General features: G+C 41.9%; 3 protein-coding genes across 3 annotated transcripts in view; 2 read left to right on the plus strand and 1 right to left on the minus strand.

The window, feature by feature from the left end:
• Nucleotides 1-2,899, minus strand: part of LOC137075879 (pregnancy-specific glycoprotein 22-like) — a 7,148-nt gene extending 4,249 nt beyond the window's left edge. The window contains exon 1 of the mRNA XM_067444830.1: nucleotides 2,830-2,899. Within this exon, the coding sequence (XP_067300931.1) occupies nucleotides 2,830-2,899 (70 nt within the window). The remainder of the gene's footprint in view (nucleotides 1-2,829) is intronic.
• Nucleotides 2,900-4,070: 1,171 nt separating this feature from the next.
• LOC137075880 (uncharacterized) lies at nucleotides 4,071-58,908 on the plus strand. Its single transcript, XM_067444832.1, has 9 exons — nucleotides 4,071-4,162; nucleotides 4,747-5,126; nucleotides 11,942-12,352; nucleotides 13,161-13,475; nucleotides 54,132-54,431; nucleotides 54,623-54,952; nucleotides 56,414-56,713; nucleotides 56,939-57,229; nucleotides 58,772-58,908. Exons 1-9 carry the CDS (start codon nucleotides 4,071-4,073, stop codon nucleotides 58,906-58,908), a joined length of 2,556 nt encoding a protein of 851 aa, XP_067300933.1.
• Nucleotides 36,588-39,285, plus strand: LOC137076202 (uncharacterized). The gene is made up of 3 exons (XM_067445138.1): nucleotides 36,588-37,834; nucleotides 37,982-38,198; nucleotides 38,367-39,285. Exon 1 carries the CDS (start codon nucleotides 36,627-36,629, stop codon nucleotides 37,803-37,805), a length of 1,179 nt encoding a protein of 392 aa, XP_067301239.1. The 5' UTR covers nucleotides 36,588-36,626; the 3' UTR covers nucleotides 37,806-37,834; nucleotides 37,982-38,198; nucleotides 38,367-39,285.
• Nucleotides 58,909-72,089: the final 13,181 nt, after the last annotated feature.

The following is a 72,089-nucleotide window of genomic DNA, read 5'->3' on the forward strand; positions in this document are numbered from 1 at the left end:
AGGGGTAATATGAGCCGTAAATCTCACGCTGGCATGGTGCACGCTTTATTTAACATCACAACTGACGTCACATTTGAAAAACTTAGAGTCAGATACGGACATTATTATTTTTGATGGCACTACAAGGAAATAACCCGGTTTATAAATAGTCATGTAAACGCAGTTTACTTGCGTTGTCCGTTTACTGGTTTGCATGTAAACGGTGGAAAACTGGTTATTTCAATAAGCTGATTTTTTTAGAGTTATCGGCTTACTGTTGTGCATGTAAACGCACCCATTGACATTCTGAAACTCAGTTGTACTAATAAACATATTAGGGATATTATAACAGGTAAAACAGATACTCATAAAAGTTTATTGTGGAACCGTGTATTTAGGAATATAAACTGGAATAAAGCTTGGTGTATTTGTGAAGCATACTTCTTAAATAATACAGTAAAAGAAGTTACATTTAACATTTTACATGGTATATATCCAGTTAAAAACTACTAGAGAGGTTTAATTTAGATATTGATTATTCATGTGAGTTTTGTTCAATTGAAAAATAATCTATTATTCATCTCTTTTGTGATTGTATACACAAAGATTTTTTGGGTGGACATTGAAAATTTCATTAGAAGGAAAACAAATGTTATATTTAAATTAAATAATTTTGATATTTGTATATATTATTCCAATGAACATGATAATAATAATAATTTCACCTTTATTGTGCAACTTTTTTATAATTTTTGGAAAATTTCATATACACAAGAAGAAATGGTCAGGCCACATCCAAGCCACATTTTAATCATTTTCTTCAGGAGACTAAGGACTATTGCACCAGTTTAAAGAATATTATGAATTAAACAGCAAGAAAGACTTGTAATATTCTTAAAGAATATAATTTTTTTTTGATTAATTTATCAAGGTTTGTATACTAGCATTTTTTTGCTTCATTGTTCTTTTTTATTTAATTTTTGTTGTTTATGTGTATTAATATATTTTCTTTGCTGTATTTTACGTTTTTTTCTGGCAATAAAACAAACAAACAAAGATTAACTGCACAATGTGTGTAAACCTCCAATACATCTATAAAGTAATTATTCCATCACAATTCACAAATTAATCTCTCATTCAAGTGACTGTGACAGTATTATACACAAATTTTACACAACCTTAAAATATTATTTTCAAATAAACTTTTATATTTATTATTATTTTAAATTATTATTGCCCCTGGTTCAGTAATGAACTCTGGTGATAAAGTAGTGGCTGGGACAGATTTTAACATCACCTCAAGATGCGATCTGATCGTGTTTACATGAAATAAGCTCCCGAGCAGGTTTAAGCTAACGGACCTGTTGCTTTGACAGCAAGTCCAGGATGAGTTTCAAAGAACCAAACGGTCCGAGATCAAGCCAAATCGTCAACAATCAAATCCAGCGAACTGAGTTAGGCACCTAGTCTGAATTTTTGTTTGTAAACTTTCTTTTGAGAAAGAACTGCAGAAGTTGGATTCATGCCGACACCTCTGAATCTGCTGACTAAAAGTTTAAATGTTGTTTTATTATCTATGGATAAACTGCTGTGGTTAATTTCTGTGTCTGTAGTGGATTTCACACTGTATAGCAATTGTTTCCAGGATTAAGTGTTGTGATTTTCTCGTATAAACATTCTATATAAATGCGTTTGTCACCTGAGTTTGTATTTTTCTGTGGGTTTGCGTTAGAATTTGAATGCCCCCTATCAGTGCTGTCCTGACAGTGAATGTTAATCCTCTCTGACTAATTTAACCAGTCATTTATTACATGGGACCAGAACAGAAGCAGCTGAAGCCATAAAAACACATTTAAAACTCACCATCCAGACGCCAGAAACACAAACAGAACAAAACAGTCCAAAACATCTTCAGCGGTTTCAGTCCACAAATATGAGAAGACAAACTCTTCAAAACTGCTTCAGTAATAAAATGACAGACGTGCTGATGTGAAGCTGCTCTGTGGTAAAATGATGTGAAACCACCAACATCTAAAATAACTGCACATCTTTAGGTGTTAATGCATGTGACTGTCTAGCTCTTAAATTCACGCTTTGAACCTTGTCACTCTCAGCTCCAGTAGGCCTCAACTTCCTCTAGATCAGAGGTCTTCAACTGAAATAGCTTGGGGTCCAGAAAAAACCTTCCTCACCGGCCGAGGTCCGGACAATTATATACCTAAAAACATGAATTGATGACTTTTTGCCAGACTAAAGAAATTAGTGTAGATTAAAATGTCTTTATTAAACAAAATATAATATGTTCTCATATAGATAAACATTTATTTTCATATTGTTAAAGCAAACATAAGTAATCCTTCACAAAATCTATCTCATTTTTGCCACCAGGTTGTTCTGTTCAAGTTGTGTTGGTACAAAATATCTAATTCAACCAGTAGCCATGTCTGACAAAAAATATGATGAATGAAAAAATGCCTTCATCTCTAAATCTGCACTGAAAATACATTAATTACAACATTACTAGCAACTAAACTGCTTTTTCTGCTGAACTGAGATAAACAGTAACAATCAATGAACACAAACCCTCCTGGTTAAAAAACAAAACAGAAAACGTCTCGGTTACGTATGTAACCCTCGTTCCCTGAAGGAGGGAACGGAGACGTACGTCAGAACTGAACCGACGAATGGGATCTTACTAGGGATGCACCGATACCGATACCGGTATCTGGTATCGGCCTCGATACCACATTTTCGAAAGTACTCGTACTCGTTAAAAGTCCCCCGATACCGGGGACGATACCACGGTCTGAGAAATGCCTATCTTTGAGCAGCGTGTAAGGGGTTAATCACAGGCGCCGAGTGCCCGCCCCCAGCTCAGAGCGGGGAAAAGGCGAGAGTCGAGACGAGACATGTCAGCCATGTGGAACTATTTCTAAGTGAATGAAGACGACAAAACAAAAGGCGGACTGCAAATTGTGCTCAGCGAAATTGTCCAGAGGAGGCTCAAAAGGTAGCGCATTTAACACAAGTAATTTAATCAAGCACCTAAAATCCCAATGAGTACAAAGAGTTTACCCACGCTTCTAAACCAACACAACCCACACTGCAGCAAACTCTTGCAAGAAGAGAGAAAATGTCCAGAGACAATCCACGTGCTGTGAAAATAACACAGGCAATCATCGAGTACATTGCATTGAGTGACCAGCCATTTTCGGAGGTAGAAAACGTGGGAGTCTCCTCCTTGTTCTGGAGCCCAGATATGATGTCCCAAGCCGCCGCTACATGACTGGCACAGAGCTGCCTAAACTACACGAATCAGTGAAAAAACACATCCACAGCCTACTGCAAGCCTCCTCTTCGTTTAGTTTCACCACGGATATTTGGACAAGCAGTGTTAGCCCGGTGTCGCTAATTAGCTTAACCTCCCAGTGGATAGGCGAGAGTTTTATACCGCAACGAGCCATATTACATGCGAAACAATTCCGCGGCTCGCACACCTGCCAGGCTATAGCGCATGTATTTGAGGAAATGCTCCAGACATGGGGTATACCTAAAACATCTGTACATGTTGTGCTTCGTGACAATGCCAAAAACATGATTAAAGCCATGAATGACGCAGGGCTCCCAAGTCTGCCGTGTGTCGCGCACACGCTCCAACTGGCTGTTCACGAGGGCTTATTAGCACAGAGGAGCATAGCTGATGCTATAGCAGTGGGACGGAAAATTGTTGGGCATTTTAAACATTCCGCCTACTCCCTCCTCGAGGATATTCAGGGACAGCTCAACCAGCCAATAAAGCGACTGCAGCAGGACGTACAGACGCGCTGGAAAGGCACGTACTACATGCTCCAGTCCCTCATTGAGCAAAAGCGAGTGCTGGGGGTGTATGTGTCCGAGCATGAACTCCCTAACTATCTTACCGCTCACCAATGGGCTCTTATGGAGAAGATCGTTGCCATCCTCGCCCCCTTTGAGGAACTTACTAAAAAATGAGCAGCTATGACGCACTAGCCTCTGATGTCATCCCAGCTGTGACCGTGCTAGTGAGACTTCTAAACAGAGAAACAGACGAGGACCAAGGCGTCAAGACAATGAAAGCAACCTTACTGGCAGCTGTCAAGAAGCGCTTCAGTGACGTCGAGACCAACCCCCTGTACTTTATCTCCACCATACTTGACCCAAGGTAAAGTCTGTGTGCTATAGGTATTCAATGATAAACAGTACTAAATTTAAGATTAATTTCCATCTGAAATATTATATTATATTTTTGTAACTAAAATACACAAATACAAATGTATGCAATATATAATATGAAATATATTTCCACTTATTACTACCAGAAAGCCAAATGGCTGGCATTTGTGACAGTGGTGTGGTGGGACAGGCAGCGGGGCGAGGGACCGCAAAAGCGGGCCGGTGATTAATGTTCACGAGTGCCAGCTGCGTGGCACACCGGTCTCGTCTCGCGGCCATGTGACGGGAGCATATAAGGAGGAGCAAGAGCTGCGGAAGACGAGAGAGGACCAGGCCTGGAATTTATGTTTAGTTTTGTTTTACGTGTGTGTGTGTTTGCGGGCAGTCATCCGTGAGGGGCTGCCCGCGGTTTTACTTTCATTTTGTTTATTTATTTTGAATAAATGTTTGTTGAACGTTCGCCGGTTCCCGCCTCCTTTCTTCCCATCTACAAACCGTATTACAAGTGGTTTTGGGGAAACTAAAATCTGTCCTATTTTTCCACATATTAATACATTCATGAATTTTGTTCAGGTATAAAGATCGCTTCTTCTCCAACAACACTGCTCCGGTGGCCAAGCTGCACCCGAAGCAGGAGCTGCCGATGATGTCCAGAGCTGAGGCAGAGGGGAGTCGGGCAGAAGCTGCAGAACCTCCTGCTAAACTGTTCAAGGCCCAGGCCAGCACTAGCAGCAGTCTGGACACTGTATTTGAAGAAATCGCTAAGGAGCAGCCCCAGGCAGCACAGCCGCTGGCAGCAGGTGTTGCCATTGAGCTCGACACATACCTCGCAGAGGCCCCAAGCCCTCGTGAAGACAGTCCTCTGAAGTACTGGGGTGTCAACAAAATCAGGTTCCCCACTTTGGCTAAAATGGCCCATAAATACCTCTCAGCCCCATGTAGCAGTGTGGAAAGTGAAAGGCTTTTTAGCTCAGTGTCGCACATTATAGATAAAAAAAGAAACAGGCTGACTGCTGATAATGCAGAAAAGCTACTTTTCTTAAAAAAAAACCTGCCACTCACTTTTTCTAAATAGGCTCCATTAAGTGAGTCATCTTAGACTTGATGTTAATACCTACCTCAGTTGCACTGACTACCAGAGTTCTATGTTGGTGGATGTTGTTAGTTTATTCAAATATTGTGCACTAAATAGCAAAGATGTTTATTAATACCCTTGTGTTGTCCAAAGCAGCAGAGTTTACAAAAAACTGAAAAAAATACTTGAGTTGCACTGTCACTGTTTAATTTTTTTTTATATATATAATTATTTATTCTGTAATATGTTGCATACAACATGCTTTTCATTTTAAATAAATGTTCTAAATTCCAAGCTAGTCCCTTGTTTTTTTGTTAAATTATATGACTAAAGCTGTTACCTCTAAATTTAAATCATGTTTTTTTTTTTTTTAAGTACTCGGTATCGGCGAGTACTGAAATGCAATTACTCGTACTCGTTTTCCAAAAAAGTGGTATCGGTGCATCCCTAGATCTTACTTAAGAGACCAATCCTACTTCGAGCATCTAACAACGAGCCAATGAAATTTGGCATGCGACCCACGCATTCCACGCTCCGCCCCGCAGCGCGGGTATAAATCAGGAAGTGGAATGGTAGATCAGCGCTTTTCCTGCTGAGGAGCCGAGAGGTGACCGGACTCCCAGCGGAAGCACAACACCTGGCGACAGGATGTACGTCTCCGTTTCCTCCTTCAGGGAACGAGGGTTACATACGTAACCGAGACGTTCCCTTTCAGTCGGTCACGTTCGACGTACGTCAGAACTGAACTGACGAATGGGATCCCTATGGAAAACGCCAGGATGCTGGCCCTTCCAGCTTCCTGCTTGAGCACACTGTACCGTCTAGTATGGTACGGAAATCAGGGCTCCAAGCAGGGAGTACAGTCACTGCTGTTCTGCAAGACCCACTCAGAATGACTATTGGATAACGCTGGGAAAGCGTGCCTACCTCGGAGAGAGGGTACTCTGCGGGGCCACGTCCTTCAGGAAGGAAAGGTGGCAGAATACACATAAGGACTAACCTGGCAGGGTAGTGCAACATATGGCAGTCTCTGGGGTGGTTCCAGCCTGATTGAAGGGGGGAAAGAACACGCCCAGAGACGACAGAGCGGGCTCTGTCGAGGGAAAGACACGGGGCTAGCCCGTAGGGTAGCTGGTACCGTGGAAGAATACACATATGGGGTTGCCGTGAGGGAACCGCTACATATGGAACCCAGCCTACAGCCACGTTTCACAAGCATACGGGTGCAGGCCTGGCGTCAGACGGTCCGCAACGTCTGACACCGGAGGGGTGACGGAGGAGCTGGACAGGGTAAGCCGGTTTCCCGGGGAACACAACTGGAGACAATTGACGCACGTATCCAGCTCAGAGGGCGGGAGTGGCGTTTTGCAAGCCGACACTTAAGAACGGGCACTTAACGCTCCTGGCCACTGGGGGCGAGGATGCGGGAAGATACCGGCTCTACACGTAGGCTATAGAATCTAGCGAACGTGTTAGGTGTCGCCCAGCCCGCAGCTCTACATATGTCTGTCAGCGAGGCGCCTTGAGCCAGCGCCCAGGAAGAAGCAACACTCCTAGTGGAGTGTGCTCTTACACCGAACGGGCAAGGCACATCTTGGGACTGGTAAGCCAAGACTATAGCATCCACTATCCAGTGGGCTAACCTCTGCTTGGAGACAGCCTTTCCCTTCTGCTGGCCTCCGTGACAGACGAAGAGTTGCTCTGAGGTCCGAAGGCTTTGGGTCCGGTCAAAGTAAGTGCGAAGGCAGCGCTTGCAGGTTCACTACCTGATCTCGGAAGGGAGTGGTAGGAACCTTGGGCACATATCCGGGCCGGGGTCTCAGGACAACGTGAGAGTTACCGGGCCCGAACTCTAGGCACGATTCGACGCCAAAGGCTCGAACGGGGGGCTCTGGAGTGCTCTGAGCACTAGAGCCAAGTCCCAAGAGGGTATCGAGGTAGGACGAGGAGGATTTAGTCTCCTCGCACCTCTGAGGAACCTGACAATTAGGTCGTGCTTCCCCACGGACTTACCTTCTACTACATCATGGTACGCTGCTATTGCGGCAGCGTATACCTTGAGGGGGGAGGGAGACAGCCTTCGCTCCAACCCATCTTGCAGGAAGGAAAGCACGACTCTAATCGAACACCTTCGGGGGTCTTCCCGGCGGGAAGCGCACCAATCAACGAACAGGTTCCACTTCAGAGCATAGAGGCGCCTCGTAGAGGGGGCTCTAGCTGAAGCGATGGTATCTACGACAGCTTGTGGTAGTCCATCTAAAACCTCCGCGTCCCGTCCAGGGACCAGACATGAAGATTCCAGAGGTCTGGACGCGGGTGCCAAAGAGTGCCCCGTCCCTGAGAAAGAAGGTCCTTCCTCAGGGGGATCGGCCAAGGAGGGGCTGTGGCGAGGAGTGCAAGTTCTGGGAACCAGGTCCGGTTGGGCCAATACGGCGCAACTAACAAGACCTGCTCCTCGTCCTCCCTGACCTTGCACATAGTCTGTGCAAGAAGGCTCACTGGGGGAAACTCATACTTGCGTAGGTCCCGGGGCCAGCTGTGCGCCAGTGCATCTGTGCCGAGGGTACCCCCGGTCAGGGAATAGTACCACTGGCAATGGGTCGAGTCCGGAGAGGCAAACAGGTCTACCTGTGCGGCTCCGAACTGGTCCCATATCAGCTGGACCGCCTGGGGGTGGAGTCGCCACTCTCCCGGAGGTGTCGGCTGACGAGAGAGCTCATCGGCTGTCTGGTTCAGCGCACCAGGGACATGAATGGCCCGAAGCGACCTCAGCTGCTTCTGACTCCACAGGAGGAGGTGGTGGGCAAGTTGGAGCAGACGACGGGAGCATAGACCACCCTGACGGTTGATGCACGCAACGGCCGTGGTGCTGTCCGTACAAACCAGTACATGCTTGCCACGCAGTGGCCCCTTGAGGCGGCGGAGTGCCAAGTGTACTGCCAGTAACTCGAGGCAATTGATATGCCACTGCAATTGCGGCCCCGTCCACAGACCAGCAACTGCATGCCCATTGTATGTGGCCCCCCAGCCTGTGGCGGAGGCATCCGTGAATAGCACAGCATGCCTGGACACTTGTTCTAGGGGCACCCCGGCCCGGAGAAACGAAGTGTTGGACCACGGGCTGAAGGTTTGGCGGCAGTAAGGAGTCACTGGGACCCGGTACTGACCGCTCTGCCACGCCCACCTCGGGTGAGCCAGCGTTGAAGCGGTCTCATATGAAGCAATCCGAGCGGCGTGACCGCGGGTGCAGATGCCATATGCCCCAGGAGCCTCTGAAAGAATTTCAGTGGGACCGCTGTCCTGCTCTTGAACATATTCAAGCAGTTCAACACCGACTGGACTCGTTCCTCTGTGAGGCGCACAGTCCGGTTGACCGAGTCCAACTCCATGCCGAGATAAGAGATCCTCTGTTTAGGACAGAGTTTGCTCTTCTCCCGGTTGACCCGAAGGCCCAACTGACTGAGGTGACTGAGCACCAGGTCCCTGTGTTCGCACAACTGGTCCTTCGACTGGGCTAGAATCAGCCAATCGTCGAGGTAGTTGAGAATCCGCACGCCGCATTCTCTGAGTGGAACAATGGCTGCCTCCGTGACACTCAGTTTAAGTCAATCTCATGTCAATCTTGAGTACCTATACACAAATCCGGCGAAACACGGAAGTAAAGCATCGCCACCATTACTGCGTGCCTGGCTGCTAAGGACTTACAGCAGTGCGTACACTAAAACACTTCTCAAATGAGGTTAATAGCTTAACAATGACTGATTTTCCCCTCATGTCATGTTATAATAGCCTACTTTTTTTCCCCTTATAAATTATTTTTATTTTTGTTACGAATGCATACTATTATTATTTTTTCCCCTGTTTGTATTAAGGATATTAAGAGCTGCTCCCTCAGGCTATATCTTTTCTGTATCCTATTTCGAATTCGAAGAAGTTGATTTTATGCAGCGATATTTGTTTGTAAATCTTGATACTTTCAATAATAATACAATTAATTAATATATAAATAAATAGCAGCGCGCGGCAGTAAAGACAGAGAATAATTAAAACATACGTGTCCATTACAAAGAGACCTCGTCACAATTAACGTTAGACATATATGAAACGCAGTGGCGCCTCCAGAAATTTTTCATAGGGGTGGCCAGATGGGGCCACTTAAAATCTTGGGGTGGCACACCAAAACTAGAAACCATAATTTCAGAATTGTATTCTACTGGTGTAGTAAACCAGCCTGTAGCACGTCACGACACATGATCCGCATCGTCTTTTACTAAAAAATATTTTCTTCGTCTTCTAACGTTCTAACGTTAACTTCTTTTGAAATTGTTGACTGACGGGCATGCGCTGACCTGTTGCTGTCTGAGTGCGCAAAGTTTATTAATAAGTCTATTCATTTATGAGGCTCTTCAGTTCAAATTATCCAGTGCCAAAATAATAATACTCTTTATTTTCCAAGTTCATAAATGATTTTCAAAACGGATTTGAAAAAAAAAAAAAAACATACACACAAAAAATTACTTATTTTAAATATAAAATATATAAAAGTCTTGGGCATGTCAAAGATTAGTAACAAATTTAGCTTTGATGCATTGTTAGTTTTTATGCAGCATCAGATTTTTTCTCCCTCATTTACTGTTCGTGCCTGTTTTTGCCTCATTGACTTCCATTATAGCCACAAAAAAATTATTGGAAAGCCATGACACCATATAATCATGCTTTTTTGATTGTTGGTGGTTTTCCCAGTTGGGAAGAGGTAAAATGTGTAATTTTTACAGTTGATAACCAGGTGGCACCATTAACCCTTTAGATAGGCCTGTGCTGAAGAAGAAAAAAAAAGAAGCTTAGTTTCTGGCATTTGTATAGAATAACTGCATATAAATGAGGGATTAAAACAATGTAAATCTGATGCTGCACACAAACTAACAATGCATCAAAGCCAGTGTTGTTACTAATCTTTGACATGTCCAAGACTGTGATAAAAGGTCAAAAAATATCCAGTCCACAATCACTTTTTATATTGAAAATAAGTTATTTTGTGTGTATGTTTTTTTTTCCAAATCAGTTTTGAATCCGTTTTTGAAAATAATTTATGAACTTGCCAATTAAAGAGTGATAAGAGTGACAATGAAACAATGACAGCAGCTCAACAATAAACATGGAATCAAGTATGTAAACTTGCAACAGAACACATTTTAAATTATTTTACTTTTGATTATTTTATGTATTTCTAAAGATCTCTTTAGTAGCCTGTATTGGTGTACTTTAAAGGAATAGTTCACCCAAAAATGAAATTTCTGTCATCATTTACTCTCCCTCATGATGTTCCAAACCTGTATGAGTTTCTTCGTTGTGTTAAACATAAAAGAATAGGCTATATTTTGAAGAACGTTTGTAACCAAATGTTTGATTTGGGGGCAACATTGACTTCCATGCTAGGAATGTGTCTTCATATGTATTCTACATAAAGAAATGCATAACGGTTTGGAACAACTTCAGGGTGAGGAAATTATGACAGATTTCTCAAATAATGCCCTATTTAGGGTATTGGGGCGATTTCGGATTCAGCCATACACATTTTAAAGACACCTTATCCTCAGCAGTCTGAGCTAAGGGCGCAGAAAATAAATGAGCCAATTTCTCACATGCACTGAAGTTCAGACAATATAGCTATATTCACTTTTTTATTTTTATTTTTTGGAACCAGGAATTGTTATGCTTCCATTCCAGTTCAACTCAGCTCAGCCTTTTTTTGATGTTACTTGAGGTTATTTACGTTTTTCTGGATTTAAAGGAACAGTTAAAATAAAGAGATAAAATATTTTGTGCACTTTTTCATTTTTCCAACACTGGTGGCACTTTATTTTTGCCTGTTTGTGTTTTTGGATGATATTGCTAATGATTTTTTACCAGTGCAATTTGAAGCACAGAGAGAGCAGTGCTGAAGATATCCTACATTTAGTTAGGTAGAGACTATACATGTGAATGAACATACAATTATGTTATGAGTTCCCTTTCAGTCAGTCACGTTCGACGTACGTCAGAACTGAACCGACGAATGGGATCTTACTTTAGAGACCAATCCTACTTCGAGCATCTAACAACGAGCCAATAAAATTTGGCATGCGATCCACGCATTCCACGCTCCGCCCTGCAGCGCGGGTATAAAACAGGAAGTGGATTGGTAGATCAGTGCTTTCTACTTCGGAGCCGAGCAGTGTTTTTTGCTGTGTCTACGAAGAGCTTCTGACTACGAGTCAATAATCAAGTGTTTGAGAGTCTGCCAGTGCGGGTGATACGGCGCGTCAGTGAGAGACCGTCCCTTCAGTGATTAAAAGAGCTTGTTGGTTCGCTGAGCGTTTCCTTGAGAGTTGGTTCGCTGGGCGTGTACACATACACACACACATAACATCACTGAGAGCTCACACAGGCTTGCAGTTCGAACTGTGTGGAGCCGCGGTCATCTCCCTGAGGGCTTCAGCACACTAAAAGAGCAGTTCCATTCACAAAAGAACAACACGGTTTGACCCTGCGTCTTTTTCAAGATGTCATTCAAGCCGTGTGTTTCTGGGTGCGGTCGATTTCTGTCTCCGCTTGACGGGCACGTTCGTTGTCTCACGTGTCTGGGCGCACAGCACGCTGAGGCAGCGTTCGTAGATGAGGCATGTTCCCATTGCGGGAATATGTCCATCGCAGTGTTGCGGTCCCGTCTCCAGTCCCTCAGAAGAGGTGGAGTGCCATCGTGCATCCCCCGATCTAGCGGTCCTCCAGTTGCAAAGCAGAGGGCTGCTACTTTGGCTGATGACCTTGGTGGGGACCTGAGGGTGACGGTCAGGGCAAACCCGACGGGTCTCACGGCTCCTCTGGCCCCTCCCCCCTCCACTGTGCCGGTGGAGTTTCCGGAAGGGCGCGCTGACCTCCCACGTGGGGTGCCAGTCGTCTCTTTCGGGGCTCCGGCGGAGGACCAGATTTCGGTCGCTGCATCGGGGGATGAGCTAATGGGCTCCGAGGATGAAGATTTCGGCTGCGCTGCCCCCTTCGGGTGTGACAGCGCTGCCCGAGTCCGACCCGGAGCTTACGGCTATGCTTGCCCGGGCCGCCGCAAGTGTCGGGCTTGAGTGGAACCCTCCACCTCGGGACCGGTCGCGCTGGTTCTCAGCGTCCCGCTCCGGTGCCTTTCTTCCCGGAAGTGCATCAGGAGCTCACGAAGTCGTGGGTGGCGCCGTATAGCGCTCGCCTGCGATTGACTGACTCCTCCATCCTCACTACCCTCGATGGTGGTGCGGCTAAGGGCTACGAGGGGATCCCTCCAGTCGAGCGGTCGGTTGCGATGCACCTGTGTCCTAAGACTGCTGCGGACTGGAGGCACGCCCCGCGTCTCCCCCCCCGGGCATGTAAATTCTCATCCGGCTTTCATGTCAAAATCAGGCTCCTAAAAATGTCATGAAAACACGATTCCTGGCTGCATATCATTATACACGGATCACTGAATAAGGATCGTTTGCTCTACTCGTGTTTTCCTCCATTAACTCCAGTCACGCAGCAGCTCTTCTGCCACTCAGCCCCGGCTGAGGGGGCATGTTCCGGCGGGAAAGTGACGTCGATGCATTCCCTCTATAACCTATAATCTATAACCCCGTCCCTTAACTTAACCCCTTATATTGGCGTCCTCACCATCAGACCTGAGCAACCTGTAGAGTTGAGGAGAAGAACTACAGCAACTATTTATTAAACCCTGTTACAACATTGAAGTAAAAGTGTCTTTTATTTAGTTATTGTTCCATATAAAATATTATTTTTCTTTTTATTCATCATCTTTTGTCTTTGTTGCTGCAGAATATTATTAACACCACATTTCAGTGAAGCTTCAAAACAATATTTTAAAGCTTTAATCTGTGAGAAATCTGTTCTTCAGGTGTGTTTAGTGATGAAGAGGAATCTGTGTATGTGATGGTGGACTATTCAGTCGCTCTAGACTCTCATCTCACTGAAATAAAGGATGATGATGAGATTCAGTGGAGGTTTAGAGACACTGTAATAGCTGAAATCAATAAACAGGCCGACAGATTCACTGTATATGATGATGTTCTTGATGGGAGATTCAGAGACAGACTGAAGCTGGACAATCAAACTGGATCTCTGACCATCACAAACATCACAACTGAAGATGCTGGATCTTATGCACTAGAGATTAACTCTATAAGAACTGAGTTCTTTCTCACTGTTGCTGGTGAGATATACATATTTACCATTTTATGTTTTAATCACCAGATACAATTATTATCCAAACACCAATTTGCTTCTTTTCTGGCTGTTTTTGTTTTATGATATTATTTATTTGAAATTTAAATATATAAAATTATTTACTTTTAAAAGCAACCGTAAAGTTATTAAAATCTCTCTCTGCTACATACTCTGATTCTGATTGTTCTCTGTTTGTTGATACAGAAGAAATATCAGTGATGGAGGGAGATTCAGTTGCTGAATGCAAACTCTGGTCTCACTGAAATAATGAAGGGTGACGATTGGATTCGGTGGATGTTTGGAAATGAAAACATTTTAATAGCTGAAATCAATATTGTCCTCAACTACTGTCGTAAGCTCTGTTATCCTACAACAGGGGATGCCATCGCGCGTGCATTTGTTGACATGACAGCCCTGACAGCCCTGATAGCCCTGAACTAGTGATGCGCGGGTCGTCTCATAACCCGCGGACCCCGTGTGTCTATTTAATGGTCGCGGGTGCGGGGCGGGCCAAATAACTTCATAAAAGCGTCCCGCGGGTCGGTGCAGCACTAACAGTTCCCCTGAACACTGCAGGAGGAGTTCACATGCAGGTGTTCTTCTGGCGGCGCGTGTGAAATGTCTTCATCCCAGGTACAGTCAGTGGCATATGTTTCAGCATGTCATATGAATATAATTTCATGGGTTTTATTTTTTTCAAACGCCAAATAATCGCGATGCTCACGTTTACAAGCCAACGCCATTATAGTAATCTATTGGTTAGCGTTTTACAGAATCTATATGATACTTCAGTTCAATGTTTGAGTGGTCGGTAATCACCGTAACAAGCAGGACAGCATCGGTCGGGCACGCCTCCTTCAGCTCACGCCGACGAGCAAACCCTGGTCACATTTTGATCCTCGTCCTGCCTTTAATCCCATAACTTTTTCGTTTCCTCTTATTGCTTTCCTCCAACAAAACCTTTTCTTTCTTATTTGTCTGTGCTGCTTCGGACATGACTATATTATCAGACAAACAAAGTTGGGCTCGCATGTCCGAATTTAAGGAAGTGTGTGTGTTGGTGGAAGTGACGTATATGCCGTAAAGCAGTCGAATTTTGTAGTTCTTTTTGTTCTCGGGTTACTACCCGAAACCCAAAGTTTGATTAAAAACAATACAGACCCCGTCAAGCTATGGCAGACGTGTCATTCAACCTATCGTAAGTAAGGGATAATGTCCACCCAGCCGGTTGTTATCGCAGAATAAACCCCTTCAGAGTGATCGGGACCCCGACGCGAAGCGGAGCGTCACTCTGAAGGGGTTTATTCTGCGATAACAACCGACTGGGTGGACATTATCCCGCTTATTACACGGCTACTAGTCTCGAATAAATTAGACACAAAATATTATCTTGAGATTAAATATTTTATTAGCTCTTACGCAAAGCTTCCGCGAAGAAAAATAGTTCCAACCTGCTTTAAGCCTTTATCTATTGCTGCTAAATGTTGAAAATGAATGCTGAAAGGGTTAACGTTACCCAAAAATAAAACCAATCCTATGATTTACTCACCAACAAGTCATTATAGGTGTTTATGACATTCTTCTGTCAGACAAATACAATCAGAGTTACAGTCTTGTTCAAAATAATAGCAGTACAATGTGACTTACCAGAATAATCAAGGTTTTTAGTATATTTTTTATTGCTACGTGGCAAACAAGTTACCAGTAGGTTCAGTAGATTCTCAGAAAACAAACAAGACCCAGCATTCATGATATGCACGCTCTTAAGGCTGTGCAATTGGGCAATTAGTTGAAAGGGGTGTGTTCAAAAAAATAGCAGTGTCTACCTTTGACTGTACAAACTCAAAACTATTTTGTACAAACATTTTTTTTTCTGGGATTTAGCAATCCTGTGAATCACTAAACTAATATTTAGTTGTATGACTATGACCACAGTTTTTTAAAACTGCTTGACATCTGTGTGGCATGGAGTCAACCAACTTGTGGCACCTCTCAGCTGTTATTCCACTCCATGATTCTTTAACAACATTCCACAATTCATTCACATTTCTTGGTTTTGCTTCAGAAACAGCATTTTTGATATCACCCCACAAGTTCTCAATTGGATTAAGGTCTGGAGATTGGGCTGGCCACTCCATAACATTAATTTTGTTGGTTTGGAACCAAGACTTTGCCCGTTTACTAGTGTGTTTTGGGTCATTGTCTTGTTGAAACAACCATTTCAAGGGCATGTCCTCTTCAGCATAGGGCAACATGACCTCTTCAAGTATTTTAACATATGCAAACTGATCCATGATCCCTGGTATGCGATAAATAGGCCCAACACCATAGTAGGAGAAACATGCCCATATCATGATGCTTGCACCTCCATGCTTCACTGTCTTCACTGTGTACTGTGGCTTGAATTCAGAGTTTGGGGGTCGTCTCACAAACTGCCTGTGGCCCTTGGACCCAAAAAGAACAATTTTACTCTCATCAGTCCACAAAATGTTTCTCCATTTCTCTTTAGGCCAGTTGATGTGTTCTTTGGCAAATTGTAACCTCTTCTGCACATGCCTTTTTTTTAACAGAGGGACTTTGCGGGGGATTCTTGAAAATAGATTAGCTTCACACAGACGTCTTCTAATTGTCACAGTACTTACAGGTAACTCCAGACTGTCTTTGATCATCCTGGAGGTGATCATTGGCTGAGCCTTTGCCATTCTGGTTATTCTTCTATCCATTTTGATGGTTGTCTTCTGTTTTCTTCCACGTCTCTCTGGTTTGCTCTCCATTTTAAGGCATTGGAGATCATTTTAGCTGAACAGCCTATCATTTTTTGCACCTCTTTATAGGTTTTCCCCTCTCTAATCAACTTTTTAATCAAAGTACGCTGTTCTTCTGAACAATGTATTGAACGACCCATTTTCCTCAGCTTTCAAATGCATGTTCAACAAGTGTTGGCTTCATCCTTAAATAGAGGCCACCTGATTCACACCTGTTTCTTCACAAAATTGATGACCTCATTGATTGAATGCCACACTGCTATTTTTTTGAACACACCCCTTTCAACTAATTGCCCAATTGCACAGCCTTAAGAGCGTGCATATCATGAATGCTGGGTCTCATTTGTTTTCTGAGAATCTACTGAACCTACTGGTAACTTGTTTGCCACGTAGCAATAAAAAATATACGAAAAACCTTGATTATTCTGGTTAGTCACATTGTACTGCTATTATTTTGAACAAGACTGTATATTTAAAAAGTCCAGGCTAACGTTAATCCCAGCAGTAGTTGTAGTTGTGTTTGAAGTCCATAAAAAATGCAGCTGTCCGTCAAATAACGTGCTCCACACGGCTCCGATGGGTTAATAGAGCCTTCTGATTCCAATCGATGCGTTTGTGTAAGAAAAATATCCATATTTAAAACGTTATAAAGGAAACCTGCCTTGAAGTCTTCCATTGTAGCCATGGCTGTTTAAGTATTTAACAGCCACAAGATGGCGCCAGCGTTAAGCATAGAAGCAGAGGTGTCAAGTAACGAAGTACAAATACTTCGTTACCTTACTTAAGTAGAAATTTTTGGTATCTATACTTTACTGGAGTAATTATTTTTCTGCCTACTTTTTACTTCTACTCCTTACATTTTCAAGCAATTATCTGTACTTTCTACTCCTTACTTTTTAAAAATAGCCTCATTACTCCTCTTTCATTTCATCTTGTTTTAAAAAAAAAAACTATGCAGATAAATCGCGTCATCCGGGTAGTGTGAATTTGATTGTGGTTGGATGAGAAGTGTAAACATATACCATTCCAACACCCTATTGGTTACATCGCGCCTGCACATGACTCAAAGCACAAATCACACACGGTGTTGCCAGATTGGGCGGGTTCCAGCCCACAAGCATGCACTTTCAGTCAATCAGCGATCAGCAGCAGATGCGCTTATTCATGACAGCCAGGTTTTTAGCGCGATAACTCGTTGTAGATGTATATTCAAGTGATTGCTATGCTAAAGTGTCATACATACAGTATATATATACACAAGCCGTTTCTACAGTAAGGAGTGGTAGAGTGAACCAACTCTCAAACGTGGATTACACCTGTGACTCGACTATAATCATGATCCTGTCCATCATAATACACACTCAGGACATCTGCAACTAGCAACCCCAACAGCTGCTGAAAGAGGTTTGAATCAATGATGAATCAGTTTTGACTGGGATAAGTGCGTGTTCGATGAACTTCACAAGGGTACTGTAGTTTTGTCAGAGCAAAGCTAAACGCATTGTTGTTATTTTTTTGTCGGCGGATTATTGTACAGTATATCAATGAATTACGCATTTTGGCAGTGGTGTGTTTTAATGTGAAATGCCTGTTAATTATGTGCTTTTTCCGATATCTTATATTGGGCACTGTTTGCACTTAAAGTGGCTTCTTCAATAAAATAACATCACATTATTTTGCCAGTTTTGGTGACCTTTGAGCCAGTGGCGCCACCACGGCCACCCCTGGCGAACCCCTGGCCACCCCACTGGCCATGGCGTAGGTTTGGGGGGGACGCTAGGTACTAGTCCAATCAATTTTTAAAATAAGCTAAATGACGCGTCCCGTATCAAACCAATATGGGACGCGATGCACAAGATTGCATTTTAGCGGCGCTTTGCTGCCATAGCAACGGAGTCTCGAGAACATGCGCTGGAAACCTGCGCGGTTTTTAAAAACACGTCGAGCTCGCGTCCACAGTTTGAACGCAAGAGGATTTCCAGATATAGGGCTGAATAGAAACAAAGGTATCAGTGGGTCTGTCCAGTAACTTAAGATGAACCTAAGACAAACTGCACCCTTTGCAGAGAAGCATTTCAGTGTCTCCGACTGTCTTACTTAAAGCATGCGATGACAGACACATCCGTGAACTAAAGGTAGGCTCATTGTTTTTTTAATGGATAATATAATATAATATTCCATACATTATCAGAGCTTGGCAGACTTATTTTTCTAGACATTAGAACGGTTAATTTAATAGATTATAGCCTATTAATGTTATCAATTTATCATTTAGCAGTTTGATATTTAAAAAATATTTAGATTAAAATGAGACAAATAATTACATAATAATATAGTCATAATAGTAAATTAATAAAGAAGATTAAACATTTTTGAATTTCAGATTTGTCAGTAAAGTGGTTACTGGTTCAGAATGACTGCTTAAAGAGACACAAAAAACAAAAAAAGAGACCCGAGCTTCTCTTCCCACAAAAAAATCTGTCATAATTTCCTCACCCTCAAGTTGTTCCAAACCTGTATGCATTTCTTTATGTAGAACACATATGAAGACACATTAGCATGGAAGTCAATGTTGCACCAAAAGCAAACATTTGGTTACAAACGTTCTTCAAAATATATTCTTTTATGTTTAACACAACGAAGAAACTCATACAGGTTTGGAACATCATGAGGGAGAGTAAATGATGACAGAAATTTCATTTTTGGGTGAACTATCCCTTTAAAGTACACCAATACAGGCTACTAAAGAGTTCTTCAGAAATAAATAAAATAATCAAAAGTAAAATACTTTAAAATGTGTTCTGTTGCAAGTTTACATACTTGATTCCATGTTTATTGTTGAGCTGCTGTCATTGTTTCATTGTCACTCTTATCACTCTTTAATTGCCAAGTTCATAAATTATTTTCAAAAACGGATTAAAAAAACTGATTTGGGAAAAAAACATACACACAAAATAACTTATTTTCAATATAAAAAGTGATTGTGGACTGGATATTTTTTGACCTTTTATCACAGTCTTGGAGATTAGTCAAAGATTAGTACCAGCACTGGCTCTGATGCGTTGTTAGTTTGTGTGCAGCGTCAGATTTACATTGTTTTAATCCCTCATTTATATGCAGTTATTATACTCTATACAAATGCCAGAAACTAAGCTTCTTCTTTTTTTCCAGCACAGTCCTATCTAAAGGGTTAATGGTGCCACCTGGTTATCAACTGTAAAAATTACACATTTTACCTCTTCCCAACTGGGAAAACCACCAACAATCAAGAATGCATGATTATATGGTGTCATGGCTTTCCAATCAAAAAATGAGGCTATAATGGAAGTCAATGGGGCAAAAACAGGCACGAACAATAAATGAGAGAGGAAAAATCTGATGCTGCACAAAAACTAATGCATCAAAGCTAAAGTTGTTACTAATCTTTGACATGCCCAAGACTTTTATATATTTTATATTTAAAATAAGTCATTTTGTGTGTATGTTTTTTTTCTTTCCCAAATCCATTTTGAAAATCATTTATGAACTTGGAAAATAAAGAGTATTATTATTTTGGCACTGGATAATTTGAACTGAAGAGCCTCATAAATGAATAGACTTATTAATAAACTTTGCGCACTCAGACAGCAACAGGTCAGCGCATGCCCGTCAGTCAACAATTTCAAAAGAAGTTAACGTTAGAAGACGAAGACTACTGGTAAGTAAATAAGTCAAAAAATATTTTTTAGTAAAAGACGACGCGGAATTATGTGTTGTGACGTGCTACAGGCTGGTTTACTACACCAGTAGAATACAATTCTAAAATTATGGTTTCTAGTTTTGGTGTGCCACCCCAAGATTTTAAGTGGCCCCATCTGGCCACCCCTATGAAAAATTTCTGGAGGCGCCACTGCTTTGAGCCCTGCACAATCCTTCTTATGACACACTCCTGCAGTCATTAAAATAGTTCAGCTTTGTTTGTAATGTCCAATAGTTATATTTCGTTTAGTTTCTTTAATAAAGTTAATTTAGAAAAATGTTTGGATAATTTGTTTGTTTGTTAATTTTTTTTAAAGTGACAACCAAGCAGTCAGCGGCCGACAGTGGGTATGAGGTTAGGGGTGTAAAAAAAGTCAGGGCCCGTAGGGCTCCAAAGCGTCGTCAATCTGGCAACACTGATCACACATGTAGCCTACATTTACATTCCGATAAAGGTTATTCATAACTTATAGGCAACTAGCCATCATATCTTCTGCTTCAGGAAACATGCTCAGCAGTACACATATGTCCATTGTACTAAAATGCATTAATTTTCAATGGGTATATGTGGCTGAAACAGGTAACCAGTGCATCCCAAATTTTCAGCATTAACATTTGAATATAACATTATAGTCATTATGGCCTTTAGAAAAATGTTTTTTGAGGAGGTGGGGTAGTGCACTATAGGCCCCTGTGGTGTGGCCTAAGCTTTTGTCTTTAATGGCATTTTTTTCCTTACATTACTTTTACGTTTATACTTTAAGTAGTTTTGAAAACCAGTACTTTAACACTTTTACTTAAGTAAAAAGCTTGAGTTGATACTTCAAATTCTACAAAAGTATTTTTAAACCCTAGTATCTATACTTCCACTTGAGTAATGAATGCCAGTACTTTTGACACCTCTGCATAGAAGTAGTACCGGTCAAGATACCCCGTAGTACCCGGATGAGCGGTTGTTATCTGGGAATAATATACCGCTGGAATGCGCGATTGACCAATCAGAATCAAGTATTTCACAGAGCTGTGTAATAAGTCGATGTATCATTACAAGAGTCTTGAAAATATATTATGAAAAAAACCGAGCGCCTGGAGGCGTATCGTGTGGGCGGAGCTCAAAGCGGTGACGTCCTCAAGCGTGGAGAAACCCATGGCTATCTCAGCTAATACAGATAATGATCCAGAATCAAATCTGAGGCTGAAATAAATTGAACAGGAGAAACGGCAACATCAGGACGTCCGTCTCTGTGGTATGGACTGTATTTAGGGGCCTTTGTGTGTCTTTACGTGCAGTTTATGAGGACATGATTCGGTTTATGGACTATTGTATGTGACTAAACCTTAGATGTAGCAAGCAAAACGGTTTTGCACGTCAGAGTCAGACTAGTGTTATACAGAACAACAATGGAGTAACCGTTAGCGCATTTGAATGATGAAGCACGCGATCGTGTCGTTTACTGATGTTTACTCACGTGACGATAGCCGACAGCACAGACATCTGAAGCAGTTTTACTCACCGGCTGCTTCCAAAGCAGGACCAAACCTTTATCGCTGGGACCGCTCTGTCAAAAACACACTTCTTTGGTATGATTTGGTGAAGTCCTGTGACAGCAGTGACCGTGGAAATCCACTTTGCGACGCGACTGAAGCGATGCCTTGAAGCTTCCCGTCATTTCTGCGTTCAAATCGGTTCAAATGCAGCGCTGCCTTCCCGGGAATGCTGTTCTGAAGCGTTGAAGTCGCTCAACGTCACCCATAGGAATAAAGTGGAGCGCGGCGCGACAGAAGTGTTCACGGCCGACTGGATCTGCACCTGAGAGAGTGTTTACGGCGTGCATTTCCTCTCTCTCGCTCTAGTCACGCGCGCGCGCACCCTACCGGGAGAAGAGCCCGTACGGCCCATACAAGGACCTTCCGCTCTATTTAACGTCAAGTAGACCCATACTCGAAAAAAACTCGCCGAAACTTGTGAGAAACCGGAAGGAGTATTTTTAACACAGAAATACTCCATCAAACGGCCAACATTAGTTTTTGAAACTTTGTCTATGTTTAGGAGGGGAATCCAAGTCTTTAACAGTGTAAAAAGATCAGTATGCATGAAACAGCATTTCACCGCCCCTTTAATTGATGTTTAATGCTGCTGGGAGGATTCACAGAATTAGATTTTTATTGTTCAGTGTGACGACTGTCTCTGGTTCACATGACAATAAAGTTTGAATATTGAATATGAATAGAGTTTTTAGATTTCCTCTCTGCAGCCCTGAGTCCAGAGCGATGTTCACGGAGAACATCAGACAGCCAGGGGACAGTTGGGGTGGGGCGGGCAGGTCTGGATGAAAGGGGGCAAAAACTGTCTAAGGAGGATGTTAGAGTGGAGCAAAGAGTGTCAGTAGCACTGTTAGTGTCCAGTGCTGAGAACTGAGCAGGTGGAGGGAGTGAAGATGAAACCATAGTGGATAGGCGAGAGGGAGAGCGTAGATTATTCCAAAAACTAATCTGCGTAGGAGTGTGTGTCGTGTCAGGAGTCAGTATGAGGTTAAGAGTGATGAGAAAGTGGTCTGAGGTGTGCAATGGAGTAACTAAACTGTTGTCCTTGGAGCAGTAGTGTGTGTAGGGTGATTGGTTGATTAGATAATTCCATTAATGAGAAATTAAACAGGTGTTCCTTATAGTCTTTAAGGTGAGTGTATATTGTTAACTTTATTCTAAATAAACTACAAAAAATATTTCTTTGTCCTGTTTTGTCCTCATATTCTTTCTTATAGTTTTCTCTCACATACCTGACTCATCATCATTCACATCTCTTATCACATCGCATATAGGCTTGTTAGCTCAAGGTGTCTTACAAAATTTAAATCAACATGTTTTATGTGAATGAGTAGACACAATGATTTTCATACCATCTTGAGGCAAAAATTCTAGGCAAAAGCATCCATTAGTCAAAAGTCTTGTGGAAGCATATCTACTGTGTGTTTTGTGGCCTTATTTCTGTTACTTAACATTTTTATTTTTATTGGAGAGTGGGTAGTGTGGACTGTGGGGAGATTTAATCTTGTTTGTATTTCTGGGCCTGTACATTGGCATAGCCAACTTACATTCGTGGATTGCAAATTTACTTTCCATCGTATTATATTTTTTTATTATTTTTCATTATTTTAACTATTGCTACTGTATATATTTATATTGTTTCACCATTGGGATTTAAAACCACTCTGGACCGTGCATTTTTGTCATCTGTAGTGTATTTTAAGCCTGTCGGCTGGTACATCCTAACAAACACTTTTGCCATTTATATATTTATAAGCAACTGAGAAAATCACAAGTTAGAGGAGATAGCAAAGCCAAACACACACACACACAATCTCATGATAAGATGAAACTGTTGGCTTCAACACATTTTAACATTTATTTCTTAAAAAACAACACCTTTTGACCTGCAGGAAGTTGAGGCCCACAGGAGCTGAAAGTGGCAAAGTTCAGAGCATGAAATAATGAGCTAAAAAGAGCTCCTGGTCACACTTAAAGATGTGCAGTTATTTTAGATGTTGGTGGCTTCACCTCATTTTACCACAGAGCAGCTTCACATCAGCACGTCTGTCATTTTATTACTGAAGCAGTTTTGAAGAGTTTGTCTTCTCATATTTGTGGACTGAAACCGCTGAAGATGTTTTGGACTGTTTTGTTCTGTTTGTGTTTCTGTCGTCTGGATGGTGAGTTTTAAATGTGTTTTTATGGCTTCAGCTACTTCTGTTCTGGTCCCATATAATAATTCATAATTCTGTTCTGGGGCATTCAAATTCTAACGCAAACCTACGGAAAAATACAAACTCAGGAGGTGATAAACGCATTTATATACAATGTTTATGTAACAACATGTAATCCTGAAAACAATTGCTATACAGTAGGTAAACACAGTTTATCAATATTTACTAAACTAATGTAAAGCTTATAGTCAGTAGAGTTGAATACTGTGTTACATTTAAGTTTGTATTATGAGGATGATTTCATGTGTATGAGGGGTACAATGGCCAGGCTCCACAATATATCACAGGTTTGCTTCTCCACCGGAAATGTTTTGATGAATTGAACTTCCTCAGTTCTTTCCACTCATCTGTGCATTTTTTCTCAAAAGTGAGTTTTATCAAGTGGCATTAACAGCGTATTCAACGAGCTCCGTACCTGTCAGGTCCAACAGTGGTTTGGTTTTGTCCAGAAAACACTCATCATCAGAATCAGGGCTGTGAGAGCTTGCATCTACCTCATTATGGAATGTCAAAGCGACCAATATAAAAAATAAATAAATACATAAGTAAATATACAAAGAAGTGTAAAAAAGCAAAAATAAATTAATGTATCAATAGAAAAGCGAAAAAACAAAACAAAAATGAATAATTATTTATACATTTATTTCTATATTTATTTATTTGTTTCCATATATATTTATTTATTCTTTTATTTATTTCTACATTTCTACATTTACATTTATATATATATAGGGTAATGAGGAGGGAGGGGTATACATAGCAAGACATAGCAATCGAGCTCTGAGTAGGCGAGAATGAAGCGTTGAGGCCACAGTGACACCTTGTGGTGTGGCCGAAATGGAAATACAATAAGCAGGGACGTTTCTAAGATTTTCATTTTAGGGGGGCTTAACCCCCAGTGAGAGTTGGCTTATGCGCTATTAACTAGTAGCTTACAAATATTCATACCCATAGGATATTGGCTGTTTATTATTACTTATAAAGCAAATATTAACACCTTATTGCATGGCCATACTGTGCATGCATTAATGTTAGCCGGTAATGTAGGTTTATAATCACAGAGATCCCAGATGTTAGGGTGGTTCGGGGGCATGCTCCCCCGAGAAAATTTTGATTTCTATGATCTACATATGTGCATTTTAAGATGTTCTGAAGGCAAAATAATTAGATAAGAATAGCTTGAAAACCATGTCACTGGGCACTTTCTTATCTCTACATCTCTTTTTCTCTGTTTTTATCTTGCCCTGTCTCTTCTCCTCATAACGCTGAGCTTTGACCGATATTTGTTTTTCCATTTTCGTCAGTGAATAAAGTAAACATATGGTTTACATATTAAAGGGTTACTTCAGCTATTAGCATATGGCTTTGTATCAGTAGAAACCCTGGAGAATATTCAAATTATTGTGCTTTCCCCTCTCATATCTCTCTGAGACGAAAGATTTATGCATTTTATTTCAGGAAAAATTCCTCCTATGATGCAAAATGACGATTTTTGCATCATAGGAGGAATGTTTGCCCAGAGGCTAAAGACTACAGCCAGCAGAGGGAGCCATTTCCGCATGTTTTGAATCCGGCATTGGGGGATGGGAGATTACACTCAGCTTGCAGGGAGAGCTCAGCTTGCAGACAGGATCATTTAAATGGAGCTATGGTGAGCAATGTAAGTGTTTTAACTTCTGAAATTCATTTCTATGAAAGTTAAGCTTGCAAAGGCATGAACTGAAACGCACCAGACTGAACTCGCGTTGTGAATGTATGCCGCGAGTGTAGTCGCGATTACCTCAGCTCTCATCACGAGAGCTCATCAGCTCATTTATCTCACTCCTGCAGTCAGTGCTCAGTGCTGTGATACTCGCGCGGCGACTCACTCATTATATTGAACACACACGTTCAGTTTTTAATTGTAGTGTCTTCTCTAACTCAGTCACAGTAATGAAGTTGTTGGCGTTGGGAATGGCCTCACAGGGCAGTGAAGCATTCTGGGAATTGTAGTCTTTCATCCCCATGGGACAAAAATACATTTTCTGTCTTTTCTCAGTCTAGAAGACACCAAATTCAAAAATAATTTCACATTTCTACTACATTGATGACCCCGTTTAAATACAGATTCATCTTCCCAGCGCTGAAGTACCCCTTTAACATACTGATATTTACTGATACATACTGACACACACACACACACACACACACACACACACACACACACACACACACACACACACACACACACACACCCTGCTTCTGACGTGCGCTCTGCTTGGCGCTGCTGCAGATTGAAGAACACTGTTCTTCTGTGACTGAAGCCCCCCTGTAAAGGGCCTAGCGACGCCCATGACAATAAGTATAGCCTACTGATGTTGATACTGTCTGTGATGAATGACTTGAGTATGTATATGGCCAAAATCTTATATCACAGGTTAAGTCATATCACCCTAACTGTAGCCTACTGTGTTGTAAAATGTCCTGGGCTAACAAACATGAACAGCATTTTCAACAGTTCTGATAACAGGGACTCTGAAATGGAAGTGCTTGATATTTTCTCACGGAAAGGAAGCAGCGCACATATAGGCTACAGTGAAGTCCATGCAAGCATATTGACCAATGCATTTGAAACAAGACCATGTTTTTCTATTAAGCGGTGGTACTCTTTAGCCTACTTCTATAAACTCATGTCCAGGGGTAACCTTATTAAAAGTATGAATGTTTAATCTAAAACTAAAACAAACAGCAGGTGGCAGCAAGTCACTGTTGTAATGAGTGAGTTCAATCCATTCGTTTGATTCTTTAAAATACACAAATCAAAAACGGTTAAGCCGGTTCAGCTGTATATATAATTTTTGTTTTTAGGCTATACAGATTTTTTTTTTTTTTACAATAAATAATTTGATTTGATTTTTGAAGTAGACTTTTAGTGTTGTGGTAAAGAGGCTATGGAGACAAGATGGTAAGCGAGTCAGGTTTATTGAGCAACCAGGTTTATAGGTTTTAGAGTCAGTGAGTAACTTGACAGATGTGCAGGTTTGCCGATGATGATTCTCTAGGATGATACTCTGAATGTACTTGCAGATGGCAGTTGTGAAGCTCAGGCGATTGGCAATGGAGACACGGAACACACACACGCTGGACACAGGAAGATGCTGAAGACTAGGAAGTAGACGCTGGAGATAGACGCTGGTAAGACGCTGGTAAATAACATCAAAGGAGTCCTTGAAATAAGCAGAGGGGTTAGTACGTTTTTACAAACGAGACCGGACAGTGACTGAGTGCGTGTGTGTGTCTTTTGTGCTGCTTGTGATTGGTGTGATGAGGCAGGTGAGAGGCATGAAATTTCAAGCAGGTTAGGATCAAGGATGTCATTTCTTGGTACTTCTGGGCCGTAGCCCTCCCAGTCCACGAGATATTCAATGAGACCACCACGGCCCTGGTAGTCCAAGATCTCCTCATATGTGGTGCCATCCTCCACGATGAGTGGGAGGGGGGGTTGTCCTTGGCCAGGCTCTGTGGAGGGAGAAACAGAGGGATAGTGAGGTTATAACAGTGAAACGTGGAACGCGGGGTGAATCCTAAACTCAGATGGGAGCTGAAGCTGGTAGGTGACCATGTTGATCTGCTTCACGATGTAGTAGGGACTTATGAATCTGGGACTGAGCTTCCAGCATTGCAGACGTAATCTGATGTCCCGCATGGACAGCCAGACCTTCTGTCCTGGCTGGAAGGTGGGGGTGTTGGAACGTCGAAGGTCCTCTGCCATCTTGCGCCTGCGCAGGGCTTGTTGAAGTTGGTGATGTGCCCAGACAAGGAGAACAATGGAGGTTGGTACCCGAGTACGCACTAGAAGGGAGTGAGTACGGTGGTAGCTTGGCAAAGGGAGTTCTGGGGGTACTCGGCCCAACCCAGGAACTGGTTCCAGGAATTCTGGTGGCCGTGGCAGAAGGTATAGAGGAATCTGCTGATCTCCTGGATCTTCCTCTCTGTCTGCCCGTTGGTCTGCGAATGAGAAGAGGCTTACGGTCACACATAGGAGCGACAGGAAGGCCTTCCAGACCCGGAAGATGAACTGTGGCCCTCTGTCCGACACAATATCCTCTGGGATTCCGTAGTATCTCAAAAACACATTAAACATTATTTCAACAGTTTCCATGGCCATAGGCAGGCCCTTCAGGGGAATGAGACGACATTGGAAAACCTATCAACCACAACTAGGATGCATATGTAGCCATCGGACACTGGATTGATCCGTTATAAAATCTACTCCTTGGTGTGGCTATGGCCGATTCAGAATGGGCAGAGGAAGGAGCAGGGAGGTGCCGGGGACTCTTCGAGATGGCACACTCCTGACACCCTCTCATGTACCTTCTGACTTCCGCTGCCATGTTGGGCCACCAGAAGCGATCTTGTAGCAGCGAGAGGGTTTCATTGACCCCTGGGTGACCAGTGCCCAATGAAGTGTGAGCGGAGTGAATCAGTGGGGTGCGCCGTGTCCATGAAATGTATTGTAGGCCTGGTGGGCAACCCGGCGGGGCGTTGGTGGAGGCATTGGAGGAGGGAAGGGTTTCCTCTGATCAGGCGAAGGGACTCATGAATATCTTCTCAGGAAGGATAGGTGGGTGAGTGAACTGGAGATGATACTGTAGTTCTGGATGAATCTTCGATTCAAGTTGGCAAAACCTAGGAATCGCTGGAGTTCTTTGATGGTTGAGGGAGTTGGCCAGGTCTTGATTGCTTCCACCTTCCCCTCGTCCATCTGGATGCCACTGCTGTCGATGATATAACCAAGGAACTGCACTGAGGGCTGGTGGAAGGAACACTTTTCGGCTTTAAGATACAGATGGAACTCCCTCAGTCGTTGCTGGACTTCCGCAACGTGGTGGCGATGGTTGGCCAGGCTCCGGGAGTAAATCAGGATGTACACCAAAACGGACTTGTGGAGGAACTCCTGGAGCACCTCATGGATGAAGTCCTGGAATGAGGATGAGGTTGTATGTGCAGCGGAGGTCCAGCTTGGTGAAAACAGAAGCATCACGGAGATGTTCCAGTGCGGTTGGAACGAGAGGATATCAGAACTTGATGGTGATCTTATTTAATGTCCGGTAATTGATGCAGGGCCGCAAGCCTCCATCCTTCTTGGCCACGAAGAAGAAGCTTGATGCAGCAGGGGACGTGGACGGTGAGATTTAGCCCTGGTCGAGTGTCTCCTGAATGTATTCCTCCATGGCCTTCTCCTCCGGCAGGGAGAAGGGATAGATCTTCCCCTTGGGCACTGGCTCGCCCGGAAGCAGATCAGTGGCACAATCCCATGGCCGATGTGGAGGCAACTTGGAAGCACGTTGAGGGCAGAACACATCACTAAAGGGGGCGTAGCATGATGGAATCTCCACTGACCACTGTTCGATGAGACTCTTAATAGACGTTTCACAGACAGGAATCTTTGGAAGGGACAGGAAGAGCAAAGAAGCAGCCACTTTAGGATCTCAACGGACTTCCAAGAGATGATGGGGTTATGCTACGTGCTTCGCTACTGTTCGGATGCTCTTGCTTACTGCTGCACGCTTTGCTCTATCGCTTCTATATTTTATCTCATAATTTTAACTTCAGCAAATCAACACAGTGCTCAAACAACAAAGCTTGACTTCAATGATAAAACTAGAAACTCTGTTGACTGGATTACTACAAAAAAGTGGAGTATTTCATCCAACCAGCCTCCACACTGTCATCAGCTTACATTCCGAAAGGGAAAACACAGCTGCATAAATTCAAAAGGATAAGAAAATGCCTCTTCTAGCTAAGGAATCTTCTTGCACAAACTGCCACAGACTTTTACAAAGGATTGCAGTTCTTGAAACAAAGTTATTTGCGGAACCAGCAAACCAGACGAATTACACAGCAGGGCTTCATCATGAACGCCCTCTGCACACAGCCGGTGAGTCCCATAAATTTAGTGCTACTAAACAGGTAAAGAAACAAGAAACGTTTCAACACACTGATCGATGGCACAAACAAGGGGCAAGACCCAAATGCACTCGAGACATCAAATTGTCACGAGCTTCATATATTGCTGCAGTAGGATACTCTACCCCAGACACAAGGATTGCAAACAGTAGTTTCCTCCCATCTTCTATACATCACGAAAACAGATTTGAAGTATTAATGAATGTGCGTGAGGAATCCCCAAACGTGATGAATGTGATCGAACACAGATTAAATCAGACCACAGCTAACACTAATGCTAACAGGCGCTCAAGGTCGAGCAGACAGTGGCCATCAGCTCAGAGCACAGACTGTGATGGATTAGAACTGCTCCAAGATTCAGCACCCAAGGATGACTTTCTTGAAAATGGACAGCAAAGCCAGGACAACATATTTCAGTTTCCGATAACACCAGAGCAACAGCCCCTTTCACCAGACATGTCATTCCTCTCTCCAGCATCTGAGCTTCTCAGAGAAAATGGAGGAATTGATTTTTGTTGAAACTAGACTATCCCACTCGATTGCTGCGAGCCCCCAGATATAAACCAAAAAGCGTCGAGCACCACAACCACCAAGGCCTGTGGGCCTAGCTCCCCCTCCTCCTGTGAGATTTCTTTGGTCACAACGCCAGGGCACACACCCTCCTCAATCTGTTGTAGGTGAACCAAAAACAACTGATTCTAGCTCTCAGTGATGTGTTATCGGTCCCCGCTATGATAACAGTAACTTTATCAAATGTTTAGAGAACAAGTGGGAACCCAGTGTGTCTGCCTCTTTATCTATCCCAGTTCTGTTACGGGAAAGAAAGTCCATGATTTCCTCCTTAAACTCAAAAGATAAGAGTGTAATTGATGATATTGCTATTCTAAAAGTCAGGAAAACGATCAAACTAAACATTTCACTATGTAAATGACCTGACCGGATTACTTTTGAGTGTGCGTCCTTAAGTGATGTACACAGCACGCGCCTTCACCACTGAAGAGCACACGTCGCGCTCTTGCACCAAGCATGACAAGACAGGAAATTACATTTTTCTGAGGGATAAACTTTTTATTTCATAAGAAGTTATGAAGATAATGTTGGCATAATGACACTGTCCCTAAGCCTATGTAAGCAAACAATCATTAACTACTTCAACTGCGCCTGACATAAGAATTTATTTTTTTCTGATGATTATTACACTTTACAACAAATGAATAGCTTTTATAAAACCGTAAAGTCCTGGTGGCCGTTGAGAGTTGCTATGGCATCCATAAACACATTCCAGCTGCTGGAGATGACGGCGTTGTAGATAATTGAATATATTTGAATGCATTGCTTGATATTTGAATTCCGTTCAAATTAGGTTTTTTTCAAAAATGACAGCCCTAATGGACCGTAATCATTTTTGTGTGTACCGATTGAAATATTTAGTGGACTGTTTACATGAGACGTTATCTAAACCGATCTGGTGTTTACATGTGATGACTTTCAATCGCAATCATTTTGTCACATAAGCAGTTTGTCTGCCACATCAAAAATGTCAACGCTCTTTTCTCCAGCAGCTATGTGTTAACTGAAGCCATAGCAACTCTTAACGGCCACCGGGACTAATACAGTATTATATTATAAGCTATTTATTTGTTTAAATAATCATCTGAGAAATAAAAAAATCTTCTGTCAGGCGCAGTTAAAGTAAAAACTGCCTGGGGCAATATACGCTGTGTCATTACTCCAACATTATCTTCATAACTTACGAAATAAAAAGTTAACCCCTCAGAAAAATTAACTTTCCTCTCTTGTCAACATGAGCGCGGCGTGTAAGACTGAACGTAGACCGAACCTCGCAAAAGACTTTTAAAAATGCAGAGTTGAAATAAAATGCTGCGTGAGCTCAACCAATCAGCATGTTCAGTGCCCAAGTCCCGCCCTCGAAAGTTCCTAAACTTTGAAAAAGTACTACCTCGCAAGCAGGGCCGTTTGGAGGGGGAAATATTTACCCGGAACTTCATTTAGACCCTGGTTCCTGCGGTCTAAACACACCGAGTACCACCCAAAGTTCCTGGTTCCTGGGTAAAGTTCCTGTGGTGGAAATGGGGCTTATGTCTGATTTCGAGACAATTGATGGTAAAATTTTAGAAGACACAGTACAGCACCTTAAAATATCAACCAACTCTCCAATTCTTTTTTCAAAAGTGTGTTTAACTGTTTAGAAGCAGATCTCCTAGAAGTGGTAAACTCCTCACTTCTCTATGGGACTTTTCCAAATGCACTTAAAACTGAAATAGTTAAGCCTCTTCTGAAAAAGAGAAATCTGGATAACTCCATACTGAGCAACTACAGACCAATCTCAAATCTCCCCTTCAAAGGCAAGATCACTGAAAAAGTTGTTTTCAATCAACTAAACAAATTCTTAAACTCAAACAGATTCTTTGACAATTTTCAATCTGGTTTCCGAACGCATCACAGTACAGAGACAGCGCTCATAAAGATTATAAATGATATTTGCTTAAATAATGATACAGGTAAAACATCAATTCTGGTTCTACTCGACCTCAGTGCTGCATTCAATACTGTTGACCACAACATACTTCTAGACAGGCTGGAAAACTGGGTCGGGCTTTCTGGGATGGTCCTCAAATGGTTCAGGTCATACTTAGAAGGGAGAGGTTATTATGTGAGTATAGGTGACCATAAGTCTGAGTGGACATCCATGACATCCGGAGCCCAACAAGGGTCAATTCTTGCACTCCTGTTTAACCTGTATATGCTGCCACTGAGCCAAATAATGAAAAAGAACAATATTGCTTACCACAGCTATGCTGACGACACCCAGCTCTACTTAGCACTGTCACCTAATGACTACAGCCCCATTAACTCCCTGTGCAAATGCATTGATGAAGTTAACAACTGGATGTGCCAAAACTATCTTCAGTTAAACAAAGACAAAACTGAAATCTCTGCATTTGGAAACAAAGATGAAATTCTCAATGTGAACGCATATCTTGAGGCTAAAGGTCTAATAACAAAAAATCAAGTCAGGAATCTTGGTGTCAGACCTGAGTTTCAGTAGTCATGTCAAAGCAATAACTAAATCAGCATACTATCATCTGAAAAATATTGCAAGGATTAGATGTTTTGTCTCCAGGCAAGCCTTACCCTTACGAAACAAAAATATATTGCAGTATATTGGAAAATATCATGTAGTACATTAGGCAATATATTCACATATATGGGATTTAATATTTATATTCTCCAATATATTGCAGTATATGAAAGTGGCAATCATTTGTATATTTTGCAATATATTACAGGAATATATAATATATTGTATAATACTATCAATATATTATAATATATTTCAAGTAATATATTGGTAAATCTATTTTCCTTTCGTAAGGGTAGAGAAACTCATGCATGCTTTCATCACCAGTAGGGTGGACTATTGTAACGGCCTTCTCACCGGCCTTCCCAAAAAGACCATTAGACAGCTGCAGCTCATACAGAACGCTGCTGCCAGGATTCTGAGCAGAACCAGAAAATATGACCATATCACACCAGTCCTCAGGTCTTTACACTGGCTTCCAGTTACATCTAGGATCGATTTTAAAGTACTATTACTTGTTTATAAATCACTCAATGACCTAGGACCTCAATACATCGCAGATATGCTGATTAAATGCAAACCCAACAGATCACTCAGATCAGCAGGATCAAGTCAGTTAGAAATACCAAGAGTTCACTCAAAGCAAGGAGAGTCTGCCTTTAGCTATTATGCCAGCCGCAGCTGAACCAGCTTCCTGAACAGATCAGATGTGCTCCAACAGTAGCCACATTCAAATCCAGACTCAAAACACATCTGTTCAGCTGTGCATTTACTGAATGAGCTCTGAGCACTGTATGTCCGACTGATTGCACCCTATCTATACATCATCTTTTTATTCTTTTTATAACTGTTTTAGTTTACCTTTGTTCTTATCTTTGGTTATCATTTTCTTATTTTTAATTCTCTTTACAACTGTATATTTATATTTCTTATACATCTGTTGATTATTACTTTTGGTTAGTGCTGTCTGACTGGAAGAGATTGGAAAAGGAGAGCAGTGTGCTTCGCTTCTTTCTGCTTGTGGTAGCAGAGAGTGTAAAGAAGCGGACTCAAGAAAGGGTCACAACCCCTACAGGAGCCCATCTTGGACTGACTTGTAAGGTCCAGGAGACATTGCGAACCTGCTCCATATTTTCCATCTTCGATAGAAGTACCCGAATTTAGAATCAGGCAGACAGGAATCTATCTGGAATCTTTGATTTATTCATTTTATTCTCTTTACAACTGTTTCCATTTTTATACATTGTATTCTTTTTATTATGCATTTGTTATCCCTATTTTAATTCCTTTCTATGTAAAGCACTTTGAATTGCCAATATGTATGAAATGTGCTATATAAATAAACTTGCCTTGCCTTGCTCCAGCCACGGGCGCCCTAGAAATCACGTCTGCGGTGGATTCCTCCAGAACCAGCAGATGTATCAGTTCAACATGAAGGATGCCGACTTGTAGTTGAACAGGACCGGCAATGGAGCGAATTTGCCTTCTGCTTAACGGTCTACACGTTATGGATTCGACCTGGTAGACGGTCGGAGTGTGAGTCGTCTTGAGCTTGAGCTGACGGCAGAGGGCGCCGGAGATGAAGTTCCCAGCGGAACCGGAGTTGAGGAGGGCAGAGACTGACAAGGAGACATCGGCAGTAATGAGCCTCACAACAGTGGTTAGTGGGTGACTCTTGTAGTTAGATGGATAGATCACACTCACCAGCGGATGAGCAGGACGTGTGGGACACTTGGCAATGTAGTGATCACGAAATCCACAATACAAACATAGACCCTGCCCTAGCCGTCTCTGCCATTCAGCCTGGTGCTCTTCAAAGCACGACTGCATACGAGTGGCGAAGCGGATGGAGAACTGGATGAAGTGTTTAGGCCCGATGGTGTCCTTGTATGCAACGAGATGCAACCGCACACGGGGATCTAATCCTTGATGGTAGGTGGTCAGAAGTGATTGCTCAATCCATCCGCTAGCGGCGGCCAGGGTCCGAAACTGCAGGGCATACTCATTTACAGACATATTATTTTGCTTTAAGTGATACAATTGCTCACCCACAGATGCATCCCAGGCGGGCTTTCTGAAGACATCTTTGAAGTGTGCAATAAAGCTGGACATCTAATGTATAATTGGGTTATTCTGTACATTCAGAGTTTCCGCCCATCGCACATGAAGACGCTGAAGACCAGGAAGTAGATGCTGGAGATAGGTAAGTAACATCAAAGGAGTCCTTGAAGTAAGCAGAGGGGTTAGTACCTTTTACAAACGAGACTGGACAGTGACTGTGTTTGTGTGTGTGTCTTTTGTGCTGCTGGTGATTGGTGTGATGATGAGCTGTAGGTGTGCGTGGTTAATACTCAGGGGAAAGCGTGTGCTGTGATTCGGTGATGTGGGAGACTGGCATTTCTGTGACAATTAGAGATAGCTTCGATATTTGATCACTATAGTACTTGGTTAAAATGTCACTTTACTATTCTGAAAATAACAATGAGATACAAACCTGTAAATATTCAATCGACTTTTCTGAAATTTAAAACAAAATTGTAATGCATTCAGTCACACAGGTTTGTGCATTAAACTCACGGCCCCGAAAAATAGCCTATCATCAATTATGTTGTTCCCCCGAACATGACCAACTCTGCCAACTTTTTTAACATTTGGTCATATATTAATTTTTATTATTATAATTTTTTTAAATAACGCATAGGCCTAAATAGAAATGATCAGAAATAAATCTCCAGCTGAAACGCTTCAACACATCGTGTTGTTTTTGATTTGTGTATTTTAAGGAATCAAACAAATGGATTGAACTCACTCATTACGACAGTGACTTTCTGCCACCTGCTGTCTGTTTTAGTTTTATATTAAACATATTAAACATATCACTTCATTGGATCCGTTATGCCATATTTTTGGATTAACATGACGTTCAGGCTTTTAATAAGGTTGCCCCTGGACATGAGTTTATGAAAGTAGGCTAACTATTTCTGTTAACACTTTACTTGGTGTGCATAAGACTGACATGACACCTTCATAATCATGACATGACACGTGTCATGAATATGAAGGAGTTTTATGCATGTTTATGACAACTGTCATTAAGTGTCATTCGCTTAATTATGTCATTTTTAATGCAATGATGACATTTCAGAGTTGTCTTTGTTATGACAACTTGACATAAACCAATACATCATAACCTGTCAGTGTCTTTGTCATGAGAACTTGACATTACCAAGACAACATAACCTGTCATAAACATGACATAACAGATTATCAAATTTAAGAAACTTACTTAGCTTATAGGGTTAACCTTAAACTGTCATGTGGTTGGTTTTGATGTTGACTGAGGCCATTATAATGTCATACATTTTTTTCAGTGGCACAAGTTTAATTTGTCATTAAAATGTAATTAGGTGTTAATACGCTGTCAAATTATTTTTTAATAACAGCGTCATTAATATTTTTCAGTTCATAATGTTTTATTTTATTTTTTAAGTGTCCTCCACCAGCTTCAACAGAAGGTTCGAGAAATAAAATCAATCATTTAATTTTTAAGATCTGCCCTCTCACAGAACTGACTCTTAAAAACACAAGGCATGAATTTATACACAGGTGACCAGCACCAATTAACCCAAAAAAGGGGAAAAAACGTACACAAATAATGGCCATTACACAAAATAAACATATATATATCAACTAGGGCCGGGACTTTAACGCGTTAATTAAGATTAATTAACTACGGGACTTTAACGCGTTAATTAATTACACAAAAAGATAACTAACATAATTTTAACCACACTTATTTTTGCACCGCGGAACGTTTTTCAATGAATGAGTTTCGACAGACCGATTATACTGAAACACCAACTAGCGCTCTTGACTTCCGACAACAACAACCTAAACAACAAATCAACATGAATGAAGAAGCTGAGACCACTTTGCTTGGCCCCGTGGATGGGAAGTTTTGTTTTAAAAAACGAAAGGATGGAAGCGTCGACAAGTGCATGGTTGTGTGCAAGGTATGCAACAAGGAATTTGCGTATCACCGCAGCACATCGAGCCTCAAATATCACCTCAACGCAAAACACATAGGAGTTAGCGTGGACGTTAGCCCGACTCCAAGTAACGTTAAAGTTACAAGGACCCACTCCCAAGCCACACTCCACCAGATGACTGGTTTCAGGACCAGGATAACTAAGTCCACGTCTGAAAAAATAACCAACGGCCTGGCTCACTGGATTGCACTCGACTGTAGACCACTTGGAGTAGTAGAAGACAAGGGCTTGCAAAATGTACTACAGATTGCGTCGTCTGACCCAACATACGAGCTGCCGTGCAGAAAGACAGTGACAAAAAGAGTACAGCAGCTTTATGACAATGAAAAGGAAGATAAAGAGAATTTATTGGAGAAATCTGATTGTGTTGCCCTGACTGGGGATCATTGGACCTCGGTAAGCAATTCAAATTACTTCGGTGTGACGGCACACTTTATTGACGTCAAGTGGCGTCTTCACTCATTTGCCTTAACTATCCAGAAGACCACCACTAGGCACTTTGCTGAAAACGTGGCAGGAGATTTTGAATCTGTGGCAGAGGCCTGGGAAATCACACAAAAAGTCACCACAATCGGAACAGACAGTGCCCGAACCATGATCGCTGCAATGAGACAGCTCTCATTCCAGCACATGCCGTGTGTTGCTCACGTGTTGCAGAGGACCATCACAGTTTGCCTTGCTGACAGCGGGTTCACAGCCTCATTGGCAAGATGCCGTAAAATAGTGGGGCATTTTAAACATAGCCCCTCAAACACAGAGGAACTGCACAAGGAGCAGACACAACTACAACAAGACCAAGAGCCACTGATACAGGATGTTTCCACAAGGTGGAATTCGACACTGTTCATGATCTCTCGTCTGCTGAAGAACCATGAGGCTGTGAAGGTTACTCTAGCCAAACAGAAGCACAAGCTCACCATGTTAACTACAGCAGAGTGGGACAGACTGTAGAGGCTCGAGACCCTCCTTAAACCATGCAGGTAAACACCCACCAACTGTTTTTAAATGTATTGTACTGAATATCAATATCACAATGACTACTATAAAGTTGCTACTGTTTTTAACCTACTATTAACTGGCACAATAATTACTTTACAATAATCACTTTCCGAAACTATTCTCTGCAGATATGTGACTGAGCTCCTTGGGGGTGAGACTTATGTCTCATGCTCTGTTGTGTTACCTGCTCTCCGCCACCTGACCCACACCATGGAGGTCTCAGATGACGACCCAGCCTTTGTGGTGAGGTTCAAGTGTGACTTTATAAAGGACCTGTCTCAACGCCAAGATACACTCAACCATGAATGGCTCAGGGTGGCTACAGCACTCGACCCACGCTTTAAGGTAACGTGTTATGGTCTTCTTTGTTTTTCTTTTCTCGTTCTTTTTGACCCCCTTTCCCCTGCCCTCCCCCCTCTTTATTTCTGTGGAACCATGTATGAACATTAATTTCACCCATCTTTTTACTCTGTAAATCTGTGATGTGACAATAAACCTGATTCTGATTCTAAGGACCTAAAGTGTCTACCAAGAGGAGAGCGAGGAGGGGTGTGGACCAGCATTGAGGCACTGCTGCGAATAGAACCAAACAGAGCCACTCCAGAACCCACAGAGGAGCCAGCAAGGAAGAGGAGCCTCCTGCTGTTTAATTCAGACTCTGAATCAGAGGATGAAGAGGGGCCCAACGGGGCTCTGGCCCGCTACAGGGCAGAGCCCACCATCAGTGAAACAGACTGCCCACTGCAGTGGTGGTCCACTCATGAGGGAGCCCATCCACAGCTTTTTGTCCTGGCCCGCAAGTATTTGGGCACCCCTGCCACTTCTGTCCCTTGTGAGAGACTTTTCTCACTGGCAGGTAACATAGTTCAAAAGAAAAGGGCAGCCTTGAGCTCTGAAAATGTGAACAGGCTTGTTTGTCTCAGCAACTGGCTGAAAGATAAGTATAAGAAATAGCCATAGAGGTATCCTGAGGCCAATGAGGTTGTTGTTACTGAAAAGTTGATCAAACAGTGGCCTAAGCAACAGAGAGATTTATTTTTCATATTGGAAGAATAGGGACTGAGGTCAATCACTGGCACTTATTTTATTTTAAATGGTACACTTTATGTTGAACTATGTATTATTTTGTTGATGCAACTGACACTTTATGTTGAATGTATTGTTTTGGCCAAGGTTATTGTGAGTTTGACTTATTCTGTTATGGCCTCTGAAGCAACAGAGAGATGTTTTCTAATAGTCAGGGTTTCCAATGTTCTGAATGTACTTGAAAGTATTGTGTTTTACTTAAAAAAACATAGTTTACAGAAGGTCTACCTATCTATAGGCTACCTGAATTTCTGAAATGTACTGCATTTCTTAATAAGCTATTGCTACACTTTATGGCAAACATTGCACTGGTCTGCTGGACTGAAATAAATAAACAATATTTTGTTGATTAAGCTTATGTATTCAGTCATTATTCAATGGTATACTAAAAATCCATGTAAAAAATAACTTCTCACTGTTCCCAGGTAAAATATTTATATGCGATTAAAATGCGATTAATTGCGATTAATTAATTACAAAGTCTCTAATTAATTAGATTCCCGAGTCCCGGCCCTAATATCAACATCATATACACACATAAAATAACTCTTTGTCAAATGACTTCACTTTATAAATTATCTTCCGATGTATAAAAATAAGAGGAATAGTCTTTAGAGCCCCACCGCGGGCTGAACAAGTAATGGTTGCGACTAGATCCTAGGCCGGAACATTATATATAGGGCCAACGTTTCCGCCCGATCCCCTTAAGACGGTGCACCAGCACACGGGACTTAGCCATAACAAACAGACAAACAAAGAAATGGTAAGAATAAACTCAAACTATTCGTTAAAGAGTGAGTGAGAGTTTAAATAAAGTATATTAAACCCAAAATAACGTTGTTGTGAATTGTTTTTACTTACTGCAAACTAAATTGACATTAAACACCTAAACAAACTAACCTGACTGAGGCACTGCCAACAACTGTTACAGCGTACACATAACCAGTGGTGCCACCATAGACATCATTATATAAGTTAGGTGTATATGTCTATGCCACTCGATCATTTTGAGTTATATTAATAGTTTTTAATGACTCTGTATGATTTCCTCTATGATGCAATATTTCAGGTCAAGCTAAATATTCATGACACTTTTATAAAATAATTTGACACAGTATTGAAACTTAATGACATGTTAATGAGAAATTCAACTTGTACCACTGTAGTTCAGGTCAAGAAATATATTCATGACAATGTCACGTCAAAACCAACCACATGACAGTTTAATAATAATAATAATAATAATAATAATAATAATAATAATAATAATAAAATATTTTATTTATAACGCACTTTTCATTCCGAAGAATCTCAAAGTGCAACAAGGGGAAAAAATAACAATACATGAATAACAAGTAAAAATTACATCTCAACATCATGCCGGAGGCTGATGACGCTAGCCTGGTGCAAATTTCAGCCACCATGCAGCTCAAGCCCGAGGGAGACCACCAGTGAGCAGCCGACACCCAGAAGAGAGAGCAGCCGCAGAGAGCAACATCAAATGTCCTTCAAACCAAAACCAACCACAAATTCAAACAAAAACAGAAGAGAAGCGGTGAAAAAACGGCAAACAACGTCCTCTCAGTGGCTGCCAGCAATCAGCAACAGTCCCAATAGTAGCTCTGACTGTTAAGGCCCTTTCACACTGGACGCGATTTTGACGTTCGAATAATTCACGCGATGTTTTTTTTCTTCGATCAGCTGTTTGTGTAATGAGCGCTTCCACACCGAACGCGAATGTGCTGAGGCGAAAAAACGACATTAATTTTTTTCGTTTCGATGTCGATTTTTTTTTTACTCTAGCGGCGACAAAAACGGCTTCAACCAATCACATAAAAGGAAACAAAGGTGACGAAATGTCCAGTTGATGTCACAAGCTATTCAATCAACTTTAACCAGGCATGGCATTTCTCATGAGATTATAACTGTAAGCTGTCCAGCTGCAGCTGTGTTTGCCCACTGCATGATACAGACAGCAATAACTTAACTTGTAAGTTAGTATAATAACTTATAAGTTATTACCTTTTATAAATAGTTTTTTTTTCTTCTAAACATTGTGTCCGTGATTATGGAAAGTGAACGTGTTGCCATCAGTAGGCTACGTCTGTGGCACTGAAATGTTTACATTGTGACTCGACTGGAAACATCTGCTCAGATCGATTGGTCCCTGAAGTGCACGGTTTGTCTCGTCAGATGCGCTGCCGTCTCTGGAGGAGCTCCTCAAATTGTCCCACAGACTTTAGAAAGTAAGTGCAGAACCGGCCATGATAAAGTTTTAGCTCCTGTTCAAGATTAGCATCCTCCCCTTCAGATCTCTGTTCTTTAAGACTGGCTGCACCCAAAACCTTCTTCTCGGTCCTTTAAATAAAATGAAAAGCTCGTCTTCACTGAATGAGGAAGTGCCCGTGTTTTCTCAGCTGTCGCTGCGAATGTTTTGGAGTGTTGGAGCTCTGAAACGTCGCAAATTCGTGTCGTGGCTGATGTGAATGGTTTTGACGCGAAATATTCGCATGCGAAATATTCGCTTATTCGTTACGCTTTTTCGTTACACGTCCGGTGTGAAAGGACCATAAGACTAGTCACAAACATAAGAAAATAAAATAAAATCTAAATTTAATAGTAAAGTTAACATGATTTGTGGGTGGAGAAGCGGCGAACAGACAACGCCAGCGTCCTCTCCCCCACGTTGCCTAGCAACTAATGTAATGTAAACCCAAAAAGCTAAGTAGTTTCTTAAATTTGATAATTAATCTGATATGTCATTTCATGTCTGTTTATGACAGGTTATGTTGTCTTGGTAATGTCAAGTTGTTATGACAAAGACACTGACAGGTTATGATGTATTGGTTTATGTCAAGTTGTCATGACAAAGACACTGACAGGTTATGATGTATTGGTTTATGTCAAGTTGTCATAACAAAGACAACTCTGAAATGTCATCATTGCATTAAAAATGACATAATTAAGCGAATGACACTTAATGACAGTTGTTGTAAACATGCATTAAAAACTCCTTCATATTCATGACACGTGTCATGTCATGATTATGAAAGTGTCATGTCAGTCTTATGCACTCCCCTTCAAGTAAAGTGTTACCCTATTTCTATTAGCGGAGTACCACCGCTTAATAGAAAAACATGGTCTTGTTTCAAATGCATTGGTCAACATGCTTGCGTGGACTTCACTGTAGCCTATATGTGCGCTGCTTCCTTTCCGTGAGAAAATATCAAGCACTTCCATTTCAGAGTCCCTGTTATCAGATCTGTTGAAAATGCTGTTCATATTTATTAGCCCAGGAGATTTTACAACACAGTAGGCTACAGTTAGGGTGATATGACTTAACCCGTGATAAAAGATTTTGGCCATATACATACTCAAGTCATTCATCACAGACAGTATCAACATCAGTAGGCTATACTTATTGTATTTCGGCCACACCACAAGGTGTCACTGTGGCCTTAATGCATCGCTCTCGCCTACTCTGAGCTCGATTGCTATGTCTGAGGTATACCCCGCCCTCCTCATTACCCAACGCACAAATAAATGTAGGAAGAAATAAACACATAAATAAATAAAGGTCTTGGGCCCTGGACAGGTTGCAATAGCTACCGTTTTTATCAATTTGGGGACGCACCTGTCCATGACCCAAGTGGAAGCCCAGATATCTTACTTCCACCCACCCAATCGCACATTTCTTAGGGTTTGCTGTGAGCCCCGCCCTTCTCAGCGACTTCAGGACAGCCCGCAAATGCTGCATATGTCGCTGCCAGTCTGTACTGTAGATGATGATATCATCCAAGTACGCAGCGGCATATGCAGCATGCGGCCGGAGAATTCTGTCCATCAGACGCTGGAAGGTTGTGGGCGCCTCGAACAAGCCGAAAGGAAGGGTGACGAATTGGTGTAATCCGAACGGCATGGTGAAAGCGTTTTTTTCTTTAGACATTGGAGACAAGGGGATATGCCAATAGCCCTTTGTTAAGTCCAGTGTCGAATAAAAGCTAGCGGTTCGTAGCCGATCAAGCAGTTCGTCAATCCTTGGCATTGGGTACGCATACAATTTTGACACCGCGTTCACCTTTCTGTAGTCTACACAGAACCGGACCGAGCTGTCAGGCTTTGGAACCAAAACTATCGGGCTCGCCCAATCACTGCTAGACTCTTCTATTACACCCATATCCAACATAGCCTCTAATTCTGCCTGAACTACTTTTTTTTGTGTTCTGGCAAACGATACGGGCGGCTGCGAATGACCACGCCCGGCTCCGTCTCAACGTGGTGCTGAATGAGGTCGGTGCGACCCGGTAGGGGCAAGAACACGTCCGCAAAAGCTGCCTTTAACGTTCGTATGTCGGTGAGCTGCGAGGGTGAGAGGTGATCCCCCCCCCCCCGGGGCCAGAGCGAAAGATTGAGGTTTTTGAACCGCTTGTGGCCCGAGATCCTCCTCTCCGCTCACTACCGTCGCTAGCATCACCGACTCCGCCTCTGACCACTTTTTTAACAAGTTGAGGTGGTAAATTTGACGTGCCCCGTCCCTATCGGATCGTACCACCTCATAGTTGAGGTCTCCCAATCGCCGTGTAACCTCAAAAGGCCCTTGCCACTTCGCGAGTAATTTTGAACTGGAAGTGGGGAGTAATACCAACACTTTATCTCCCGGTGCGAATTGACGTAATCTAGCTCCCCTGTTGTACAGCTGCCTTTGTCTGTCCTGGGCCTGTAACAAATTCTCCATTGATAGCCACCCCAACGTGTGGAGTTTTGTTCTCAGGTCCAGGACATACTGAATTTCATTTTTCGCCGCGGAAGGTCCGTCCTCCCAAGCCTCTTTAAGGACATCCAGCACCCCCCGAGGCCGGCGCCCATAGAGAAGCTCGAAGGGGGAAAACCCCGTGGAGGCTTGCGGGACCTCCCGTACAGCAAACAACAGAGGTTCTAGCCACTTATCCCAATTTTTTGCGTCCTCGTGAACGAACTTACGAATCATGGTCTTCAACGTGTGATTAAAACGTTCCACCAGACCATCTGTTTGTGGGTGGTAGACGCTGGTGCGAATCGATTTAATGCCCAATTATTCGTATAGTTCGCGGACCGTCCGTGACATGAATGCCGTGCCTTGGTCGGTGAGAATCTCTTTCGGGATTCCCACCCGGGAGATTAAAGAAAACAGTGCGCCCGCCACACTCTTCGCCGAAATAGTGCGGAGGGGCACGGCTTCCGGGTATCGCGTTGCATAGTCCACTAGGACCAATAAAAAGCGATGCCCTCGTGTAGATCACTCTAATGGCTCGATGAGGTCCATACCAATTCTTTCGAAGGGGACCTGCACTAGTGGAAGGGGGCACAATGGTGCTTTTGGGGTGGCCGGTGGATTCCCCAACTGACATTCACGACATGACGCGCACCACCTGCGCACGTTCTCTTGAATGCCCGGCCAAAAGAAGGGGGCCATTAGACGGTTAAGTGTTGCTTTTTGTCCTAAATGCCCTGCCATTGGATTACAATGAGCCGCCTGGAATAGCATTTCCCGACGGCTTTTAGGTATTAACAACTGGGTTGTATCCATTTTTGTCTGGGTATCTTGGGTCACCCGATACAACCTATCTTTCAAAACTGCAAAATACGGATAGGTAAGCGGTTGTCCCGGTTGGAGGAGGTGGCCGTCGATGGAACGGACCTGCTCAAATGCATGTTTAAGCGATTCATCTTGGGACTGTTCCAGGGGAAAGTCATCGCGATCTGTGAGAGGAGCCATCTCCAGACCACTCGGTTCCCCTGAAACAGCTTCCCGAGGTCCCGAATCCACCTCTCCCAACTGAGCGACCGCCTCCCTCCACTGCATATCCTTCCCCCAAGAAGCATCCGCACATAACTGCCCTAATAATTTATGGAATGCTGGCCAATTGGTTCCCAGAATCAACGGATACTGGAGATGTGGGTTAACTGCAGCCTCCACACTATGCTTTTGTCCCCGAAATTGAATAACGACCGGCACTAAAGGATACTTCACCACTTCCCCGTGTACACACCTCACCGTAACCGTGCAGCTGTTACCCAATGCCTTGGGCTGTATCAGGCTTTGGTGGATGGAGGTCTGGTTACAACCTGAATCCACCAAAGCCTGATAAGTACCCCCCTTGATACTCACAGGTATTAGGTACAATCCAGCTTGATCGAGGGCAGCTTGCAGCGCGTCGGGGACCCGGACCAGCGTGCCCACCTCCATGACGGGGCACCGATCAATGAAATGTCCCGGATCCCCGCAGCGCCAACAAGCTGGCCCAGGCCTCACCGCCGCCCTAGTGGCCGGAAGCAGGTCGACAGATTGGCGTGGAGAGAGGGCGGGATTGGAGGGAGAAGAGACAGTGTCCGCCGCTGTCGCCCCTCCCCTCGGTGCCGGGCGGGGAGGTGGCAGAGGCTCCCAAGATCCGCCCGTCCGCCATCTTGGGGCCCGTTTGGGCGGCACTCCCCCGCGAGACCTGGGAAAAGGGATAGAGCGAGAGAGAGGGGGATTTGTAGCAGGAGAGAGAGAGAGAGAGAAGCAGATGGTAAGTGTTCGCCGACCCCGAGGCACGCCACCAGCTGATCCTCTGCCAATTGGATGGCCTGGTTCAGCGTTGCTCCTGGTGAAGACCGGCGAGTGACTGGACGATGTCCGCAAATGGCGTCTTCGGCGGGGTCTGCATGGCGGCGGCGATCTTCTTCCTTCCTGGGTTTCGGCACCAGTGTAACGAACGTTCATGGGGATGTGAAGGAAGAAGATGGGGTCGGCTTTGACTGGGACTCGCTCTCTTTATTCAGTCTTTTTCAAAAACAAATAACAATCACACGTGTGTGTGTGTGTGTGTGTGTGCAAAACTCCACGATATGGATCGCTCCTTCTCTATTAGACTTTCTTTCTCAGTTTCTCTCAGTTTCTCTCAGTTTCTCTGCTGTCCACGCAAAGTCCCAGTTCAGGTCTCTCTCTCTCTCTCTCTCTGAGCCACAATATAGTTTTTGTTGTTGCTTTTTTACATTTATTTTTATTTATGTATTTATTTATTTTTAATATTGGCAGCCTTGACATTCCATATCTCATTGTTATGCAGATGATGTACGAATCTATTTTCCTGTCAAAGCAAATGACAAAATCTCAGCTCAGCCGTTGCTTCACTGCCTGACAGATTTAAAAATATGGTTGGATCAGAACATCTCGGGTTCCCTGAGAGGGAACGAGACACTGCGTCGTCGAGTGACGACACTCTGGGGAATGCCCTCTGCGTGATGTCTCTGAAGCATGAATGAAATCTGCCACCAATCTGATTGGTGCTACGTCATGACGGCATATGCGGAAGCTATAAGAATGCGGCGTCACATAGTACAGACAGCCTTTGCGATGAAGCGGGCACTCTATGTGAAGCTGTGGTGACGAGACGCAGTGTCTCTGTAGATCGAAATTTTACTGTTTAATATTATTTTGTATTATTAGTATGTATAATCAGTTAATATCATGTATTTGTATTATTATTCTTTACTAATATTCATTATCATTTGTATAATCATTATTATTTAGTCAGAATGAGTCTGAGCACAGGAGTGTGAGGGACATGGAGAGGAGATAATTTTGAACACAGGAATATGTAGCATAAGTTTTCCAATTATGCACATGTGACTGTAATTCTCTGTAAGGAAGTATTGTGTAGCATGATGTTGTTTTCCTACCAATGCATATGACACATGTCACAAGTTCTGTATAAGACATATTTTGAACAATGAACAACAAGTTTCTCTATGCATATGTTCTAGGGTATATTATGCCGCGTGAAAGCACGAGGTATAGCGCAAACAACCTGTTTATCTAGTAATACAATTGATTTCTCTGTCTGAGCAACCTATAAAATCCAAACTGGGTGTCCAGGAGGACAGAGAAAGCTGGAATGAAGATCATCTCCTAGGAAAATTGCCTTTCTCTCCTATGTCTGATATAAAATTATATAAAATAAATTTCTTGGCAAAATAACTGGTGTACGGTCCTGTGAATTAAACTACCACGGGGGAAAAGCTTAATTTTTAAGTCTACATTTTGGCGTCACGAACAGGATTGCATCTTCAGCCATTTGTCTGTCAATCAGGTAAGACTTTTTTCTTTCTAAATAGTTCTAAGTCTGCCTGATGATTATAGACATTGACTGAGACTGCTAAAAAGAATTGTGTTATTTAAAATACCAGTTGTATTGCCAATGAATATATGTCAGACATAGTAAAAGTAAAATAATAATTTAATTTGATTTGGACTTTTAAGTTGCTCAGATCAGTGAACCTTTAAACAATATTTGAATGAAGCTGGGGTAAAAGTGGATCTTTGGTTAAAAGACCATTTAGTCAAATTTTCGGGAGAATAAGCCATAAGGCGATTCAGCAATTAGCTTGACATGACTGCGAGGTGGTGAAATGTGGCGACTCTGCTCTGGAAGTAGACTCTAAAATATTTTACACACTGAAGATCCGTGCTGTTACAGACAGACGGGGAAGGTGTCAAGCTGGATTAAAAGCAGTTTAAAGTGGCGGATCTGGACTCTAAAGGGGAGTCCTGTTTATAGAGAATCCTAAAACGTTTAAACATGCTGAAGTAGCTGAAATTGCGGGCATTCTGATTTTGACAGAAGCTGTTCAGTATTTGAGGAGGAGAAATTGATCTGAGTTCAACTGAACAAAGAAACTAAAAAAATTTATAAAAAAATAAAAAACCTAAAGGAAGAAATTTATCTGAGTGAAACTAAAATATATGTTTTCTATATGAAAATATAAGAGAAATTTTCTTTTAACTTTTTCCCTCTTTTCTTTTGTTCCCTGAGTGTTTAGGAGAGAAAGGGAGAGAAGCAGGGAAGCACTCACCGCAGAACACACACATTCTCCACACACGCGCACTCATACACAGTATATATAGCTTAGACAAGAGAGAGAGAGAGAGAGAGCCCCTCCTTTGGAGATTCTCACACACACACACACACACACACACACACACACACACACACACACACACACACACACACACACACACACACACACACACACATACAGACATACCATAAGCCCTGCTGTTCTGAGACACAGATACAGAGTGACCAATAATTTGCAAAATGACAGAAGGTGACTGTAACAGCAGAACAATTTCTGCATGGTATCTGGAAAAGAAGAACAAGAAGCAAGTCAAATTTTTGAAAAAAGGACTTGATATTAATGCATCCATGGATGAGCAGTTAAATTGGTTTAAGAGACAAAAAGACTCTATCAAGTTAATACCACACAAGTGTGAAAAACAGGTGGAAGAAGAAAGCCTTGGACCAGTTAATCCAATCCCTCTTGAGAATCCAGACAAAGAATTATGGGTTGATGGATCCAGTTACTACGTTGATGGAAAACGACATACTGGATGGGCAGTTGTGGAGTCTGATGGAACTGTCGTGAAGAAGGGAGCTCTTTCTGGGAAGTTTTCAGCACAAGCAGCTGAACTCACAGCACTTACAGAAGCTCTTGAACTATCGGAAGGAGATCGAGTTAACATCTATACAGATAGTCGTTATGCTTTCGGCGTGGTCCATGACTACCTTGCCCTTTGGAAAAGACGTGGACTCATCACTAGCAGTGGGAGCGAAATACAACATGCTTCCATAATTCGTCGCCTGATTGCAGCATGCCACTTACCAAGAGAAGCAGCCGTGGTCAAAGTAAAATCACATCAATCTGACAAGTCCAAGGAAAGCCAAGGAAATTCTGCAGCTGATGCAGCAGCCAGAGAAGCGGCTTTACTCCCTCCTACTCCTGTCATCTTGGTTCAAGAAAACAGGAAAGACAATCCTGAACTCCATCTTTTGTCATATCAAACAGAGACAGATGAAGAGAAAGAACAATGGATAAAATCAGGAGCGAAAGAAGATGATCAGGGTATCTGGAGAATTCCAACAGGACAAGTGGTGATGCCGGTCGGTACAAGAAGAGAACTAATGCAGCTATATCATGGAAAAGTGCATGCTGGAGCAAAAGCAATGAAAGCTCAAATCAGCGAGACATGGTGGTGGCCACGGATGATGAGAGACATTGATGATTATTGCAGGAGATGCTTGATCTGCATGAAAGCAAATGTGGGAAAACCTGTAAAGGTGCGAATGTCACATGCACCAAGACCCACAGGGCCATGGACAAATCTCCAAATTGATTTCACAGGACCTTTGTCACCTAGTGGAGGGTACCAATACATTCTAGTAATCATGGACAGATTTACTAGGTGGGTGGAAGCATTCCCTACGAAGACCTGCACTGCTGAAGCAGCAGCACGAGTAATGGTGGAAGAAGTTTTTCCCCGCTGGGGTCTTCCATATGAAATTGATTCGGACAATGGAACTCACTTCACTGGAAAACTAATGAAGGAAGCAATGAAATTGATGGGGGTCAAACAGAAGTTCCACATACCCTACAGGCCTCAGAGCTCAGGGCTGGTTGAACGAATGAACAGATCGTTGAAAACGGCTCTTACCAAGGCCATTCTGCAGACTGGCCAAGGTTGGCACAAGTTATTGCCTGCCATCTTGTGGAACTTAAGAGCAACTCCAAACAGAGTAACAGGACTGACCCCTTTTGAACTGATGACTGGAAGAGCAATGATACTACCTCCCGATGCTCCGCCTCCCGCGGGAACAGGAGGAGATTCAACTTTGTTCCAAGAGAAGCTGCGACGCTATCTTGCAATGCTGGACAAAGCTACCAAAGACAATAACAAAAAAGTGCAAGAGGCTCAACAGCAATGGGATGAAAAACACACCACTACTGACATTCCACACATTCCCGAGTTAGGCAGTTTTGTTATGGTGAAACGTATTGCTAGGAAAGGTTTAGAACCTAGGTGGGAGGGACCATATGAGATACTCTTAACTACAGATACAAGTGTTTGCCTTAAAGGGAAGGGTGTAGGGACAGATAGATGGTATCACTGGTCACAAGTTAAACCTTGTTTAGTGAATGAACCAAATGATAATGATGACTTATGGCCTGAAATTGAGCAATGTACATCCATTAGCTTTAAAGATTGGGAACAAAGGAGTGATGTTTAATTATTTTTCTGCTTCCATTTCAGGGATCATTCCCATTGACATTGATTAGAGATGGTTGCAAGTTATTCTCGATACACAACGATGATGGTATGCTTGTTTTTAATTTTACTTGGCATTTACCAAGGAAGCCAAGCTTTATGGACCCCTCAAGTTCAAGGAATCACTAGAAATGCAACTTTGAAATCTGGCCAACAATTTACTTTACCCTTTATTTCCAAATGGGGATTATGGGATTGGGTGCCAAGTAATGATAAAGATCTTGCTAAGTATCGTAAGGACATCTATGGTGGATGTAACTATCACCATCAATGTTACCACAGCAGAGTAATCTGGCCAGTGAAAGACGGGGGATATTCTAGTAGTGGTCAACGACGAGAAATTTGTTCAAGAGAACAATGTGAAATTGTGGGGTTAGACCTCATAACTTCTACTAATGTGGAAATTAACTTCATTTTGAACCGTACTCACATGCTTACAATATGGGATTCTTTGGCTTTAGGGTGTATTTATCCCATAGTGTTACCATGTGAAGGATTCCTAAGGGATACTGCCTCGAGAACGACAAGATTCAAGGGAAATTATGTAAGAGTATGGCATTCAGAAGATGAGAATGAATATTGTGAGACTGGAGGAACATGAGTGGGTAATTTGCTCGTGTTCTACAATGTTTAGTCTATCCCTGAATGGATCTGCAGTTTGGGAAGTAGTTCCTTTAGATCAAGCCACAGGTGCATGGCAGGTGTCAGAAGCACAGTGGTGTATATTACATGATGGAATAAGTGAGACTATGATATATGGAGGGAAGTTGTGTCCAATTCCTCCTGATCCATTTTGCGTTGAGATTCTCTATCCTCTTCAATTGGGTGGAATCCATGTTCCACATGTGCAATTGTTGAACTTAGACCCACAATGGTGGAATAATGATTTAGTAGAGGAAAGGAATTATGAACTCTTTGAAATGGTTAAAAGAGTTAAGGAGAGTGTTAAAGCAGCTCAAGAAGAGGGAATTCAAGCAATGGGTCATGTTATTGTAGCGAATGGAGTAGCTAAATTGTTGTCTGAGAAGAAATTAGCACAAATTCCGGGGAATTTATCCTGGTCGGAATGGATAGTTCTGATTACGGTTGGAGTTTTTGTGTTTCTGTTAGTGATACAACTCATAAAATGTGTTACTAGAAGGAAAAGTACCAAACCTGTTAGATTGGTTATTTCTAACCATGTGGATAAAACAGAGAATAGGAAATTCAGAGTCAAATAGGAGATTTTACACACTACACTACTTACAGAATATAACCTCACAAACAATCAACATCTGCTTACTGATTCACAACCCCAAGGGATAGGAATTCTTTAACATCAACTTTTATGTTTGTTTGTTATTTTGACCAGGAACTGGAGGAGTTCAGGGCCCGAACGAGTCCAGGCACTGGTGAAGATTCATTAGTTTTTACTTTCTTAGAAGATTGGGGTTCATATTAAATGCATACACATAGACGTTAAATGGCACATATCTCGGGAACATAACATGGGTTTGGGTTCTTTGTTTCTTTTTGTTTTTTTTCCATTTCTGTTCTTCTGTCCTTGTTTATTTCTTCGTCTGCTATTCTTCTTTCTCACTATCACTTCAATAGGTTGGCTACCTGGGTGATGGTGTGGAACGGACGGCCGTAGTTCCAGAAGAAGGGAGATGTAGATCGAAATTTTACTGTTTAATATTATTTTGTATTATTAGTATGTATAATCAGTTAATATCATGTATTTGTATTATTATTCTTTACTAATATTCATTATCATTTGTATAATCATTATTATTTAGTCAGAATGAGTCTGAGCACAGGAGTGTGAGGGACATGGAGAGGAGATAATTTTGAACACAGGAATATGTAGCATAAGTTTTCCAATTATGCACATGTGACTGTAATTCTCTGTAAGGAAGTATTGTGTAGCATGATGTTGTTTTCCTACCAATGCATATGACACATGTCACAAGTTCTGTATAAGACATATTTTGAACAATGAACAACAAGTTTCTCTATGCATATGTTCTAGGGTATATTATGCCGCGTGAAAGCACGAGGTATAGCGCAAACAACCTGTTTATCTAGTAATACAATTGATTTCTCTGTCTGAGCAACCTATAAAATCCAAACTGGGTGTCCAGGAGGACAGAGAAAGCTGGAATGAAGATCATCTCCTAGGAAAATTGCCTTTCTCTCCTATGTCTGATATAAAATTATATAAAATAAATCTCTTGGCAAAATAACTGGTGTACGGTCCTGTGAATTAAACTACCACGGGGGAAAAGCTTAATTTTTAAGTCTACAGTCTCGTTCCCTCTCAGGGAACAAGAGTTATATACATAACCCAAGACGTTCCCTTTATCGAGGGAACTCGCACTGCGTCATCGAGTGACAACACTGGGGAACGAATACCCACTATGCCACACCGTATCACGCCCGTCCTAGTGTGAAGCTGGCCCCCCCAGGCACACTCAGGATGCGAGCGCCCTAGCCCCCGGCGTAGCCGGGAGATCCAGCTTATAAAACCTTATGAAGGTGTGAGGGTTGGCCCAACCTGCCGCTTCGCAAATCTCAATAAGCGAAGCTCCCGAAAGGAGGGGCCAAGCCCCTCGTAGAGTGAGCCCTCACGGCCATAGGTGATGGCAAATTGCGCACCCGATAAGCCGTGGCTATAGCCTGGACGATTAAGTTACTGATTGTCTGCTTTGCCGCAGGCAGCCCTTTCTTGGGGGGGCCAAAACACACCTACAGCTTCTCAAGGCCCTGACCGGGCAGAGCAGGTGCAACCTAGCTTCATCTGCTGTCGCGTGAGACGGAGGATGAAAAGCCTGAAGAAACACTGACCTCATGATGTATCCCTGCACGGCTTGATGGGCAGAACCGGGGCTTTCAGGGACGCTGCTGCGTCGGGAGACAAATAGCTCGCTAGTGCCTCCTCAACATGTGGCAGCGTCCCATAGCCAGCCTCTGACGTGCCCACGACACACCCGAAATCTAATACGGGGGGGTTCGATAGGTGCGCCGAGTCTGGTTTTTCCCACGATTTGCACAACTCATTGTGCAAATCTGGGAAAAACGGCAAGCCCCTTCGTGGAGGCTGAGCACGCTTTTTAAAAAAGCGTCCATCCAGCTTGCTCACAGGCTGGACTTGAGCTGATGTTGAGTTTGGCCACAGCGCGTGTCAGCACATCCACCAGCTCTTCTTGAGTGGGGGAGTGAAGAGGTGAATCCACCTGCACACCACCCGCCTCCAGGCTGAACTGATCTGACCCCTCGGAATCAGACAGCATCAGCACTGGGTTATCAACCTTACGGGAAGATTAGTTTAGTTGGCATACACTTGGTGCATGTCTTATAAAATATTAAAAATATAAACGTCTGAGAGAAAAAGAAGAGTAAAGTGTGAGAATATCAGATGTGTATCAGTGTATTGGATCTGTGCATTCGACCTTAAAGTGACATCAGCTTTGTAAAGAGCTTTGTAACTTATATACAAGTATTTCAATTAGTTTTTAGTTAGTCGTATGGTAGTATGTCAGATGGAGCGTCACTGACTGGCTTAAACCACGATGACAGTGTGCATTTATACAACAATAATAAAATAATGCATTGGCATAAAAAAGGAAATTTACTTTTATACTTAAATACTTTTTAAAACAAATACTTCTGTACTTTTACTCCAGTAAAAATCTGTTTTTACAACTTTCACTTGTAACAGAGTAATATTTGACCAGTAGTACTTTTACTTTTACTCAAGAAATAGAGTTGTGTACTTTGTCCACCTCTGATGAATAATCCAATAATTTGGCACACACTTAATTCAAACATAAGACTTCAGATCAGCAGAAAAACACATTTTCCCATCACTGGCCTAAGGGATGAAAACAATGATCTGTGACTCAATCTATATTTAAACTAATCTATAATCTATATTTCTCTCTTCATTCACCATCTTTTGTCTTTGTTTTGCTGCAGAATATTATTAACATCACATTTTAGTGAAGCTTCAAACCAGCATTTAATCAATTAAAGCTTTAATCTGTGAAATCTCTGTTCTTCAGGTGTGTTTAGTGATGAAGATGAAGAGGAGTCAGTGTCAGTGACGGCGGGAGATTCAGTCACTCTTGACTCTGATCTCACTGAAATAAAGGATGATGATGTGATTCAGTGGAGGTTTGGAAACACTGTAATAGCTGAAATCAATAAACGGGCCGACAGATTCACTGTATATGATGATGTTCTTGATGGGAGATTTAGACACAGACTGAAGCTAAACAAACAAACCGGATCTCTGACCATCACAAACATCACAGATGAACATGATGGATCTTATACACTAGAGTTCAACAGTGTGAGAAAGAAAAAGATCAATGTCAGATCCTATGGTGAGATTAAAAAATAAAAATAATTATAATAAAAAAATTAATAACATTTTTAATTCATGCATAATTTTGTTTATTATTAGGTGTTATGATATTGTTTATTTCAAACATATTTTAAACAATATAAATTTAGTAAAACATAAAATTATTTCACGGTATTAATCTGACAAACCTGTCTGTTTTTGTTTTTACAGAATTGTGGTCTGTGTCAGTGAAGGAGGGAGAATCACACACTCTAGACTCTGGTCTCACTGAAATAAAGGATGATGACGAGATTCAATGGAGGGTTATGGATAGTGATAAGACTGACTGGTGGTCTGAATTCACTGTAATAGCTGAAATCAATAAACGGGCCAACAGATTCACTGTATATGTTGATGTTCTTGATGGGAGATTCAGAGACAGACTGAAGCTGAACAATCAAACTGGATCTCTGACCATCACAAACATTACAACTGAACAGACTGGACTTTATGAACTTAAGATCAACTCTACGATCACTAAGTTCTTTCTCTCTGTCTTTGGTGAGTTAAAAAGAGTTTCACCATTTTATGTTCTCATCACCAGGTACCATTATTAATCCAAACACTGTTTTTCTTCTTTGCTGTCTGTTTTTGTTTTATGATATTATTTATTTGAAATTTAAATATATCAAATTATTTACTTTTACAAGCCCGATTCCAAAAAAGTTAGGACACTGTACAAATTGTGAATAAAAAAGGAATGCAATAATTTACAATTCTCATGAATTTATATTTTATTCACAATAGAATATAGATAACATATCAAATGTTGAAAGTGAAACATTTTGAAATGTCATGCCAAATATTGCTCATTTTGGATATCATAAGAGCTACACATTCCAAAAAAGTTGGGACATCTAGCAGTAATTCTGCGGTGAAAAATAGTGGAGCAAAATCAGAACGTTTCTCAGAGAAAAATTGCAAAGAGTTTGAAGTTATCATCATCTAGAGTGTATAATATCATCCAAAGATTCAGAGAATCTAGAACAATCTCTGTGCGTAAGGGTCAAGGCCAGAAAACCATACTGGATGCCCGTGATCTTCGGGCCCTTAGACGGCACTGCATCACATACAGGAATTATACTGTAATGGAGATCTCAACATGGGCTCAGGAATACTTCCAGAAAAACATTGTTGGTAAACACAATCCACCGTGCCATTCGCCGTCACCGGCTAAAACTCTATAGGTAAAAAAGAAGCAAAATCTAAACATGATCCAGAAGCGCAGGCGTTTTCTCTGAGCCAAGACTCATTTAAAATGGACTGTGGCAAAGTGGAAAACTTCTGGGGTCAGACGAATCAAAATGTGAAGTTCTTTTTGGAAAACTGGGACGCCATGTCATCCGGACTGAAGAGGACAAGGACAACCCAAGTTGTTCTCAGCGCTCAGTTCAGAAGCTGGTTCTCTGATGGTATGGGGTTCATGAGTGTGTGTGGCATGGGCAGCTTACACATCTGGAAAGGCTCCATCAATGCTGAGAGGTAGAAAACATTTGGCGCATCATAAAGAGGAAGATGCGACAAAGAAGACCTAAGATAGTTGAGCAACTAGAAGCCTGTATTAGACAAGAATGAGACAACATTCCTATTCCTAAACTTGAGCAGCTCGTCTCCTCAGTCCCCAGACGTTTGCAGACTGATATAAAAAGAAGAGGGGATGACACACAGTGGTTAACATGGCCTTGTCCCAAATTTTTTGAGATGCATTGAAGCCATGAAATTTAAAATCATCTTATTTTTCCCTTAAAATTATGCATTTTCTCAGTTTAAACATTTGATATGTCATCTATATTTTATTCTCAATAAAATATTGACATTTTAAACTTCCACATTATTGCATTGTTTTTATTCAAAAACTGTAGTGTCCCTACTTTTTTGGAATCGGGTTTGTAAAAGCAATCATAAAGTTATTAAAATCTGCTACAAACTCTGTTTCTGTTTGTTCTGTGTTTGATGATACAGAAGAATTATCAGTGATGGAGGGAGATTCAGTCAGTCTAAACTCTGGTCTCACTGAAATAATGATGGGCTATGATTGGATTTGGTGGCGGTTTGGACGGGAAAACACTGTAATAGCTGAAATCAATAAACGGGCCGACAGAGTCACTGTATATGATGATGTTCTTGATGGGAGATTCAGAGACAGACTGAAGCTGGACAATCAAACTGGATCTCTGACCGTCACAAACATCACAACTGAAGATTCGGGACGTTATAAACTTTCACGCAGATCCTCATCAAAAGCATTCAGTGTTTCTGTCGGTGAGTAGAGATCGTTTGTCCTGTCCTTCAAATATTTCTGTTTTTTAATCATTTTATAGTTTGAGATGATAGATCATATAAACACTGATTGTTTATATGACAATATAAACAATTGAACCGAAAATAAACTGATTTTATTTGAACATTATAAACACAGAAAATAAGATTGATGATTAGATTTGTTTTTGTTTATTTAAAAAAAAAAAATTCTGTCATGTTCTCCAGCTCTGCCTGTTCCTGTCATCAGCAGAGACTGTTCTTCATCTTCATCATCATCATCATCATCATGTTCATTGTTGTGTTCAGCTGTGAATGTGGGTCATGTGAATCTCTCCTGGTACAAAGGAAACAGTTTATTGTCCAGCATCATCAGTGTGTCTGATCTCAGCATCAGTCTCTCTCTTCCTCTGGAGGTGGAATATCAGGATAACAACACCTACAGCTGTGTGATCAACAATCCCTTCATCAACCAGACCAGAGATCTCAACATCACTCAACTCTGTCACACATGTTCAGGTACGGCAGCGCTGCTGATATTAGTTGATGTCTGCGCAGGGATGGGCAGTATTTCAAATACATGTATTTAAAATACGTATTTGAAATACAAAATACTATTTTGTATTTTGTTTTTTAAAGCCTTTGGAAAAAATTGAATGTAATTTGTATTTTAATACATTTAAGATGAGTATTTTTGTATTTTCAAAATACTCAAAATACTTTGACCCAGGCAACCTCTTTATCAGGAGCTGTTTTCATGCATCTACTAGTTCAGACCAGACACGCCCCTCCCCCCAACATTCATTCAGGTGAGCCGCAGCTGTACAACCCTAGCCTGACAAGCCAGACCCACATCAAGATGTTTGGTCTGGAAACTCACCATAGACAGGGCTCAATCCGAGGGGCGGATAAACTAAACGGTTGTCTTTCAAACTCCCTCTGCACGCGATAGGATAGTGCTACAACCATCAAGAGCAACGTGAAGCAGAGCTCATTGATAGATTAAACATTCGCCGTATCCGGTCGGCTAAACTCCGAACACATCTTCCCTTTTTAAGAATGACTTCAGTGCCGTTCTTTTCTCAGAGAAAAGCTTAACTCAAGTCTTCCAGAGTCACGGCCAAAGCTGATTCGAAAGACCGCCGTTCGCCAGCGTCTGTGTTTACTAGAAGCACGCAAACGCAACTCTGCCGTCATTATGTTAAGCCCCGCCCACCGGCTCTATACACGATGTGATTGGCCCGACCAGAGTTTGGTTTACAGCTCAGAAGTGTATTGAGAGTTGCTAGACGGCACTCGTGGCAGATTAGATTTGCTGCCGCTAGGGTGCGTCTAGATTTCTAGGCTAGTACAACCCAGCCTTGGATCGGCAACTTTACAAAATTGTTGGAATAAGGTGAGGATGTCATGGTCAATTCTACTTGTTGATTAAAGTAGCTTGTCAAATGTGTTTGAAGTATTAACGTTACTGCATGTTAGGGATGAGGGATATCATATGACAATACATATCGTAGATTCGTAGCAATAATATAAAATGTGAATCGATGGAACTTTTTCTAAATCATTTACATAGATAGGCCATATCGGGGTAAGCACATATATCTGTGCAGCTTTTAGTGGGCAGGAATAATTGGAATGTTGGAGTGGAAAAAGAAGCGAGGGCGAATGAGTTATTGACGTAATTTGTGTTATTATAACTGCCGCTAAAGGAAATTCAAATTCAAATTGAAAACGAAAGTTTCTAAGCAGTTGCACACATCTAAATGCTTTTTGGCATTCAGAATAGGCCCAGATAGATTACAGCCTAATATGGATACCTTCACTGAATTGCCAATTTCACATGTATTTGGTGTATTTTCAAAATACAAAATACTGTATTTGTATTTAAATACATTTTTCCACACAGTATTTTGTATTTGTATTTCAATACATTTTTCCTCACAGTATTTTGTATTTGTATTTTAAATACATTTCCATGTATTTATGCCCATCTCTGATGTCTGCGCTGATATTAGTGTTGATTGACTGAGCTGATCTCAGTTTGATGCTTTTATTCCTCAGACTCTGTCCACTGTTGTGGTTCTACTGAAGCTGTGATCCGATTGGTCCTCTCTGCTCTGGTGGGCGTGGCTACTGTCATTCTTCTGGTTTATGACATCAGTACCAGAAGAGCTGAACCAGATCAAGCTCATATTTAGACATCAGGTACCTCCTTTATGGTGTCAAGTCTAATTTTTTTATCAGTTATGAATTTTCATTATTATAGTTTTTTTTTATATTTATATGTTGATTTTTTTTAAATAGGTGGCTCATTTCCACCATAGAAGATGATTGAAGAAACAGCAACATATTTACACATTAATGCTCAGTGACAAATGCAAGTGTTTGTCGTGATAAATGATGATAATTACCTAATATTACATTGCTCATACTAGATTAGATAACATGCTTTTTAATTTGTTTTAAAATCCAGTCATTCATATTTGATTGTGGCTTTAAAATGACATTCCACTCACACGTCGTGTAGTGTTATTATTGGTCAGATCAGATGTCTCTAATAAAAGCTCCTCTACTGGCTGAACATGAAATCATAAATGTTTTCAGTTGCATTTGTTGTTTAGAGAGACTTCTACATGTTTGTAAAATCAAGTTTAAAAGCTTTATTGTTTATATTTTTGCTCAGATAAGACAGATATATCACATTTCCTTGCCTTTTTCAATAGTGTTCTCTCTCTAAGGTTTAAGAGTCTCTCAGTGTTTTATTACACTTCGAGCGCCCCCTGCAGGATTACTGATTGTCTTTTCTTGCAGAAAGAATATAGGGTGAATTCAGGTTAATTGGTACACTTTTTCCAAGTCATCTGTATGGCAAAAATGGTCCCAATCACCTTGAATTCACCCTAGTATGAATTTAATCTGGACTTACATTAACAACGTGACCTACCAGCATCAGAAGATGAAGATCATCTTGGTACATTTAGCCTAGTCTGTCCCCTGGTAAGACCAGATAGAGAAGACCCATGAGGATGAGAAGGCCAAGTTTCTTGAACAGGCAGTGGAATGTAGAAGGCATGGGTGATATATAAACTGCAAGTTATAATGTCCCTTTATGAGGGGAAAAGCAAAAGCTAATAATTATGTTTCCCAAAAGACAAAATGAGTATAATTTACCCTGTTCAGGGCAAGTCAACCCTGGACAACTTTCCAAAGATCCCAGCATTAATGGGACAGTGGATGGAGTTGGTTTTCCCCGAGCAGTAAAAGAGTTGTGTGTTATTGTTTGTTCCCTGCATTTCAGCGAAGATTGTTTTTATAATCAAGCCCAGTTCAAATTTGTAGCTCGTCTAATATGGAGGACCAGGAGTGCCAATTAAAAACAAAATGAAGAATCAATTTATCAATTTAGTAATTCAAACATAAAAATCTATATAAATAAATCACTTTTAAATGGACAAATTAATAGACATATTTAAAGTTGTTTATTTAATTTGTGTTTTTAAATATAGTTTAATAAAACAATACATTTACAAAAACATTTTAAATTTATAAATTGATAGACACATTTAAAACTGTTTATTTAATTAATGTTTTAAATTGATAGTTCACTTTAAAATAAAACTTCTGTCATCCTTTACTCACCCTCACGTTGTTTCAAACCTGTATGAATTTCTTTCTTCAGCTGAACACAAGGGAAGATATTTTGAAGAATGTCAGTAACCAAACAGTTAACTGGAGCCATTGACTTCCATAGTAGGAAAAAAAAAAATACTATGTACCAATAAACTCATGCAAGCTCTCACAGCCCTGATTCTGATGATGAGTGTTTTCTGGACAAAACCAAACCACTGTTGGACCCGACAGGTACGGAGCTCGTTGAATACGCTGTTAATGCCACTTGATAAAACTCACTTTTGAGAAAGGCACAAATGGGTCGAAAGTAGTAAGTTTTACTTTGTTTATTTTTATTATCTTTGGATAAACCTGTGTGCTCCCGCTGTGATTCTTCTCTCTGTCTGTAGTGGTTCTCACACTGTACAGCAATTGTTTCCAGGATTAAGTGTTGTGATTTTCTCGTATAAATATTGTATAGAAATGCGTTTGTCACCTGAGTTTGTATTTTTCTGTGGGTTTGCGTTAGAATTTGAATGCCCCCTATCAGTGCTGTCCTGACAGTGAATGTTAATCCTCTCTGACTAATTTAACCAGTCATTTATTACATGGGACCAGAACAGAAGCAGCTGAAGCCATAAAAACACATTTAAAACTCACCATCCAGACGCCAGAAACACAAACAGAACAAAACAGTCCAAAACATCTTCAGCGGTTTCAGTCCACAAATATGAGAAGACAAACTCTTCAAAACTGCTTCAGTAATAAAACGACAGACGTGCTGATGTGAAGCTGCTCTGTGGAAAAATGATGTGAAACCACCATTTAAGTAATTTGCCCAACACTGGAAACCACCAACATCTAAAATAACAGCATATAGCTTTAAGTGATTAATGCGTGTGACAATCTATAGCTCTTTTTAGCTCAATATTTCACTCTCTGAAATTTGTCACTTTCAGCTCCAGTAGGCCTCAACTTCCTCTAAATCAATGATTCATTTTCAACAGAAATAAACTGACCCATGACGTGTTAAAGTTTCTAAAAGCAACAGTTTTATCTTGTCATGAGATCCTGAGAGTGTTCGGCTCTGCTCTCTCCTCTAACTGTCTTCAGGTCATTTGTTGTCTCAATTGTTTCTCCTCTCAGACTGATTTCAGAGTTTCTCTAATTGCTTTATGGAGCAGGAACAGATCAAAGAGTTCTCTAATATGAAAATATGATTAATATTTATACGCTATGGATTCCATCATTCCACATACACTCCACATTAGTGAGAGTCTGGTTTATCAACTCACACAAAACAAAGTGAGGTTGTGTAATAAATGAAGGCCTACTTGCAGTCTAGCAGAGGCTCGGACACTGTGGCTTGACACTCAACATTAAGATAATATGAAGTTCATGGCAAAGCTGATTTCAGAAAGGCGGATTGACTCGATCGCTGAAAGGGTTCATGCTGTGTTCGAGGCCAGAGATCCAGAGAAAGTTTAAGAGCTGTAAGAGCCATTATGTTCTATTTAAAGGGTTAGTTCACCCAGAAATTAAAATTCTGTCATTAATTACTTACCCTAATGTTGTTCGACACCCTTCAGACCTCCATTTATCTTCGAAACACAAATGAAGATATTTTTGTTGAAATTCGATGGCTCAGAAAGGCCTTCATTGACACCAATGTCATTTCCTCTCTCTAGACACATAAAGGCACTAAAGATGTCGTTACAAAGCCCATCTCACGACAGTTTCTCTACAATAATTTTATGAAGCGATGAGAATATTTTTTCTCATGAACATGGAAATGACATTGGTTTCAATGAAGGCTTTTCTGAGCCATCGGATTTCAACAAAAATATCTTCATTTGTGTTCTGAAGAAGAACGGAGGTCTTACGGGTGTCGAACAACATTAAGGTAAGTAATTATTGACAAAATTTTCATTTTTGGGTGAACTTACCCTTTAAATGTCTGTTGTAGTTCCACTGTTGGACACTGGGTGGAGTGTGGGCTTTAATTGGTATATTGGTAGCCAGAGAGTAAGTGAAGTCAGGTGGAATGAGGGAAGCAAACCATTCTTTGACCGTCAGGAGTGGACATGCAAGCTTGAGGATTACAATGTGTTTCAGTGACAAATACAGTTGATAAATGCAGGACTGGAAGCGGCTCACATGTCAGAAATAATCCTCTGTGACAACATGGTCATTTGTCAAATCATTTTGTCAAATCATTGCTGGATTATCACTCATCCCTTTGGAACTTTTGAATGGACTAAGCACTGGATTCTGCTTTGGATTTTGGATATAATTATGACTCAAGGACCAGTGAATGAATCCAATAAAAGGTATGTGAAGCGACTCTTATAACGTAAATCCAATGCATTGGTTGCTTAAGTTTTAAAGTTAGTGACAAGGTGAATGAATTCAGCACTGTGTGAAAATGTGTAAATAATTATGGTGAAGGTTTTGTGGCTGCTGGTAAACAGACAGAGACTAATGTGCTGATTGAGGATGTTGAAATGGAGTCTGTGAAAGAACAACACGTTCTCACTCCCAACTCCTCACATATTGATGCTTGGTCAGGACCTTCAGTGTCACTTTTTAACGCACAGGATACTCCATTGACTTCACTGAGGAACCTGTGGCATCATACACAAACGTTAGGTATGGGAATGTTGTTGTCATGATGAAATTAGATATTTGGTTATGATTTTGCCATTATGACATGGAGTGTGATTCTAAATTTAATCAGCCAGCATGATTTTATTTACATTTTATTTTATTTTATTTTATTTATTTACGCTATTTATACATGTTTGAACACTAACCCAACCCCACCCCTAAACCTACCCATTTATGTATTATATGATATAAAACAGGATATAACAGGCATATACGACTACAGGCACAATCTGTTCAAAAGGTACAAATATTCCAAGGGCTCGAAAAAAGAAAAAAAAAAGTGATCAGCATCTCCATCTGCTGTAGATCAAGCACACATTCAAAAACTGTTTCCCTGAAGAAACGTTATGTCAGCTTTGATTGTGAAATTGCATTGGCTCTCAGATGTCTAGTGTTACTTCACCAATACACCCTATAAAATATATAAAATAAAGATATGCAACACATCAAACAATAAAATCACAACTAGTGCTTACGCTCCTGTGATGAGGGATGACACATTTAAGTTACATTTCTGGTTCCAGTGGCCTTATTCCATCCACTATTTGGCACGATGCATTTTGTGGCTGTTGTATGAAATATTAAAGTTCATAAATAAGTATTTTGGTGCAAAGAATTGTTCTAAAATCTGGTTTTATTCTGGCTTGTTGAATTAACGCTCAATGAACGCGCTGGCCTAATGGTTCATAACAGCTGAAAGAACTTAATACTTCAACGTTTTGGGTCTTATAGATAAGAGTACATGATGTTAACCTGTAAAAGACCTACTTTTATTCATGAACACTGACAATAACAACAAAACTTTGCGCTTTTGTAAAATAAAGAAAACATGCGCTTTCTGTCATGTCGCTTTCCGAAAACTGCCCGTCACAAAAATGAACCTCTCCTCCCAGTGGGACATGCCCAAAACACCTCCCTGGCAAGGCGTCCAGGAGGCATCCGAAATAGATGCCAGAACCACCTCAGCTGGCTCCTCTTGATGTGGGGGAGCAACGGCTCTACTCTGATCTCTAAGTGAGCGCCCAGCCACCCTGCAGAGGAATTACATATAGTGGGTTCGTGGAAAAAACCCATGCGTTTAATTGTCTAAAGGGGGAATAATTACCCGAATGGACCGTAGGGCACATTCGGATCAGTTTTCTCTGTTAATTACCACGCCATCTGACCTTTCGTACTTACCTAGCTCCCGCTGACCGCTCCTTTGATTCCCCCGGAAAGCGCCCATACGGATGCAGATAGGGGGCGACCAAGGGCTAATAGATGCGACGTCTCAGTTAATTAACGGCCCTCCCGGACGCGTGGCCAATAAAACGGCTTAGGAAGGGCCGATCGGCCAGGGGGCGCCATTTTCCTTCTCGGCACGATCCCCCGAGTCGGATGGGAAAGTCGGACGGGCCGGCGGCCTCTTCCCGGGGTCAAAAGGTCAAATAAAGAGGCAGCGCGTAAATCCGGCTTCGAGCGGCCCCCATTCAGAGACGAAAAGTCGCGCCACCTCGAGCTTGCGGAATGCGACTCTGCGGGCCCCCCCGGCTCACGTCCCCGAATCATGAAATGCCAGGACCTCCTGGGCCTTCTGGCCTAACCCTAACCCTATCCCACCAGAGCGCTACGATTAATATCTCGGAACCGGGAGGTCCCAGGAGCTGGGGATGGTGGGGATAGTAGGGGCCCCCAGGGAACTCCCAGTCCCTGGAGTTTGGAGCTAAAACTCAGATTGCCTTCAGAGATAACCCCAATTATACATAAGGGACTTTTGGACAAAAGGGCCTCTATCTCTGTATGGAAAGGTCCCAGCAGCTCCTCCTTAGGGGTGGTGCAGGGTCTCCAGGGGCCCTCTCGGTCCCCAGAGACACAAGCCTCTGGGACTCTTTGTTCTGAAGCACACCCTTTCCTGTTGGGCCCCGTGTCTCGGCTTGTTGGGGCACTAGAAGCTCAGAACTTTGGGTTCCTATTGGGGGTGCTGGGGTCTCCCCCCATGTCGAACGAGCCCACTCCCGTGGTCCAAGGCCTCCCGGGTCGGGAGCTAGAAATCTCGCAAGTTCTAGATACTGCCATGCTTTGACATATGTAGTAAAATCCACCCAAATATTGGCCAAAATCCACCCAAATGTTGGCCAAGAGTTCAGCTATTCTGCAAATACAGTAGTACAATTTTGAAGTCATTCGGGTTCTTCCACTACGAACGGGACCAGGAAACCCAAAAACATACCTGCTCTCATTTATGTAGAGGCCCCCAAATAAAGGGTCCACGGGCCTGCCTTTTCTATGCAAATTAAGCACTCAAATCACCTGAAAGTTAGATGAGTGTGTTTGTTTGAGTGTACCCTGTACAGTAGAGGGGTTTTCATCCATAAAATGTATATTAAATGTGAAATATCATTATAAACACTGTGTCCAGGAGTCAGTTATTTGGCGGCCATTACGTAATTGGGAATCTGTAAGTCTTTGTGTTTTTGACTTCCGTTCTGCCCCAAATGGCCCTAGGGCCACCAGGCTTGTGCTCCTATCTACGTCTCAGCGGCCCCTATCAGAATCCAGAGTTTTGAGAAGATCAGAGAAACTTGATTTTCCACCCCCAAAAAAATCTATGTCATATAGTTATTTCTCATGAACGCAGTGGTCCCGGGAGCTGGGAACGATGGGGTTGTTCGGAAATTTGGAGCTCCAACTCGGTTTGGTTTCCGAAAAACAGCCCCTCAAAGCTGGGCCGGAAGTGACCGTATCTTGGAAACTGGAGGCCCCAAGAGCTGGGGACGGTGAGGTTAGAAGGGGCCCCCCAGAGACCTCCCAGTGCCCAGAGTTTGGAGGTCAAACTCGGCTTGCCTTCCGAGATAAAAAATATTATATATAAGGAACTTTTGGAAAGAAGGGCCTCTATCTCGATAAGGAAGGGTCCCAGTGGCTCGTCCTTAGGGGTGGTGCGGGATCTCCAGGGGCCCTCTCGGACCCCACAGTCACGAGCCTCTGGGACTCTTCGGTCCAAAGCGCACCCTTTTCTGTTTGGCCCTGTGTCTCGGCCTGTGGGGGCGCTAGATGCTCGTGAGGGTTAGGGTTAGGGTTAGGGTTAGGGCTAACCTAACCTAACCCTAACCCTAACCCTAACCCTAACCCTCAAACTAGGGACGCTCCTGTCCGACCCCTGGCGGGATCAGGGACGCCGGACCTGGCCTCTGCGCTTTGGCCGGCCAGGGAGGGCTGGGGAGCGCATCGGCCGCCACCCCCCCAAAATTTCTGCTGACCGGCGCGCAGCGACCCCGACTCGCTCGCTGTTGACCGTTCGGACATTTCTGGGCTTTCGGGACTACTTGTCCTTTTGGTCCTGACCCACAGCTCATGACCATAGATGAGAGTAGGAATGAAGATTGACCAGTAAATCTAAAGCTTTGCCTTACAGCTCAGCTCCTTCTTCACCATGACAGATCGGTACATCGCCCACATTACTGCAGATGCTGCACCGATCCGTCTGTCAATCTCCTGTTCCATCCTTCCCTCACTCGTGAACAAGACCCCAAGATGCTTAAACTCCTCCACTTGAGGCAAGAACTCTCCACCAACCTGAAGTGAGTAAGCCACCCTTTTCCGACTGAGGACCATGGCCTCAGAATTGGAGGTTCCGCTTCTCATCCCAGCCGCTTCACACTTGGCTGCAAACCGTCCCAGTGCATGCTGAAGGTCCTGGTCTGAGGTTGCCAACACGACATCATCATCTGCAAAGAGCAGCAACGAAATCGCGTGGTCCCCAAACCAGACACTTAATAATAATAATAATAATAATAATAATAATAATAATAATAATAATAATAATAATGTAAGTATTTAAAAAAATAATGTTTACAGTAATGTAAAGTTTTTTATGTGGTGTAGCGCTGAAATTGTTAAAATAAACTATGTTAGTATTCCTGCAGGGGGCGCTCGACATAATAAATGTAATAAAACATGGAGAGACTCTCAAACCTCAGAGTGAAACCTTTATTGATAAAAGCAAGCAAATACAAATGGCAAATGAACAGCAGTAGTAAAGTGAGATCTGTGTGTTTTATCTGAGAGAAATGTGTTGTGTTTAGTCAGTAAAAGAGCTTCAGTATTAGAGACGTCTGATCTGAACAATAATAACACTACAAGACGTGTGAGACTTTAAGTGAGACTAGATTGCGTTTCGTCATAAAAAATTTTTACACTTAAAGACGCACGCAAATTCGTTCAGCTACATTTCCTTAGCTCTCCCACCGCCTCTTGCGTCTCACTCTCACTCTCACTCTCACTCTCTCTCTCTCTCTCTCTCTCTCTCACTCACTCACTCACTCACTCACTCACTCACTCACTCACTCACATTGAACCGTAAGTCAAAAAAACAGCCATTGAATAACAGAGTTGTGACGTGCTCATCTCGTGACAGCGCACGGTCACGTGATCACCGCGCTCTTAATAGTTCTAAGCAATCCAGCGCTGTGTCAATAAATTCATTTGAACATACCACAGCTTCATTATACAGGTATTTGCATATACAGTACAGCATAGTGCGCAATGATTATTACATCTACCACATTTACAGTGCCATTTTAAAATGGAGAGTGATGGAGATGCAACATTGTAATGTTATGTGCTTCTTGTATTTAGCCCTGATATATTCTATCATGGTCAAATGTGACCGTACACCTTAACTATTTTTCAATTAAATAAATGTTATTAAATAAACTATATTTTAGTTTAGTAATATTTATTGAATATTTTGAGATCTTTTCTTCTAATATTTATATTATTTTTATTACAATTAGTGTAGTAATTAAGGTTAAAATAGAGAATTCCAATGCAAAGAGGCAAATTAGTCATTTTGTGGCCTGAAAATTAATAATTTTAATTTGTAATTCAATTAACTACGAAGTGCCTATATGGCTCTTTAATAAATAATAATCAAGTTGCTTAAAGTATTGAAGATCTTATTTTTAGGTTTTACACCCCCCCCCTCCACCCCCCTCTAAAATGGAAACCCCTAGCCCCCACCCACATTGCTTTCGAATCTGTGGGAAACACCGAATTAATAAATGAGAAATGACACCATTAGGTTTCTGATGTGTTAATATGAGCTTGATCTGGTTCTTCTGTCACGTATTTACAAGCACCAAAATGGCATTTATTGTTTGAATTTCATAATAAAAGTGACAGAATCTGACAGCTGAGATTAGTTTTTTAATATCATAGTAGGCTAACCTCTGTCTAGTCTGTCGGTTTCTGTGTCGTCTTTGCTTCGTGATTTTTACGTGCATGAGAAAATGTACGTGTGGCCTGAGAGCGGGAAAAGTGTCAATTGAGTTGGCAGTTATAAAATATTTTTTATTAAGCTGTTCTTGTCTTTACTAAAATCAAAATTAGGCTAATCAAAAGAGTGCTCTTACGAATCACAACCGCTGATTTTGGCTAATGTGATAGACCTGCTGTGTAAACAATGCATTCATTACAAAGGTAATTTTAAGTTAAACGTGTGTTTAAACTACACCTGGGGAAACTCTCTTCACCTTCAGGAGCTCTAGGGCAGCTCAGTCTCTCCAGTGGGTTTGTTGGGCCACAGCACCGCAGCAGACTCGCTGTGTGTGTGTGTGTGTGTGTGTGTGAGAGCCAGACTGAGCGAACGCTGCTCTGTGCGTTTGAATCAAGGGGGTAAGGCTCTAGATCCCCCCTGTAGATCCGCCCATGGTGTGAGTGTTAGGCTCTGCTCTCTACTCTAAGGCCCCATTTAAACTACATGGTTCAATTGACCCAATTCCATTTTTTTCTTCTCGTGTGTCAGAGATCGGATATGACATGTGAACGTGTAAGCAGTAAAAAAACGCATGAATTCCGATATCCTCAGATCGGATTCAGGCCTCACTCATATGTGGTAATAAATCCGATATGATTCGGATGCGTGCATTAGCGTCTGCCATGTAAGCGGTCAAACCGGATATTCCCCAGTAAATGCGAGTCGTGCGTCATTGAAAAAAGGACGGAGGCGAATGACGTCAACTCAGGTGGACACGAACTGCGATCCAGTGTTGACAAGTCCGAGGTTTTCATGCGGAATTGGGCTACTTTAACACAGTTTTGAGTTGAAATTGGGCGGGTTTTGTTGTGAAAACCTGGCAACCCCATCAAGGGCTCTCCTCTTTTTCTCCGCCTTAAGAGAGAATGTTTTGCCGACTTTAAAGATGTGTGGAACAGTGCAGACAGCAAAACATTGTGCAATCATTTTGTCTGCCTCCATTGTATATCGCGCTGTTTTACTTCCTTTCACCGGTTAAGAACGTCTTGGGCTGTTTTCCCAGTGTAAAGTGTAAATGCAAATATCGGATACAGGTCGCTTTTGAAAAGATGATGTAAGCGGGTCGTCAAAAAAATCGGATATAGTCACCAAATCGGAATTGTGCGTCAAGACCTGCAGTGTAAATGCAGCCTAACTGTCTTCAGGTCATTTGTTGTCTCAATTGTTTCTCCTCTCAGACTGATTTCAGAGTTTCTCTAATGGCTTTATGGAGCAGGAACAGACCAAAGAGTTGAAAATCTGATTCATATTCACGTTCCACATAAATGAGTCTGCCTTATCAACTCACACAAAACAAGTTGAGTCTGTGTAATAATTTGAGAGGCTCGTACACTGTGGATTGACACTCAACATTAAGACAATATGAAGAAATGGGGACTGACTCGATCGCTGAAAGGGTTCATGCTGTGGTCGAGGCCAGAGAACCAGATAAAGTTTAAGAGCTGTAAGAGCCATTGGGCTCTATTTAAATGTCTGTTGTAGTTCCACTGTTGGACACTGGGTGGAGTGTGGGCTTTAATTGGTATATTGGTAGCCAGAGAGTAAGTGAAGTCAGGTGGAATGAGGGAAGCAAACCATGGAGTGGACATGCAAACTGCTTAGCTTCTTTGTGTATTATCACTCATCCCTTTGGAACTTTTTAACGGCCCAAGCACTGGATTCCACTTTGGATTTTGGATTTAATTATGAATGAAGGACCAGTGAATGAATGCAATGAAAGGTAAGTGAAGCGATACCTTATGAATTACTCTGTGTGCACACATTTAATAGCGTAAATCCAATGCATTGGTTTCTTAAGTTTTAAAGTTAGTGATAAGGTGAATGAATTCAGCACTGTGTGAAAATGAGTGTAAATAATTATGGTGAAGGTTTTGTGGCTGCTGGTAAACAGACAGAGACTAATGTGCTGATTGAGGATGTTGAAATGGAGTCTATGAAAGAACAACACGTTCTCACTCCCAACTCCTCACATATTGATGCTTGGTCAGGACCTTCAGTGTCACTTTTTAACGCACAGGATACTCCATTGATTTCACTGAGAAACCTGTGGCATCATACACAAACGTTAGGCATGGGAATGTTGTTGTCATGATGAAATATATTTTAGGTTATGATTTTCCATTATGACATTGAGTGTGAGTCTAAATTTAATCAGCCAGCATGATTTTATTTACATTTATTTAATTTATTTACACTATTTATACATGTTTGAACACTAACCCAACCCCACCCCTAAACCTATGTATTATATGATATAAAACAGGATATAACAGGCAGATACGACTACAGACACAATCTGTTCAAAAGGTCCAAATGTTTCAAGTGCTCGGAGGATACATGCCTTAATCAGTTGAACCTATTTTGGAATGAGGCTGTATCGTAACAAAATGTAGAAGAAGTGAAGCGCTGTGAATACTTTACGCATGCACTGTATTACAAACCAGACTGACTTCATCCTGTCATTCGTCTTCAGATCTTTTCGAGAAGGAACAGAGGTTTAGATGTTGATGTTTTATTTAAAATGTTTAATCACCATTATGGTGATCAGTGTTTCCTGTAGTTGGGCAGTTTCACTCTTGATTTTTTTATGTAGGTTTGTGGTCTTTGTAGTTTTTACCAAAACACATCATTTGTTGCAAACCAAGCCAGAAAAGACGATCAGGTGATCAGTTTTCTTCTTAAAGATGAGAGTCATGAGTTCACTGTAAAATATGATATAAAAAAGGAAGTTATCATGTAAATCAGTGGTTGTGTGTATTTGACAAAGATTTAGATGGTTTAAGTTAATCTTGCAGAGGTACAAAAATAATTGAATAACTAAAAAAAAGTTTTAATAGTAAAGGAAGTATTACCTTAATAATAATGTAAGCATTTAAAAAACAATGATAACAGTAATGTAAAGTTTTTTATGTGGTGTAGCGCTGAAATTGTTACACTATGTTAGTATTCCTACAGGGGGCGCTCGACATAATAAATGTAATAAAACATGAAGAGACTCTCAAACCTCAGAGTGAAAAACTTTATTGATAAAGGAAAGCAAACACAAATAACAAATGAACAGCAGTAGTAAAGTGAGATCGGCTCGGGTTATGTATATAACCCTTGTTCCCTTAGAGGGAACGAGCACTGCGTCGGAACGACGATTTGGGGATACTCCCTAAGCATGAACGCGTCTGAAGTATGAATGAAACTAGTCCAATCCTTATTGGTCCTACGTCATGACGTAGATGTGACGGCATACCCGGAAGCTATAAAGGGGAGCCCGGCGCATAGTAGCGTCAATTATCGCGATGAAGCATAATGCTCTCAGGCGATACGCGGTGTGGCGACGAGACGCAGTGCTCGTTCCCTCTCAGGGAACAAGGGTTATATACATAACCCGAGCCATTCCCTATATCGAGGGAACTTTGCACTGCGTCGGAACGACGATTTGGGGAACGAGTACCCACTAGGCCACACCAAGGATACGCCTGCCCTATTGTGAGCTGGAGACCAGGCACAATCAGGACTGGAGTACCCTGCCATGGGGGGTCGCAGGGAGGTGTAGGCTGTAAAACCTTATGAACGTGTGCTGAGTAGCCCTGCCAGCCGCTTCACAGATGTCCTGCATAGGGACTCCGGACAGAAGGGCCACCGAAGAGGCCATGCCTCTAGTCGAGTGGGCTCTCAAGGCAATAGGTGAAGGCAGATTGCGCACCTGATATGCCAAGGCTATTGCCTGCACAATCCAATTACTAATAGTAGGGGTTGATGCAGGCAGCCCTTTCTTGGGTGAGCCAAAACACACTAACAGCTGGTCTGATTTCC

Source organism: Pseudorasbora parva, chromosome 5 (genome assembly GCF_024679245.1).
Source record: "Pseudorasbora parva isolate DD20220531a chromosome 5, ASM2467924v1, whole genome shotgun sequence".
Classification (NCBI taxonomy): domain Eukaryota; kingdom Metazoa; phylum Chordata; class Actinopteri; order Cypriniformes; family Gobionidae; genus Pseudorasbora; species Pseudorasbora parva.

What these genes read in the sequence shown, in the direction of transcription:
- LOC137075880 (XM_067444832.1), top strand. Translation starts at nt 4,071, where the DNA reads ATGAAAGCAACCTTACTGGCAGCTGTCAAGAAGCGCTTCAGTGACGTC. An exon ending in TCCACCATACTTGACCCAAG is followed by an intron (nt 4,163 to 4,746) that starts GTAAAGTCTGTG and finishes AATTTTGTTCAG; the next exon opens with GTATAAAGATCGCTTCTTCT. An exon ending in AGCATTCAGTGTTTCTGTCG is followed by an intron (nt 56,714 to 56,938) that starts GTGAGTAGAGAT and finishes CATGTTCTCCAG; the next exon opens with CTCTGCCTGTTCCTGTCATC.
- LOC137076202 (XM_067445138.1), top strand. Translation starts at nt 36,627, where the DNA reads ATGAATGAGTTTCGACAGACCGATTATACTGAAACACCAACTAGCGCT.